Source organism: Cannabis sativa, chromosome 8, assembly GCF_029168945.1.
Source record: "Cannabis sativa cultivar Pink pepper isolate KNU-18-1 chromosome 8, ASM2916894v1, whole genome shotgun sequence".
NCBI classification, from domain to species: Eukaryota; Viridiplantae; Streptophyta; class Magnoliopsida; order Rosales; family Cannabaceae; genus Cannabis; species Cannabis sativa.
In genome coordinates this window covers 47264627-47332080 of record NC_083608.1, presented here as the reverse complement: position 1 = coordinate 47332080, position 67454 = coordinate 47264627, and the positions used below count along the sequence as shown (strand labels likewise).

At 30.5% G+C, this 67454-nt stretch overlaps 8 protein-coding genes across 10 annotated transcripts; 3 read left to right on the top strand and 5 right to left on the bottom strand.

Annotated features, from left to right (window-relative positions):
* Nucleotides 1-7079: 7079 nt before the first annotated feature.
* Nucleotides 7080-11416, top strand: LOC115698814 (probable transcription factor KAN2). The gene is made up of 5 exons (XM_030626002.2): nucleotides 7080-7393; nucleotides 8265-8341; nucleotides 9529-9680; nucleotides 10215-10326; nucleotides 10979-11416. Exons 1-5 carry the CDS (start codon nucleotides 7267-7269, stop codon nucleotides 11228-11230), a joined length of 720 nt encoding a protein of 239 aa, XP_030481862.2. The 5' UTR covers nucleotides 7080-7266; the 3' UTR covers nucleotides 11231-11416.
* Nucleotides 11417-15128: 3712 nt separating this feature from the next.
* LOC115698566 (uncharacterized) lies at nucleotides 15129-19231 on the bottom strand. The gene is made up of 9 exons (XM_030625662.2): nucleotides 18898-19231; nucleotides 17020-17214; nucleotides 16766-16854; nucleotides 16519-16657; nucleotides 16089-16163; nucleotides 15859-15980; nucleotides 15682-15757; nucleotides 15528-15587; nucleotides 15129-15435 (listed from the first exon to the last, which is right to left on the bottom strand). The coding sequence occupies exons 2-9, from the start codon at nucleotides 17131-17133 to the stop codon at nucleotides 15307-15309; spliced, it is 804 nt and encodes a 267-aa protein (XP_030481522.2). The 5' UTR covers nucleotides 17134-17214; nucleotides 18898-19231; the 3' UTR covers nucleotides 15129-15306.
* Nucleotides 19232-20340: 1109 nt separating this feature from the next.
* LOC115698972 (BTB/POZ domain and ankyrin repeat-containing protein NPR2) lies at nucleotides 20341-22224 on the bottom strand. The gene is made up of 3 exons (XM_030626186.2): nucleotides 21881-22224; nucleotides 21598-21780; nucleotides 20341-20847 (listed from the first exon to the last, which is right to left on the bottom strand). The coding sequence occupies exons 1-3, from the start codon at nucleotides 21957-21959 to the stop codon at nucleotides 20597-20599; spliced, it is 513 nt and encodes a 170-aa protein (XP_030482046.2). The 5' UTR covers nucleotides 21960-22224; the 3' UTR covers nucleotides 20341-20596.
* A 1335-nt stretch (nucleotides 22225-23559) lies between these two features.
* On the bottom strand, nucleotides 23560-27014 carry LOC115699715 (BTB/POZ domain and ankyrin repeat-containing protein NPR1). Its single transcript, XM_030627242.2, has 5 exons — nucleotides 26764-27014; nucleotides 25728-26337; nucleotides 24589-25387; nucleotides 24273-24473; nucleotides 23560-24090 (listed from the first exon to the last, which is right to left on the bottom strand). The coding sequence occupies exons 2-5, from the start codon at nucleotides 26283-26285 to the stop codon at nucleotides 23816-23818; spliced, it is 1833 nt and encodes a 610-aa protein (XP_030483102.1). The 5' UTR covers nucleotides 26286-26337; nucleotides 26764-27014; the 3' UTR covers nucleotides 23560-23815.
* A 4236-nt stretch (nucleotides 27015-31250) lies between these two features.
* On the bottom strand, nucleotides 31251-38553 carry LOC115699350 (DExH-box ATP-dependent RNA helicase DExH6). Its single transcript, XM_030626704.2, has 14 exons — nucleotides 38346-38553; nucleotides 38004-38094; nucleotides 37566-37875; nucleotides 37404-37478; nucleotides 37077-37121; nucleotides 36531-36621; nucleotides 36348-36406; nucleotides 35835-35987; nucleotides 35498-35550; nucleotides 35081-35114; nucleotides 34893-34982; nucleotides 33786-34790; nucleotides 31889-32932; nucleotides 31251-31775 (listed from the first exon to the last, which is right to left on the bottom strand). The coding sequence occupies exons 1-14, from the start codon at nucleotides 38437-38439 to the stop codon at nucleotides 31524-31526; spliced, it is 3396 nt and encodes a 1131-aa protein (XP_030482564.2). The 5' UTR covers nucleotides 38440-38553; the 3' UTR covers nucleotides 31251-31523.
* A 778-nt stretch (nucleotides 38554-39331) lies between these two features.
* LOC115699069 (WD repeat-containing protein 26 homolog) lies at nucleotides 39332-44021 on the top strand. 3 transcript variants are annotated; one of them, XM_030626281.2, is made up of 5 exons: nucleotides 39332-39489; nucleotides 40815-41705; nucleotides 42138-42239; nucleotides 42653-43282; nucleotides 43606-44021. In XM_030626281.2, the coding sequence occupies exons 2-5, from the start codon at nucleotides 40917-40919 to the stop codon at nucleotides 43840-43842; spliced, it is 1758 nt and encodes a 585-aa protein (XP_030482141.2). In that variant the 5' UTR covers nucleotides 39332-39489; nucleotides 40815-40916; the 3' UTR covers nucleotides 43843-44021. The 3 variants fall into 3 exon arrangements, with proteins under 3 accessions (XP_030482141.2, XP_030482140.2, XP_030482142.2); XM_030626280.2 differs by having other exon boundaries at nucleotides 39384-39809; XM_030626282.2 differs by having other exon boundaries at nucleotides 39386-39542.
* Nucleotides 44022-48700: 4679 nt separating this feature from the next.
* On the bottom strand, nucleotides 48701-51177 carry LOC115699353 (oxygen-evolving enhancer protein 2, chloroplastic). Its single transcript, XM_030626708.2, has 4 exons — nucleotides 50644-51177; nucleotides 50301-50533; nucleotides 50133-50183; nucleotides 48701-49336 (listed from the first exon to the last, which is right to left on the bottom strand). The coding sequence occupies exons 1-4, from the start codon at nucleotides 50900-50902 to the stop codon at nucleotides 49076-49078; spliced, it is 804 nt and encodes a 267-aa protein (XP_030482568.2). The 5' UTR covers nucleotides 50903-51177; the 3' UTR covers nucleotides 48701-49075.
* Nucleotides 51178-53447: 2270 nt separating this feature from the next.
* Nucleotides 53448-56724, top strand: LOC115698806 (uncharacterized). The gene is made up of 2 exons (XM_030625992.2): nucleotides 53448-53723; nucleotides 55339-56724. Exon 2 carries the CDS (start codon nucleotides 55556-55558, stop codon nucleotides 56516-56518), a length of 963 nt encoding a protein of 320 aa, XP_030481852.1. The 5' UTR covers nucleotides 53448-53723; nucleotides 55339-55555; the 3' UTR covers nucleotides 56519-56724.
* Nucleotides 56725-67454: the final 10730 nt, after the last annotated feature.

Here is a 67454-nt window from a genome sequence, read left to right as displayed (position 1 = left end):
CGGTTTAAGTTTCTAAAGTGTTTGCAGCGCTAGTTGCAATAGGAATTTCTGTACAATTTTTTATTGCAATTTAGGTTGCAGCTTTAGTTGTAATATGAGTTTTTATATAAATTTTCGTAAAAATGTAAAAAAAAAACTGTTTGGAGTGTAAAAATGAATTTTTTTTTTATTTATTTTTTTTTATATCTGAAAAGAGTGGTTGATAATATCAGTGTAGCGGCACCTAATTTTTGGTCAAGTCAAAGAAGTTAAAATAAAAACATTATTATCGTTATCAAATCACAAACTATATACAACACACACACAAAGTATATAAATATAATTGGTCGACATTTGAGGAGCCGCAAAATCGCATTAAATTCTGATGATAGCCATAACTACACACATACCATTCAAAATATATATTTTTTACACACAATTTAATTTTGTATAATAGTACATCACTAAAAAAAATTATTCTAATACTTCCAATTTTAACATTTAAGAAATTTTTTTAGTTTATTATTTTAATAATATTATAGTTATTTGTATTTTGTATGATTACATATACATTTTTTAAAATTTCTCAATATATAATTACGGTATCGAAAGTTTATTACACGATCAATTATTTTTTTCATATATATAATAATTATTTTTTGATATTATAAATTATTTAAAAATTTATAGATGATTCTAAGTATAACTAAAAATACACGATGGATCATAATATTAAAATAAATTAAAAAATTCTCTTAGATTTCAAAACAAATAATAAGAGTGTGTAGCACACCTTGGTGATTTTTCTTATAATTTTAACTATACATAATTAATTTTAAATAAAGATTATTTCACATTAAATCTAATTATATGGTTTATATTAATTATACATTGATGCAAAAATAATATATAAAAATTTGCATGCATGTATTATCGCCACCAGTGTTTTTCTTTCTCCTCTTCAGCCATGGTTCACCGACCTATTTGTGGGTTTTGTTGTGATCATGGCTATGGCTATTGTTCAAGCGCTTGAAGAAGATTTTGGATGGTGGTAGGGGTGTTCATATAATTTGTAATTCGTGGTTCTAAACCCTAATCAATTTGGACCAAACTATTATTTGAGATCCGACCAAAAGAATCTGGTGTGAATAATTTGATCAATTCGGACTATTTTTTATTCTCTAGTTTAGTCACGGTTTTAAAAATCTCAGTAGCGGTTCAAACCAAACCAATCCGTATAATTATTATATATACTTAATATATTTTTTTTTTGACAAAATCAACTTTAGGTAGAATATTGATATTGAAATTATATTGTTACGATAATAATTTTTTATTGTTATTTATGTATTATAAACTTATTAAAAGTAAACAAAAATACTAAAAAAATAAATAATTATTGAAAAAAAATTAAAATAACTACGAAATATAAACTATGGTTCGAACCAAACCAATCTGTTTTTGCGTGGTTTGGTTTAATCTGGTTTGATCTTTTAATTGGTCTGGCTTGGTTTTGAATTTTTTAAAAACCATAAAACTGGTTTGGTTTGAAAATTTTAAAAATTCAGACCAAACCAATCTGTGAACACTCCTAGATGGAGGATTGATGTCGTTTGTTTTTCAATCTTTGGGGTTTCGCTTGCTGGTTAGGATTGGCTTTGATCAGATTTGTTGTGGGGTTGGGTTCACGAGGAGTGTCCCTATTTGGGTCAAGGGGCTTCGTCGTCATGGATCTGCTCCTTTTTCATCTGGCCATCGTGTTGGGTTTTTGTTCTTTAGGGATGGCATTCTTGCTTTTGATGAGTCTGGCAGAGATGATCTCGAATGGGTGTCAGTGGTTCGTAGAGGTTGGGATTCACAATGGAGATATGGGTGGGGATTTCATGTCTTTTGTCAAATTTTTCTGTGGTGATGATTCTACTGACTGGCTGTAGTGATCCTCGTGGTAGTGGCAGAGACACAACGTCTGATGTGATGGTATTTAATCCTTTTTTTTTTTTTTTAATTTCTTTAATGGGAGGAATAGTTTTTATTCTAATTAGTAAGGTTTCTCTACTCAGTAGTTTGATCTGGGTGATCCCTTGATTGTTATTAATTTCTTGTTCTATAGATTGATCTTTCATTAGGGTTTGTCCTTATTGACATGGTTGGTTTTGTTATTTTTCTTTATTCTAGTTTAAATTAATTAGGGTGTCTTGTCCTAATTTTATTGGAAATTTTTTGGCTGATGACCATTGATAGGTGTGATCTGTCACATACTTATTCAGGAAGAAAATCTAGCATTCTTCGCATTCTTTTGATGCTTCACTGCTAATGACATATGAGTTTTTTGTTGAAGTCGTTGTTGTGAAGATTTTTTTCCTAATTATTGTAAACAATTTGGTTAGCCTATTTTTATTGATTTTACTTGATAAGCAATTTCAGCATGTAATATATAGATTACATCCAATTTTCTTATTAAAAGAAATTATTACCTTTAAAAATATATGTATATTATAAAAAAAATTACAAAATAGATAAAAAAATTTGAAAAAAAAATTATAAAAATACTTCAACAAGGAAATATTTTTATTTATAAAAATATATCTTCACTAAAAATAATAAATTATTTTTTTTTTGTTATTTTATAGTTTATTTATAGTTTTTATGAGGTTATTTTTCTTGTTGTTTTACCGTTTATTTATAATTAATTTATAGTTGTTGTGAAGTTAATTTCTGGTTATATTTTAGTGAGTAAAGTATATTTTTATAATTTTAAAATTTTGAGAGTTAGTAAATAAAAATTTTAAGTTTTAAAATTATAAATAAAACATTAAAAAAATATTTTTAAAATTTCCCAATAATTTTTTTTTATATATGATGTGTATGCATGCATACATGGTATAATTAATGGAAACCAACTCATCAATTATTTTTATATATTTATATATTAAATTTAAGCAGTAGTAGTACTAATAGTATATAGTAGTGTGTGAGAGAGAGTGATCATATACATAATACATATATATATATTCTCATTCTTAAAGGCATGCATATGCATATGCATCCTTTGACATTTGGTTCCAAAATGTTGGTACAAGTATTTTACCATGCACATGATCCACTGGAATATATGTCTGCATGTGTTTTAATTATCAATTGAATCATTCCTTTCATCCCCCAACTCCAACCCCAACTGCGATTATTATTATTATATTATTAATTAGTCCACTAATTAATTAATTTATATCTACCAAGAATTCCAAAGTCTTTGCAAAGGCTAGCTATAATAATAATAATAATAATTAATTAATTATTAGCTAAATTATTATTTATTATATAATAATAAACTCTCTATCTGCCTAAACTTGTTGCATAAATTTGAAGGTGGGAATTGTATTGTAATTTTTGTGATTAATTAGTAGAAGTATACTATAGTAGTACGTAGTAGACTGGTAGTGAAGTGTTGAACACGGCAGTTTAATTACAATATATACATAAATAAATATATATTATATATTATTATACAGCAAGAGATGGGTCCAAAAGTAGGCACCGTCTTTTGTTGAAATGATGTTGATATATATATATATATTAGAGATATAAATATATAAATAAAGATTGGTTTAATTAGGTGTGTTTATTCTCTCCTTTTCTTTTTATAAAAATCCTTTGACTATGTTATAAAAAAAATTCTCTTTTGCTATCCACTTTTTAAGGAGTAAATATATATTATAACGATCTTATTACCCACATAATTAATATGAATTAGGGCATATATCTTAAATACATTTTTGAGGAAACAAATAAGTTTCATAAATGTATATGCCCTAATTATGAATCATAATGTATATACATAGATCGATCTTGTTGGTATAATAACAACATACATGCTATTATATATTATATAATAAAAATGTTATTATATAGGAAACTATATAAATTCATGCTCACATCTAGTACTTGACATAAATTCATGCATGCATTTCACATACACATATATAACGGGTGCACCTGATTAATTTTCAACAAATTCCAACTAGCTAACTCTAACATTAAAACTTTAAGAAACAATTACTCATTGCTCTATCAATTAATTGATCATAGATATAAACTATATATAATGGTGATTGACCTTTACAAGATTTTCTCGAATGTTATTAATTGAGTAATATTAATATTGTATTTAAATTTCAGAAGGCAACGATTGGTATGGTAGACCAAACAAAATGGCTATATATATCATAATTGATAATTCTGTGGGTTAACAAAAAGGATAAAGGAATATATATCTATACATTAAAAAATATATATACATGTCAAATTTATATAAACGTGTGGTATTTATGTTTCTCTTACCATTTTCTTTTTGCCATTTAATTCTCCTACAAGCTACAGTTATTCTTGACTTTTCAATTCCAAAATATTATACATATTTTCCTAGAACACGTTAGCAAGAGAATGTATATATATAGATCGAGCAAGCTATATAAATATATATATATATATATATAAATGTAGTCTAATTCACGTCCCTAACTAATTAAAACAAAACCTAATAATTAATTAGAAGTTATATAATAACGAAGAAACAGTGTAAGATCTAGTCTATACATATATTATATTGTATGTTATATAACTCATTTCACTCCAAGCAAAATTTACTAGATAATTATGTCACATTTAGTAGTTTCATAATTCGTGTGAGGAAATATTAAGTTATGCAATCTTATTAGCCTCTGAAGATCAAGTGTAATAATTTTAAATTTTTAAGTAAGTTCAGGACTATAGTTGAAGATAGTTTAAATTTATTAATTGGTACTACATATATAAATAAGTAGCCAAAAATGACATGTGAATAAGAGCTGGAAAAATATCCAACAAAAAGTTGAAGCGGAGATATTACATTATATATATAATACTATATATTATATAAAAAAATGGGTTAATGACTGTTTTTAATTACTATTTATATATATATATATAGTATATTACATACAACGATAAGTTGTAAAATTATTTTTTTATTTGATAATGTATGATGTAGTTGAATAATTAATTAAGATGCCAAAATCATGATACATTTTAGGTGTAGAAAATATGACATAGAACATGGCTTGTATCTCAACATACCACTCTGAAATACTGACAAAATTAGTTTTTCAAACTTTTCTTTGTGCTCCACACATGATCACTTTGCTGAACTGCTATAAATTCTTTTCAAGGTTGATTGCAAAAGTAATATTAGCCAAGTTTTCAATTATAAATTTAATTCCAACTAGCTATAATGATCTCTTAAGATTTAAATAACGTACTTTTTGCAGTGACAGGACCAACCCCTAAAATTAAGGGCTGGTGAAAATGTAATATACATATATATACATATGAATAATATTAATTTTTAAAATTATATAGAATCAAATTTTTAATTTTTTAGATAATTTTTTTTTTTAAATAACATAGAAATGAGAATCTTTTAGCTTAAAACCCAAATGATTATAGAGAATAAAATTTAGATATCCATTAATGAGCTAATTCAAAACGAGCTTCCATAGTGATAATTAATTAAGTAAAAAAAAGATGTACTCTCTTAAAATGTTGTTTTGGTATATTTTTTAGACTATTTTTTTTTTATCACACACGTTACGTTATATATTTTAAGGACTGTCTTATATTTTCAAAAAAATTTCTGCATAGTTTACAAAAATATAAAGTTACTAGCTAGTATAAGAAAAAAAAAATTATAAGTATGCAATAAAATATTTAAATATTTAAAAATTTATAAATAATTCTAAATAACTATAACATATACAGTTATTTAAGAAAAAAAAAGTGAAAACAGATAAAACTAAACAACCCAGTTTAATATAAATGTATAAAGTGCATATATATATATTGAAAATAATTATTGGTAAAATGTATATAATATACATGTTTCATAAATGTACATACTAATATATATCGATGGTAATTAATAAACACATTCAAGTACTAACGAAGTAGCTAGTAACCCATTAATCAAATTATCAAATAAAATTCTAGGGCACATATATATATATATGGTGGTCGATCGATTAATACGCGTCAGTGTTTTAAAAATTGCAATAAGAACAAAATAATCACTACATCATATCCAAAGCCTATAACATTTTTTTTTAAAAAAATTATTTTGATAAATTTTTTTTTTTCATATAAAATTTATTTTTACAACTCATACATGCATATATAATTTTATGATAATTTTATAGCTGTTTCCACTAAGTAATTATTATATATGACATACATCAAAATGATCACATAATAACTATTTCAAAGAAAGTGTATATATGCACGCATGCTATTGCAATTTGCATCCATTTTTCTTATTCATTACTAATTTTTGAAAGAATTGATCTCTACACCTATATAATTAATTAGCTGGATCAAAAGTCAAAATTTATGACCACAAAATTTGGTATAATTTTAGTTGAAATTAAGAAATAAGAATTGGAAAATCCCATGAACCAATCTAGCTAGTAGCTAGCTATATGTGAATACACTATATAAATTCTTTTTCAATTTATATATATTAAATTCTCTTTTATACATAATAATTAATGTTGAAATTCATTGGTTAAAAAAAAATGCGGCTGCAAGATAAGAATTTGAATTCTACCAAAAAAGAAAGAAAATAATAATTTGAATGATGATGGCTCGAAAGTCTCTCTTATATCAAAATATTAAAGTCTAAAACTTTTTTCTTTTTCATATAATAACATCTAAGAAAAAAGTTAATTTTTATAATTAATTTTTTTTTCACTCACTTTATATTATTAGAGTTAATTAAGTCATATATATTTCTGAAAATTCTACGTAATTACACTAATTGTAGCCAAATGTCTAAATTAACAAAGAATATTCCTATTAATTCGATATTTTTTTCTTTATATATACAAATCGAATGGTTTCTTTTACTTATAATATTATATATAAAATACACACGTGGCGAAAGAAGACAATTAGTTTATTAATTATATGTATATAATAATTAATAATAAAATAAAATAGAAGTAATTAGAGAACCTTCCTAGCTAGGCCTTATATATTATTATTATTATTATTATTCACAGTCAAAAGTCTATGGCTTCAGACTCAGCAATATATATCTACATATGCTTTTGTTTGGTTTTAAGTATATTTATATATTCATATTGATCATCAGAGCTCTTGTATCATATCACACACATATATATATATATATTAATTTGAATGATTGATTTTTATACATATATGTATAAAAAGTGATATATACAGTGAAAAATAAATTAAATGGGTGAAAAGGGAAAGAAAATGGGAGTGAGAAAATACAACAAATCTGAATTTCCACGGCTTCGATGGACACCCCAACTTCACGAGCTCTTTGTCGATTCTGTTCGAATTCTCGGCGGAAAACACAGTAAGCTAATTTTAATAATATATATATAGTCTCATCAATATAACATGTCTTCTTCTTGATCTTCTTTAATTTTAGTTATTAATTTTAGAAAAAGAATAAAGAAAGAAATTATAGTAAACCCTAGCTAGATGGATATATATATATATATAATTAATCAATTAAGCTTATGGTTTTATTATTTGTTGATTAATTTAAATTAATGAGTGTGTGTATATATATATGTATAGGACATCTTGGTAGACAACTGTAATAGATGAAGAAATCTTTTCTGACTGAAATTAACTATAGTATATATATATAGTTTAGACTTAGTAATTTAAATTGGTAAACAAATATAGTACAGTTTAAATCTCTGTAATACTATAATTTTGTGTCCTCTTGATGATTAATAGATATTCATATATATATATATATATTAATATATATATATATATATAGATATGTATATGTATGCCATCAATATGGAAAATATTTCATAGAATAATTGTTACTTAAAATAATAACTATTATTAATTAATTAGTTAGTGGAGATACCTAATCTTCCTCAGTTATGTATATATATTATTGGGTACAGAGTAAAATTATTAGGTCTTAATTAATAACTGAAACTGTTTCACAAAATTAGACTATATAGCTAGCTAGTCTCGTAATTCATATATTATATATATAATTTTCATTCTAATTAACTATTAAGAATTATTACTTCTTAATCATTCATCATATAATCGATCGAACGATTTTAAATTAATTAGTCATTATAAACGTGATCAAAGTTGTAGGACTATAATGGTCATGAGCTGATCTCATATATATATATATAAATATGAAAGCTGTATTATTAATTTTTTAAAAATAATTAACTAATTTTCAGAGGCAACTCCCAAGCGAATTTTGCAGACAATGAGTGTCAAGGGACTGAAAATTTCTCATGTCAAAAGCCATCTCCAGGTATATATATAATCTATTATTGTTATTGTTATTGAACAATAAATCATCTAAAATGCAAGTATATATCATATATATTCATACATTTATATGATAAATTATACACTATATATTTAATGATGTATAGTCTGTGAATTAGGTGAAATTAAACAAAAGAAAAACAGGGGTTCAAGTAATTCAAATGTATATATATATATAAATTTAATTAATCCCCTCTTATTTAGGGTATAAAACCTAATATAACTTTTACTAATTTAACAACACATGCAATAATTCCTAATGGACTTGTAAATATAATGTAATTATGTCCCTTCCTTTCAATTCCTTTATTAATTATTTATATATATAATAGTTGGCGCATGCATGCATATACATGATTTCAGAGGTCTCAATGATTGAGGTTAAGAAAATGGTTATGCATAGTAAAAGTTAAATACTTATTAATTTATAAATTGGCAGGCGCCATGCCCTAGCTCCTAATTTTCAAAATAACTAATTAATTATCGATAATTAGATAGGATTGCATTATGTGTACATATATATATATATATATGTTTTCTGGTTGTATGTACATGTAAGAAAAGATAAAGTAAAAATTCTTTAAAATGTAATATATATTCATAAAGGTAAAGAAACAAAGTTGTACGTGAAAATATTCCTTAAAATTCTTTAAGCCGCAAAGCCTATATATATATTGATTATATATGATTAGGCATAGCTATATAGTTTTTTTTTTCATTAATTAAATATAATTTAAGTTGGGTTTCTTGTTATATTGTGGCCTAATTATCTTATATATAAGTATATATATAAACTGGTCCTATATCATATGGGCTAAACCTAATAAACAGTTGCATTACATAAGGTTATTAATCAAGAGTTTATAAAAAATATATAAAATATGAAAATCTATTTGGTAATAATTTAATGACTCATTAAATGAATCAAAGTATATAATATACCTTTTTCATTTTGATTGATTATTTTTTTTTTTCACGACTATAATTTGTTTATTCTTTTCTCGGTAAATGTATATATAACAGCACCTATATATATATTGTCTCCCTTGTATATATATAGTACAATTAATAGATAGAGGTTTTTGTATCAAATTCAATGATTAATTTTTATATTACTAATTAATAAAGAAAATTTTGTTTGATTAATTATGTATATATGGACATGGACAGATGTACAGGAACGTAAAGAATGATGATGAGATGAATATGTTTGTACGTACAAGCCAATTATCATTATCCAGGAATAAGCACGATTTCCATGAAATACATAATCTTAAACATACCAACAGATCTGTCTTCTCATCCCTTTTCTCTCCTCAAAGGTACCTATATTTATAATTATAAGCAATCATTATATTCTGTGAATGTTTTTAGATCGACGATTATTTTTGTCTGATTCCCCATATGTGGGCTTATATATATTTTCCTATAATTTAAAATTGTACTAGATTTATATTTAGTTAGGATATTAATTAATGTATTATTATTATGGTAGACGGCTAATTTAAGAGAAATGTTAAACCGCACCACTCGTGCTTAGTACTCTTCTATGTGTTAATATCGCTATTGGTTCAAATAAGTATCAGGTCCCATATAATTTAATATAACAGTTTTTAAGGAATATCGCTAGTCAATCGCAACGCGACATATCGAGAAGGTGCTAGACACCATTGGTGTTTAATAGCAATGCTATAAAAGGGTAAAAAAATACTATTAATTACTAATTCATTGATTACTAAAAAGATTAACTTTTTTTTTTCCTTTTTTCTTTTTGAATGGAAGGGTGATCCCATCATACATCATTTACTCTATCTCTAAATTATTTATTTATTTGTATTTATGAATTAATAATGCAGGTCATTAGGAAATAATAATGAGTTGAGAAATGATTGGAGGGATTTTGATCATAATAATAATAATGGGGAAATAGAATGTCAATCCACCCAGAATGAGGCTATTCATCATCAGGTATATAACATGTAGTTTTAATTTTCACGTGAAATGTCCAGTACATAGATTTATATATATGTTTATTATATTATATACTGTAGAATTTCAGTATAATAATCTTTAATTCATTACCAAAAATGACTAATTAGGATTTCTGTACTTTGAATTTTGACGAATATTATAAATTATGCTCTTGAATTTTTCTGGCTATTAAAAATTCCATTAGAATTATTAAGATGATTGAATTTAAAGATTTTTGTCCAATTTAATTCAATTATATGTACTAATTGTATTATTGTCCATGTACTAAATTATGCTTTCCAAACTTTAATATCTACAAAATTATATTCCTAGAACTTTAACATGTACCAAATCATGTCCCTAAACTTTGATTTATGTTAGATTTTTTCTTACTGAAATTAGACAAAAATCCTTAAATCCAACAATCTCATTAATTCACAAAAAAAATTTAACGGCCTTAAAAAGTTCAGGAAACATGATTTAGTACATGTCAAAGTTTAGGCCAAAAATCCTTATTAGCTTAAAAAAAATTAAGTCCTATATTTTGGGCCAATTATAATAAGAAACTTCTAAATTATAATTAGTTATACATCTAAAAAGTATAGGATTTTTTTTTTACTCCTATATATGATTTATTTTTCTTTTGCAGGATACAACAAACAGTATTCTTACAACACTATATATTAACAGCAGCAGTGATATTAATAATAGGCGTAAGAAAAAGGAAAAGGAAGTCTGTAATGAGCTTTGTGAGCTCTCATTGATATCATCATCCACTACTACAACTACAAGTACTACTTCACAAGAAACTCCTCCTCCTCCTACTACTTCCCATTCTAATAATAATTCCACAACTTATGAATATGATCACAATCACATAAACTTGGACCTAACCATATAGCTAGCTATCTAATTGATTAGTTAATTAAGCTATGTATACCTTCATTCATATATATGTAAGCTTAATTAGAGTATTATTATCACTAAATATTTAATTATATTAGTGATCATCTATTGTAGACATATATGTATTAGCCATATTATAATTCATAAAAAGATGATCTAATATATTGATCATATTAATAGATCTCTATAAAGTACTATTGCAAAGTTAATACATATTAGTACTACTGCACAAGTTTTTTTTTTTTTTTCCTTCATTCAGTTAAATGTTTAAAATAAATGGTATGATCATATCTTCAATTTCGTTAATTTGATCATCATGGGCATCAAGAGGCCCTAGATACATATATTCCCATGTGCAATTTTTTTTTTGTTTGTAATTGAAACTATGCATTGTATTTTCTTACTAATGAACTAATTTATGATTTTTGCTTCTAAATTTTGACATGTATTAAATTGTATCCTCGAATTTTTTAGATTGTTAAAACTTTCTCCCAAATTAAATTTTGAGATTATTTGATTTAAGAATTTTTGTCAAATTTTACTAACGGATACCGCCTGACGTGGATAAAAATTCAAAGAGCACCATGATGTATATGTCAAAGTTTGGGGGTACTATTTGATACATAAACAATCAACACATTAGTAAAATTGAACGGAATTGAATAGAAGTTCTTAAATCCAACAATATTAATAGTTCGGGAGAAATTTTTAACGACTTGAAAAAATTTGGAGACACAATTTATTAATACATGTCAAAGTTCAGGACTAAAATCATAGTTTAGCCTTATTTATATGATGAGTTCGATATTTTAATAATTTCATTTTTTTCTTGATTGGAATAAGAAAATTAATTTAATCTGGCCTGGTATATACATTAATTTGATTAATATTCAAACCGGTACTCGATGTAGAAATTGAATATTAGAACTAAAGTATAATTAAAACATATTACTTGACCACAACTCTCTTTAGCTCTCTTTTTTCTTCCCTTAGATTTAATTCTTTGCTTAAATAAAAAGAATTAATAATTACATAAGGCACTATTTTTTGTGAAAATGTTATCTTTTTACGTTTAAATAATTTTTTTTTTTACATTTTTACAGTTTTTCATAAAAATTATACGAAAACAAAAAGAAAATTATATAAAAGTAACATGAAAATGTACATCTAAATAACATCAAAATAATAACAAAAAATAACATACAGATAACAAAAAATAAACAATAAATCAACAAGAGTACAACATAAAAAGATCGTATTTTCTGTAAATAAAATAAAAAAATCGTAAAAATATTTAAAATTCCGTAAAACCGTAATTTTGTAATTTTTTTTATTGTTTTTGTGTATTTGTAAAATAATAAGGAGAGGAATATACAATAATACATATTATCACAATTAAGAAATAACATATAATTATATAAGATATATTTCTATAAATTCTCACGTAAAGGAACAAGTAAAAATTTATTACAACTTAATAGAGATATAATTAAAAGACATTTGAAGCACATGAGATTGAAGAAGGGAAATGGTGAAACTTTTTGGGAGAGAACTTCAAATATGAGAAGGTTTTTACCTTTTGTTTTATTTGCGGTATCATGCATGAGTCATGCGGAGAAGAAGTGTCATCGAGTCATGTATATTACCCCAGAGACCATTTGTTGGTTCAGCCATATGGTAATTTTATTCGTGCTACGTCACAAAAATCTTCAAATATGATAGGAGCTAGGTGGCTCCGCTTAGCTCTAGCGGTTTTGGGGGAAAATAATGGGCGACTTAGAGGTTAACATTTTATATGGATAGTCGAAAGTGGGGTTTAAACGAGATACTTGGGTTCGTACTCTGAAGAATCATTCTTTTCTTTCGTGGTGTAATATTGGCAATCAAAGTAATGTAGAGAATAGTGATGAGAAGAGAGGAGGGAGGGTGTATCCTAACTGGTGTTGGAAGGTTTCCGAGAAATGTTAAATGATTGTAGTTTGTTTGATTTTGAGCTGAGTGGATATCCTTTTACGTCATCTAGGTTGTGATGGCATAAGGCGGATGGTGGAATGGATTTTTGAGATATGCTTTTGTTTAATCAATCTTTGTTCGCTAAGCATGGATCTCATCTATATAACTATCATAATTCTTGGCTGCCAATGTAATGAAAAGATTCTATTATGTGAATAGCTCCTTGATAGAGGTGGTTGAAACTAAGTGGGCCTTGTTTTTATGAAAAAGTATTCTTTGGGACCGTGACTTATGGAAGAGAGGAGTTCGATGGTTGATTTGGGAAGGGATAAATGGTTCGAATTAAGGAAGATGCTTGGATCCCTAAAGACCATGTGGGTCGGACTTGCTCATTAAGGGGTGGTTCGGAGCTTCAATATGTTAGTGATCTGAAACTAGAGAATGGGCTTTGAAACGTTTCGTTGATTAAAGAGCTCTTTGATGAAGTCGAAGCCAGAGTTATCTTATCAATTCTCGTGTTTGTTGTTTAAGTGGAAGACAGATTGATTTGGCATTTTACGTACATAGCTAAGAGTGTATTGGAGCTCTGTCGCCAGATTAGGGTGGGGGTTAAGTGTCGGCTTCCTCAGGTCAACCTCGTTGGTGAAAGTTCATGTGGTCTATTTTAGTGCCGCCCAAAGTATAAAATTTATTTGAAAAGCAAGCCTTATTTTCTTGCCTTATTATGCCAATTTACAACCCCATGGTCTGAATGTTGCCAAAGTATGTTCGATATGCTTTCAAAATAATGAAACTACTTTGCATGCACTATGGTTATATCCTTCTCTCAGAGGAATTAGACAAAGGTGGGTATTGAAAGGTTTTGATGCTCTTAAGTCGGCCTCCAATTTTTATGAGTTATTAGTTAGTTATTTGGATATTCTTTCAACACATGAGATGGAAGAATTTATTATTCTCTGTTGGGGAATTTGGCATATACGGATTACATTTGTTCATGATCATAAATTACTCTCGAATGATATGATGAGCCAATGGTCTTTAAGTTTCCTTTGGCACGATCAAGATGCTTAGGGTTCTTCTTATCGGATAGTAATGTCAAATGGTTCAAGGCCGATTGGCCTATCTAATGATACCCGACTTGATGAGTTAGTGTTGGGAGATGTAAACTTATTTGTTGATGATGGTTTTAATACCAATGACTGGAAAAATTGGTCTTGGGGTTGTGGTGATGAGTCAAGCAAGTGAAGTTTTCTACTTATAGTGTCAGTGATGGCAGCCTATGAACCTCGTGTGGCAAAAGCGGTAGCTTTGTTGCAAGGGGTGATTTTTTGTCCTCGTCTCGGGTATACAAGTCTGTCGGTATTCTCTAATTAATTTTATTTGGTACAAGTTATTTTGAGTAAAAAAAAATCATTCCACTAAATTTAACGCTATTAGTAAGGATATTAAAAATTTCTTATTCTCTCTAATATTTTCTTCTATTATTGTAAGTGATTATTAAATGGATTGGCCTATTCTCTTGCTCGTATTGCACTTTCTTTAAATACTGCTAAAGTTTAGTGCCCATATCTCTCCCTTAGTAATTTTGAATTTTGTATTGATCTTTTGAATTGCTGGCTTTGTGCCTTTTAATGGAAATATTCCTTCGTTTCAAAATAATAATGTTCAGGTAGAGAACCCTCAACAATTTACAATCGAAAAAATCCTAATGTTTTATTTTCTTAATAAATACTATGTCACAAGCTACCCATAAAAAAGGAAAAGAAAAGAAACATGCCCCATCTGGTTTTTTTTTTCTTTTACAAATTAGGAGGTATTTGGTCTCCAACTCACCAATCAAAACAGTACTTTTTCTTGTGACACATCATAATACCTATTATCATCAACTATATCACACTCCCATGTAGTATATAGTCAAAGACAAATTGGCTCTGACAATATTATCAACAAGTTATTTATAAAGAAAAAAAGAAGGTGAATATAATATATAGACACATAGTTATGACACTGCTAAAAGATACCCTTCAGTGGCTACATTTTATACATAAATTTTATACACTCACTACTCGTATATGTATATATATATATATGATCTATGTATGTATATATCCATATGACTCACTGCCTTTTTGCTAATGTCTTCTTCAATCCATTAAAAATCTTAGCAAACCACATCAAATTCATCACACCTAACACCAAAGGCACCACTGTTACTAAAAACACTCCCAATGTCTGAATCTGTCTAACCTGTTGTGTGAGAAAACATTAATCAAATCAAATGTTTAAAATGGTTTCAATGATTTTCAGTACTCTCATCAGTTGATATTGTCATCATTTACCTGGTCATAGTGAAAGTAGATGTGATAAAAGAGGTACATGAATAAGATTATTCTAGCAACCTGCATTATATCAATTAGCACAGGTGTGAGTGAAGAATAGAAGTTTCCTTTCATGAATGAATACAAATACTTCATAATACAGATTTTGACATACCAGCCAAGAAAAGAATATCCCAACCCCATTTATGATATATGCTCTAGACCTCTTCATACCAGCTATGTCAAGATACCTTCAAAAGTAGCATTATTCATGTACACAATGAGAAAAATTACAAGCAAGAAAGAACCATTACTATTACCATAATTAGTACTATTACTACAGAGATTTTACCATCTCAAGTTGATCCCAGGAGTGGTTGTTTCGGATATAAGAACCATATATGTATAAAGCTGAGCCTCTCCAGTCAACATGGCATAGGCCAGTGATACAATAGACAGAAGATGATGAACCACCTGATATGTTAGAGAAACGAAAAACAATCAATGGATATTAACTGAACTCCATATTGGTTGTGTTGGCACTTGGCTCAGTTAATTATGTCCAAAAGGGAGTACACTTACATACTCTAAACCACCTAGATCAGGATAAAACCAGAAGATCATCGCAATGTCGGTGAGAAAGTAACCAACCGAAACCTGTCAAATTACAGCAGTGTGAAATGGATATATATATATATATATATTTCTTAACCAAATAAACACAGCATACACTAACATGTGTAGAACTTACTACTTAGTAATCAATCTTAAGTTGAAAGTAGCTTTAAAGTTAGAGAATAAGGAAAAAAGAAGTAGATATACATGAAGTGAGATGCTCTATAAGCTTCAATTCTCTTTACACAGTCTATTTGTTCCTCACTCAGCAGAAATTAGGATTCAAGTTTGCTACATGGATTAAAAAAAATACATTGCTAATAAGAACAGTCATAGGCACTTGATACCATTTACAACATTTTAATCCGAAAGCTAAGATGACATTGAAAATCCTTACCCCCAATACAAATGTGGATAATGGAGAGCTTTTGAAAGTAACAGGGCCAGCAAGTTGATCATCAGAATAGAGATCTGACCAGAATACTAAATATAATGACATAACTGTGATAAAGATGGCATGAACAGTGGACATGGCCCTGTTGCAATAGTGACAAAAATTATAAACCATCTTTAAAAAAAAATAATTATAAAGAAGAAGATACATACATAGGCCTTAAACCAGTAAAATGGTAATTAGAAATCACCTGTTATTCCACTCAGTACGTTGGAGTTTTGAAAGGCTTGAAAAACACTTGAAGTGTGTAGAGCTGACAAACTGAGTAAGGTCATATACCTGCAAAAAGAAAGAAATTTAGATGGAAAATGGAGACAAAAACAAGGGTGAAAGGAGAACATTATTCTTACAAAATGTCCTCAGCATACATTATACATTAACATGAGCCATCTATTGTGTGTTTTATTTAACAACGAACAAGCGAGAGAAAAGCTTAGAGCATACCATTTTGCATGCAAAAATGCCACCAATTATTGGAATATATGGCATAGCAGGTTCAGCAAGTGCATACTCCTTCAGTAGTTGTTCAGCCTGGTCTTGGTAAGATTGGATTACCATGGTCGCTTGCTCAGAAACAAGAACTCAATGGACACAGACACACCAGAAGGTTTTCCTTCTTTGCAGACTAGTGTCAAACTCCTTTTTTCACCATTTCCAATAATACATACAATGAAAGGATAAATTAAACAGCAGTTGCAATTAGCTAAAAATTGACAGAAACTTCTACAAACACAAGATAGAATTTTAAATTTTGGGAACACAAAATTATTGAATAGCTTAACTTGTAGACTAGAATGTGTTAAATGTATTCATAGTACTTAGTTGTTACCCTTATTTATGTGTGGTAGCACTTTTAGATTATCAAATTTCCCTAACCAAGACAAATGGAATATAAGAGTAATCGAATCACAAAAAGCTAGAATCAGCCAAAGTCTATGCATTAGTGGCATGAGTAAAATCAACTAGAGCAAGGGACGTCTGTTGTAGCATAGCCGGTGGCAGAGGAGTCACAGGGGTAACATCCTGCTCACCCACAGCCCTTCTCCTTAAGCACTGTAAATTAGGCCCCTTGAGGTTAGGCCAAGATTCAAGTTTGAGGAAAGAGCAACTAGGCCTTGTATGAGTTACCTATAGGAACTAACTATCATTTTCATAGGGGGGCTTTCCAATTCCAAGCAGTATTATCAAGAAAAGGACATATGAAAGGGGTATTAGATGACTGTCTTTTAAATAAGGAACACTTCCAGTACAAATCAGGATTACAGTAAAGCTAAATTTGATGTACATAACTGTCCACAATTTATATGCAAACCAAAAGTAATCAAAGAGTAGATTCATACATCCCACTGAATGATTCTTCATCATATCACATAAAAGAAAATAAAGGTTAATAATGCATAAGAACAGCATGAAAACCATTCAAGTTATTATCTTGTCCAACAGCAGTTTCATAAAATTATAATAAACACATATACAACATGCATTCACTAATCCTCAAAGCTTAAGTTGACACCAATCCCATAAGTCTTGCAAGGCAATAGATATGTAAAAGCTTAAAAATACAAGATTGGTATCCTAAATGATGTGATATTGCTTTTCAATAAATATGATTGGTTGAAAAAAAAAAAAAAAGAGATCACGTCACTATCTATAATGTTTTAGTGCATATTTTGAATACCAAGTTCAAACACAGTTACTCAGGTTGTAAGTCCCCAGGATTGAACCAATGAAGGATAAAAAAAAATGCTAATCAACTGATAAAGTTTCTCATTCCATTGAAAGTTCCACATTCTCATTACCCTCCTCACAAGTTTTTAGACCCTTAGCAAACCGACATAGAAGCTTCACAATCACAGCTTATTAAACAAGAAGCTCCAAAACTAATTTCATGTGTGTAACTCAAATCTCCTTCTATAACAAAACCCCTTATGCAAGCACAAGAAAATGATTTTCTGCACACAATCCCCTCACTCAGCACATACAACAAGTAAATGATTTTCCTAAACTTTAAACATACAACAACAACAACAACGATTCATGACACCAAAACGGCCAAGAAATAAAAAACAGTCAAAACAGGAATAATGTCCATAATAATTAAAAGGGAACACCAAGTTTAAAGCTTTGTAAATGGGTTATCTACAAACCTTAATTATGATTGTGTCCCTGGTCGGGTCTCCCAGAAAAATGACAAAAATCATAACCATAATAATAAATAAGTAAAAACTCAATCACAAAGACAAAACCATCTAAAAAAAAAGGCATCTTGATGAAGCAAAACAGTTTTAGAGGAGAAAAAGGAGCTGGCTTTGAGTTCAATACCTGAAACAGAGGGTGACCTCACATGAAATCCAAGAACGAGGGACGAGGGTAGATGAGAGAATTGATAAGCTACCCTTTTATAATAATAAAAATAATAATAATGACAATAATTAATTAAATAAATAAAGTGTTGTTATAAGTAAAGGGTTACTATTTTGGACGGAACAGAGCACAAACTATATAGTATACTATGAAATTGAAAACTTAATCAACGAAACTTCCAGACCCAAAGATAAGCATCATTTCATGTGTTTATTTTTGTTTGATTATTATTGGGTTTGGGTCCCAACCCAACCCAATCCCTCCCCAACTCCAACTACCTTAATTTTGTTTTGCCTTTTAGTTTTTCTTGTCTTTTACACATCCATATGGAATATATATATGCTCACTAAGAGGGTGTTTATCAAACCTTCCACATCACACACACACACGGTTACTACCGCACTACACCGCATAAAAAAAAAATATATATAATTTCAAAAAGTACGGTTGTAGTTTGTATTTTTTTTATCAAATCTTGCAATACGATTTGTAGTTTTAAACTTAACAATTATTCAAATCGCACCGCACTATATATTACAAAATTATTAATTTTTTCAATATAATTTTATTCTTTTTCCATATAATAACAAATATATATATTATATATGTGTATATTAGGTAGACAATCTAATATAATATTTAATGATTAATATATATGTTATGATGTTAAGATTGTAATAAAAAAAAATTATCGTTAAAACTTTTTTAGATTGATTTTTAAGTTTTCAATATAATTTTTGATAATGATGATACTGTAAATCGTTCAAACCGTACCACACCACACTGCATTTTCGCGATACATTTTTTGCGACCCAGAAATTGCAAAGGCTCTTGACAGATTAGAGTGTGGTTCTCAAACTCAACAAATTTACTATGCTGGATTCTTATTTAGGTTTTATTCTTAATGATATATTATTTACTTCACATGAGTTTTTTAGAGTCGATATTTATATGTGGTTGTATATGTTTAAGCTAAATATGCTCTTTCAGTTTCTACTAATATTGTTTGATGGTCTAGTTTTCATATGGGCCTCTCCTTGTGAATTGCATGGAGGTAGTAGTATTTTCGGGAGGCCTGCCGAAGTGCAAGAGCCTTTGCAATTTGGATCATAAATGTAAATCTTTTTCTTTTTTGAAGTAATCATATAGAAAAGTTTTCTTTTCTTTTTCTTTTCGAGTTGATAAACCAGGCAATAAATATTTATAGTGAGTAGAATAATTGACTCACTAATTCTTAAAATATATGGAAAAATCACTAGCACCTGTACCACTAGCCACATCATGGCTTATGTAATTTTTTTCCAAATATAACTTTGAATATTATCATTAAATTAAAAAGAGCTCATATGTGTTTCATTCCAAAGCATTGGAAGCTCATCATTTATTTCAGATTAAAAACACTAAAAAAAAAATACTGGATGATAATTTTTATAAAATATCGTTAATCATTCTCGTAGTAGTACTATTAAGTACAATTAATACGTAATAACAATATTCCTTTAAAGAATACATAACAAAACACAACATAAGGTGTTAAGGGAATCTCTTGAAGAAAAAAAAATGATCAAACTATATATAATAATGTCTTTGTCTAAGAGAGAAAACTAAATTTACAATGAAGCAGACCATTAATATTTTCCAGACCTTGTTTGGATAATTAGGATGAAAAAGATGATGACGAAGCAGGAGGAGGAGGAGGAGGGTGGTTGTTTTGTGCAATGTCCTTACAAAATGCTTTGTGAAGATCCTGTTTGAGATCCAAGAACAGCATCTTCTTCTTTGCTTGCTCTTCTGGGGTGCCCTTATCAGGAAAAAAGGCATCATCATGTTCATGCTTCTCTATTTCGTAGTCTAAAAAGTTATTAAGAACTTCTGAGCAATGAGGGAAGTGTAGTCGGCCCTTTTCCACTGCCAAAACATACAAACTTTTTTAACATTTGTATCTTTGGTTTCCCCAATGGTTTGTTTCATCACTATTATTAACAACTCATAATTAATATATTTGTTCTATGACACAATTAGACAAATAATTGAGGGACATAATAACTTAACTAGATCATTGTTCTTTGTCGTACTCATTACCCAATTCAGCAAATAACATAAGGCAACTGAACGGGCCTACACTAGTCAAGGTTTCCATTTTGATGTAAACATTATTTTTTAAAATAAAACCCCAATTTATTTTTCAAAAATAAAATTATTTAATTTATTTTGTATAAAAATGTTATGCGTAAGTTATATAAAGCATCCCCTAAAAAAGTTCAAAAAATTTATTTATTTTATACCTATTTAAATATTATTTTTTATATTGTAAATTATTTAAATAACTATAAAATACCCAAACTATTACAAAAAAATTGAATAATAAAATTCTCATTGCCAAAACAAATCAAAATTCATCAGCTCATTCCCAAAATTTTATGTATAAATGTTTACAATTATAATTACTTTTGTTTTTTTTTTTTATGAAAAGTCCAATTTAAAATTTTTGCACAGCCCCTAAATTGGTTAAAACCAGAAAAAATTGATTCAACACTACTCTTGATTGACAGATTAAACTTACTTTCAGTTCAGTTCAGTTCCAATCAATATACAAATTTTATATGTATCTAACTTTCCACTACATAAGATTTGGGATTAATTGGGATAAGTAAGTACCTGCTGTAATGAGGAGGTGCAACCTTGATTGGAGTCTTTGGGTTCTTTCAACAGGTGTTTCATTCAAATCAGCACCCTTTAAATCCCCACTTGACCCTTTAGATCCTGAATCAGAATCTTCCATATCTATAATCTCCATTGCTTCTTTGGCTTCAACTGGAAGAAGCAGCCTTGCAAATGCCACTACAAAAACATATGAAAACAAAAAGTATAATCTTTTTCTATTCATCTGTATTATTAACAAGCCTAAATCCACAAACCCAACAAAGAAGAAAATAAACACCTCTGTTTTCAAAGTAGAGGAGTCTTGCAACCAAATCATCACCATCTATTGCTATTACAGGCTCTGTTGCCATTGACATGTTTGTTTCTCCTTCTTCTTCTTCTCAAAATCAGATTTTTTTTGTTGGGTTTGACCTGAAACAGAGGAGAGAGAGAGAGAAGTGAAGAATAATGGAATCAATCAAAATCGAAGGTGATACAAAAAACGCAGGAAAGGTGGGTGTGGAGTGGATGGAGAAATTGAGCGTTGAAAACACATTAATTAATATATTAATAATAATACTATCAATTTCACTAATAAACCCTCCTAAATCTCTATAATAATATTCCCACTCTCAAGTCAAGTCTCAATTTTATATTTGAGATATTAATATGCTTCATATCATTTGCTATTTTACTTTTGTTTATTTTCCTTATCAAAATTGTTTGGACTGATTAATTATCTTGTTTGATTAAATAAAACATAAATTAATTATTTTGTGACAAATGTTATCAAAGGATTAATTATTTTATTAAATAGAATAATGATATAATTTACACATAAACATAATAAGTAATACTTATTTTAAATAAAGATCTTTGGTTGAAGTTACTTGCCAAATAATGTGTGTCAATTTGTACGTGAATTATATGTGTGTAAATACTATTTTAAACAAAAATATATTACGGATTGGGAGAAATTTTTTTTTTATAATTACATAATGCACTATTTTTTATAAATATTTTTATATTTTTATATTTAAATTTTTTTTCTTTTATATTTTTACGATACCTTAAAACAACAAGAAAACTATATAAAGGTAACATAAAATTAACATAAAAAACAATAACAAAAAATCAACAATAAACTACTACAACAAAAAATACAAAAGATCTTATTTTCTGTAAATAAAATCATAAAAATTGTAAAAATATTTAAAAGTTCGTATTTTTGTATTTTTGTATTTTTTTTGTTTTTTTTTTTTAAATTTTCTTTTTAAATGGAGGGGGAGATCTATTCTATTCTCACTTTTTTTTATGTTCTTTCATTGTGGTGTATCAGTGTATTTTTAATTTTTATAATTATAACACTTTTTTTTTCCTTAAAGGGGACAATTATAATACAGTACTTAATGAAGACAAAATTTGAAGTTTTTTTTTTTTTAGAAAAAATGATGCAAATTTGTATTTCGTGTGAAATTCTTCTTTGCAATCTTACATAATACATTTATTCGAAATGTGCATCTTACTTGTTTTTCTTACCCTTTTTTTTAAGATTGTATTTAACATATATTAATAACACCAAGAAACCTAATGTTTTCTAAATGTAGAAAATGAAAGTTGAATCTCCAAATTTAGGTTACCCAAAGATAGAAACTTACCTAACAAATCAGTTGATTGTTAAACCATATAGAGCACAACTACACTTACACATGTTATTTAACCATGTGTAAATTCTTTTATTGAATTCATCACTTAATTTACTTGTACCAATTTTACAGGTCCAAATTGTGTAATCTGTTATTTTGTTTGGACTTTGATTTATACATCAAATTGTTCTGTTGAAAAGAATAGTAAGACTTGGGATTTCACTGTTGAGATTGAACTAAGTTGTACTTGTTGTGTTTGAGTTTTTGCTTGAGAGACTTGTTTATGCAAAATCTGATTACATTTCACACATAAAGCAACAACTCATGTGTATTTTCAGGCTAAGACTTTGAATGCTTTGTATCAATTTTATGAGACCAAATATACAGCTCATGTGTTTGCAAGGCACTCTAAGGCCTAAGCTTTATCATCTCTTGCTATATTTTATATTATACAGAAAAAAGCTACAACAACAAAAGGTTATTCAAGAAGAAGAAACGAAAACTCAACCAAAAAAAAAATGAGCAAACTCTCTAATGAATTCTTTCTAAAGGACCAAAAAAAATATATCATATCAAATCACAATCAACTAACTATTCCGTTTTCGGACCCTATTGTTTGCAGCCTCCTTCTGAGAAGAGGAAGAAGAGGATGAAGACGACAAGCCAGACCGGCTGTTTTCCATGTCTTTCGAAAAAGCTTTTTGCAGATCCTCTTTCAGCTCAATGAAGCGCGTCTTCTTCTTAGCCTGCTCCTCGGGTGTGCCTTTTTCTAGAACATAGACATCAGGCATGTCTATTTCGTAGTCTAAAAAGTTATCAAGAACTTCCGAGCAGTGTGGGAAGAATCGTCGACCCTTTTCCACTGCAAAAACATACCAACACATTATGATTTATGATCACAACTATGGAACACTGAAACAAATTTACATCAACTTATCCTGTTTTTGGTGAGAAATTAAATGTCAAGAATATGACAAAAGTATAAAAGACAAAGATATTAACAAAGAGAAGAAGAGAAGGTATGTTAGGTTAGTTAGGTGGTACCTGTTTTAATGAGGGCCTGCAATCTTGCTCTGAGTCGTCTTGTCCTTTCAGCAGGTCTTTCATTTAAATCAACTTCCTTTAAGTTTCCATTTGAGCCTCCTGATCCTGAAAGGCTTGTTGTGTACATTGAAGTTGAGTGAGCATCTGCCATCTCCATGGCTAGCCTGGCTTCAGCTGGGAACAGCAGTCTTGCAAATGCCACTGCAACATATAATAAAACATTATTCTCTGTTATTAATTACCATATACAATTAATATCAACTACTGAGGCCTGATCGGCTGATCTTTAGGCCAATAACCAATGTCAGGAAATCACCTCTATTTTCAAAGTAGACAAGCCTTGCAACCAAATCATCACCAACAGGCTCAGTTTCCATTGACATGTTTGCAGCTATAGAGCTTCGTCTCATCTCCCTCTCTAGAACATCGATGCATATTCGGTCTTTGTTAGATTCCTCTCCCCTTTTTGTACGTCCATTACATGTGTTTTCATGATAATCCTTTGGCCTAGTTAACCTTCTGCAGATTGTAACAGCAGTTTGATCATCAGGAGTAGTATCTTTGGGAGAGGCTCCTCGATCCAAAAGCGCTACAATCACTGATGGTTCCTTGCGCCTTGCAGCCACATGAAGCACTGTAAGTCCTCTGGGATTTCTGAGATTGACATCAGCCAAATTTAGACCAAGAACCTCCTTCACAACCTTAGGATCACAGTATGCAACAGCATAGTGGAGAGCATATGCATCATCAAGTGTAATATCAGATTCCTTAAGAAGAAGCTCAACTAATTCAACATCATCAGAGTCCAAAGCTTTGAGGATTCTCCCAACTCTCTTGTCTTGTAATTGAACCGCATTCTCCATTGCAGTATCTTGTTGTTCTTCATCATCATCATCATCACCACCCTCTTTTTGAGCTTTTCGTCGCAATAATTTGATTTCACTAGAGACTTCAAGAGGAAGCTCTTTCTCTAAAACAACATCATCTAGAGATGACTTTGCCACTCTCTCAATGGAATGTAAGAGCAGCTGCTTCAGCTGGCAGTGGTGAGCAGCCACAAGAATTGGGATTACATCTTCTACATAAGCTTTCTCGACGAAGTTCAAAAGTCGACGCTACATGAATTTCATGAAAAGCTCTATTAGATTGAAATGTATTATAGGCATATGAAATGTATAGATTGAACATCATAATGAGTATTCGAACTTCCAAACTCTCACTAACTCTTTTAGATTGAGTTACTTTAAGATAGAAAATTGAGCAGCGAGCTTAAGGACCGGTACCCTATATGTATTATACACAGGTGGGACTTTCCATTAGAGTCTCTTGCCACAGTAAATAAGTTAAAATATTTGACAAGTAGAAAATGAAAATTGGGAAACAGAGAAAATCAGAGAATAGACAAAACTAGAGAAATCTATAGTAAAAAAGTAGTATGAAGTATGAAGTTAGTACCTGAACAAGCAAAACAAGCTCTTTCATTTGGAAAGTAGCAGAAGCATACATTAATTCCACAGCATAATTTATAGCAGGGGGACAAGCATCATGAGCACAGTTTTCATCCACACAAGTTGAAATTTCTTCTGGTGAAGCCTTAAGCTTTCCAGTTCCAGTATACAAATAGTTCAAGAAAACATCAAAGGCCTCAACTCCAACCTTTCCATATGGAACTAAATCAGACATGAGATATCTTGATTTTCCTTCCTTGACTGAATCAGGATTCTTTTTCTTAAAAAGCTCGTGAAAAAACTGACTCCTAGAAGCCAATATACATCGATGAACACTAACCGGAACACCCTCCACCACAATTTCAGCATCAGTATACTCAACAAATTCTTTATCAATCAAAAGCTTCTCAAGACTGCTACTGAGTTTGCTCAAACTCAGATTCTCAAGACTTTGCACAGGTTCAGTATTGACTAATACATTATTGTGACAAGTACTTGAACCATTGGAAATATAGGAAGAAGAGGCAAAGCTCAAGGATGATGTTAGTTCATTCATGTTCTCCATAGCTTCAATATTAGAATATATCTCTACTCAACCCAATAATGAAGTCATCATCCTATTTGATTGAGTCAATGAAAGTTTCCATACATTAAAGACCCCCAAAAACAAAAACAAAAAACCACTTAGCTAAACCATATTACATAATAAACTCCCTAAAAAACAATACAAGTTCAGATTTTGGTATCAACAGGAAAAACCCAGTTGTTAAAACTTCATGAAAAAGCTAAAAATTCAATCTTTATTTTTCTATAGCAAGACAAAGGATCTGCCGTTTTGAGGAATGATTCAATAAAATATGAATAAGGATTTAAAAACCCTTTGAGGCTGAAAAGCTAGAAGATTCATTATATGAGAACAAAGATTCAAATGATTGAAGAACAAAGATTACATATGAAGAACACAGCTTCAGACCCAGAAAAAAACAAAAAAAAAAAACGAAAATCTGCAACAATACAGAGGATCAGATACTATGATGACAAACCTCAGAGTTGACTTAAGAAAAAATCAGTCTTTGAGTTTGAGATGTTTAGGGGTTGAAGGCGATTCGGTCCAAGAAAATAAGAAAATAGATTAAACTTGAGAGAAGAATAATGGGGTTTTTTTTGTTTTTTGTTTTTTTTTTTATTTTTTGTGAGAGAATCTATGAAAAGAAGCAAGAGCCATATACAGTTGTTCAGAATGAAGGTTGAGTTTGATCTAATTGGTGGAGAAAGGTTGACTGACAATTACAATTTAATAAAAAACAAAAAGGGAAATGACTATAATAGTATTAGTATTTAGTACTACAGTACTACTACATACATTCATACAATACAACCAAAGTTGTATCAAGGTTAAAAATAAAGTACTAGTAAAGCATGTGGCTTTTACCATTCTTGGTAATTTTTTAAAAGAGTATTGTTATTAGATATTGTTATTTATAAGTAATGGTTTATGATTAATTAATTATACTTTATAAAAATTATTATATTAAATTATATAGAATTTAATATTTAATTGCAATAATAAAAATATTACACTTCAAATGAGTAGTTTTTAATATTTTTTTAATGGAAAATCCGCTTTATTAATCCATAACTTCCGCTACCAAACACAGAAGGCGATGTATTTTTGGTGGAGCAATTTGTAGCTTCGTTGCTTATGTGTAAAAAACTTCAAAAGGCGATTTACTTCGGGTAGGTTTGTATTTAGGGGCATGATCAATCTTTTTCTTATTTGGATAGTCTTTTTCTATTCTTTTAGAAGATTTTTCCTTTACTTTCGTTGTTTGATCATTTTTTGTAAGATTTGTGCTAAGTATTTTTGCTAGGGTTTTGGTGTTTGATGAAGATTATCCATTAAAAAAAAAAGTATTTTTGCTAATATCAATTAAGTAATCTTTAATTAACACACAACAACACAACCAAAAGTATGCTAGTATAATACTAATATAATAGTTATATTAAAAAAAAGGTGTTAAAATAAATGAAAAAGAGGAAATAATTATTGTATATATTTAATTGAGGTGTACGTAGGTAAGAAAGGAAAGGCCGGTGGATTTGTTTGGATAAGCATTTGTTTCCCTTCCTTGCTTTTGGGTCAGTGCTTTTTGGTACAGTTGAGAGTGAGATGACTTCATTCATTTCACTCATAATATTTAATTGGATTTATTTCAATTTCAGATCCTTTTTTTTTTATCAACACCTTGGTTACCACTGCACTAATTCTCATCATCATCATCATATGATTGATGGCTTTCTATATCTAACATGCATTAAATATTTGTTCTTTTTTTTTAAAAAAAAAATAGTTATTTGTATAAAAATGAGAGAACAAGTAAGAAACCAACAAGAACAATATATAATTTTTTTTAAATAATTACATAAAATATTAATTTTTATGAAAAAATTATATTTTTAGATTTAAAGATTTATTTTTTATATTTTTACAGTTTATAATTACATAAAAGTAACAAAAAAAAATAACATAACGATAATAACAAATTAACAAGAGTACAATATAAAAAGATTGTATTTTTTATAAATAAAATCATAAAAATCGTAAAAATACTTAAAATTCTATATAACTGTATTTTTATAATTTTTTTTTTTTTTTTATGTATTTGTACCATGAATGCTTTTACATGATTAGTTAATGTTAGAAAAAAGGTAAAGGAAACCAATCAATCATACTATGTTATATGAGTTCACTTTAATCATTTGGGCTATGTTATATTTAGTAAGTGTGGACAAAATTTACTTTTTCGAAAAAAAAAAAGTGTGGACAAAATTTATAATGTTGCTTGCACTTTTTTTTTTTCTTTTTCTTTTTGAATAAATGTTGCTTGCACTTGTTACACATGTAATTTTTTTTTTTTTTTGAAATGTCACATATTATGGGATTCTTCATATATAGAACCGACCTTAGACATTGGTAGGTTAGACCCGTACTTAGGACCCACACTTTTCGAGAGCCCAAAATAAACAATAAAAAAATTATTAAACTTTTATTTAATTAAAATTAAGTGTATTGTAAACAATAAATAAATTTTTTCAATATTTTTTTATTTATATTTTAGAAGCCCCAAAATCAAATTCGCCTTAGGCTCATATGTTCTCAGGTGCAACCCTGTTTATATACAATATATTTTTATTAAATATGTGATTCGTTCATATAGAGAATTTGAAGTGTCACATATATTTTTTTTTTACCTTTAAATGGTCGTTTTAGTAAATTTTTATTTATTTTGATATTAAAAAAATACTTATATGTTTTTTTTAATTGTTTATGTTGTAGCTATTTAGTATTATTTGTAATGTTTTTGAATAACTTACCGTGATAATAAATATTTATACAATTACTTATCATACATATAGAAAAATCAGTCACATACAATAAAATATGTATATATTATTTTGGGATTATTTCACAAATACACAAAAATAATAAAAAAAATTACAAAAATACGATTTCACAGAATTTTAAATATTTTTACGATTTTTTGACTTTATTTACACAAAATACAGTCTTTTTATGTTGTACTCTTGTTAATATATTGTTGATGTTTTGTTATCTGTATGTTATTTTTTGTTATTGTTTTGATGTTATTTAAATGTTATTTTTATATAGTTTTCTTATTGTTTTCGTATTGTTACTATATAAAACCGTAAAAATATAAAAAAAAATTATATAAATGTAAAAATATAATGTATTTATAAAAAAATAATACCTCATATAATTATCTCTATTATTTTTTAATACGGTCTCGAATTTTTTTAAAAATTTACAAATATTCTTAAATAACTTTAACATGATAACTAAAAAAAAAAATAGACTAAGATGTACACTTACCCTATATTATTTTGCTAAATTGGAAATTCCAACTATAAATAAAAGTCAAATTTCTCTTTTTTAGAACAAACTATCATCTTGTGTTTTGAGTTATCTCACAAAAGTGGTCTTCAAAAAAAAAAAAAAAAGTGACCAGATTAGGCGAATCATATTAATTCACAGATTTAAGTGTGATTCACTTCAATGTCACGTTCACAACACATCACATCCAAAATATAACATAAAGAAAATGTTATAAAAGTAATTATTAACTTTTTATTACAAGTTAAAACCCACAAGTTAATTACCTTTATTTATTTACAGTTTATCTTATCCTAATTATTATATTTATTATTATTAATATTCATCGAGAGGAGGAGCATGAGAACAAATGAAGTCGACCACACTGGAAACCAACTCATCAAAACTAACAGAAGCAGTCGTATCCACAACGATCTTAGGCACTTCACCCACTTCGTATTCCGTACACCCCGCATACTCATCCAATAGCCTTTCCATTTCTTGCCACGTGGACGGCTTATGCCACTCAGCTTCTCCGCGCCGCTCGAGCCGTCGGCGCCACTCGAGCTCGTCCTTGGGCTTACACTCGACGATCACCACCCGAGCCCCGTGAGAGGAGGCCAGCTCGAGGAGCCGATCGAGGTGGGCCCTGCGAGAGAGGGGAGAGACGATGACGAGGCCGGGGAGGCCGAGGCGGAGCTGGGTGGAGGCGATCTGCCAGATGGCGCAATATGAGAGGTCGTTGAGGAGAGAAGAGGCGGAGGGGGTGTGAGGTGAGAGAGAGTGTTGGAGAGAGAAGGTACAGTCTCTGATATCATCTTTGTCTAAAAGGGGAAGTTTCAGAGCTGAAGCTATGGACTCACCCAAAGTGCTCTTCCCTGTTCCTGGATGACCTTTCATTGCTATTATTATTCCCATTTTTCTTTTTTGATGAAATTTCATGCATTGTTTGTTCTTGAATTTGTAATTTTATACTTCTACAATTGTCCTAAGTTAGGGCCCACGTGTCAATCTCATCCTAAGATTTTTTTTTTTGGTGGGGATAATAGGACATCTTTTTAGATAAGGTTTGAGGTTAGTTTTATTATGATTTGTTGGATAATACTTTTATTAATTTTTGTATGGTTAATATTATTTAGGCTAATTAGGATTTTTGTTTTAAAATTTTGACCTGAATTAAATTATGCCCTTGAATTTGGATTTAAGACTTTTGTTCAATTTAGTAAAGAAAGTCTAACATAGGGAACATGATTTAGTACATATCAAAGTTCGAGAAGCATGATTTATTAGATATCAAAATATGGAGAGCATAATTTAGTATATAAATAATCACTAAAATAGTAAAATTGAATGAAAGTAGACAAAAATCCTTAAATCTAACAATTTCAATAGTTCAAGAGGCATAATTTAATACATGTTAAAGTTTTAAGGGCGAAAATTCTAATTAACTTATTATTTATTGTAATAGGACTAAATTCAGATATATAATTTGTTACATGTTAAAGTGAATTTGTTAAATGATATAATAAATTTTGTATTTTTTTAAAATGATATAAATAGGGCTTTGGGAGTTTAGTTTTCGATGATTTTTTTTTTTTATATAAAATTAATTTGGAGGCAATTCTTAACACAAACCTATGCAAAAAATGAAATTAATTTCCCCACCAAAAAGTTACAGCAAACCAGAAAAAATTTTCAACTATTGAGCTAAAACCAGAAAAAGTTACAGCAAAAGAAAAAAAAAAAAAAAAAAAACCATAGTAGAAGTACTGTGTCAAAACATCTTCCCTAATTTCCCCCACCAACCTATCTATATATATGGTGAGTACACATTTTTTGAGCACAGGGCTAATTCATCCTATTGATTGGTATACAACAAATCATCAAATGGAGGTTTTAAAGAAATGATCATTACCCGGCACCATTCTTATGCCGGTTCTTATATGAATCTCCATGTGAACCATATGATGATGCTTCACGTGGGTTTGTAGCTGTACCTGGCCTACCCGAAATAGAGCTAAAATTAGGTGTGTTGTTCAGGCTCCTTTCTATTTTCGAATTAAGAAATGAGACCCCAGATAGACCATCACAAGATAGAACGCGAGCTATGGCAGATACTGAGGCCTCAAGAATAGGAGGCAGAATTGTTTTTGGATTTTTAACCTACATGACAAAGAGAACATGAGAGCCCATAATAAGATTAGTAAACATAAATGTGAAACGAAACTGGTTTTAAGTCAATTGCTGAAAACTTGTCTAAAGATTGATCATATTACCTTGAATAGAATTGCTGCAGATAATCGCTCCTTTAGCAAGTAAATATGAGCAATATCAAGTGCTGTTGACTTAAAATAAAGCCACCGGTCCACTATGACTACAACTGAATTTTCAGGCGATGACATAACTTTGTCTTCATCACTCTCATTGTCACTTCCAAAATCATCGTTATTGTTGTCATCATCATCAACACTGTCATCCGGAGCAACAGCAATTTCTGTTGAAAGGAATAACAAGGGCAATGGTCCAACAACGGTACAGTTCTTAATGAACATACCCCCATCTCCTCGAGTGACCTCATCATACATAACTAGAGGACTATCATTCTCTTCGAAAGATAATGTGGAATTAATGGATTGAGTATGCAAGCGAACTTTATCATTACCAGCAGTTTTCACGAATATCCTCTTATCCTTCTGATAAGGCCGAAGCAATCTGCCCACCTTAGGATACAAACCAGCCACAAGAACAGCATGGAGTATACCTGAGTTGCGTGCATTCAAGCTGCAACTTGAGATATTCTCAGGAATAAGCCCAGTTTGGATAAGTTCGTTTTGGAGCTGTTTCCGCATACCATTCAACATAGACATGGTGCTAGACGAGACAAAATTCTCAGCGCAAAATTGTCCCCCTTGGTGTCTTAACTTTGCAGTCTTCCAGCACTCAAATGCAGCTACGACTGCTAGCTGATCACTATGGCCTCCATACATTGAAGCAAACTTATATTTAGCATCATTAGCTTTTTTCTTTTGATAAGGTGACATGGGAAGAGTAAATGGGTCTTTGTAATCAGCAGCACATGCCAGAGTCAACGCAGGGTCCAGGCAGTTCATCAATACGGCAAAGAAAAGCATCCTGCATATTACTGGATGAACAGGGAGAGAACCTAGCTTTGCTCCAAGTTCAGTAAGTTTCTCTTCACCTGACAAAGCTCCAATGTCTTGAAGAATAATAATAGCATTTCTTATGGTCTCACGAACTGGAGGATCCAATGTCTTCTGCAAGAAATCGTCTATCTTACAATCTGGATCAAGCAGCTTCACCTGTCAGTAAGAAACAAAAATTGAAGCAACAAATAAATTAGAACACAACAGGCTGCAGTTTATTCCAAAGATTATGATTAGTTTTACACAATATACGTGTGAGTATAAAAACAATGTGAGGAAACAAAACAACACAATGTAGGATTTAATAAGTGCCTTTACAGTTTCTCTCTGATTTTCCTTGGGTTATCTCTATGCTACTTTATATCATCTAATAGTCATTGTCAAACTAAAAGTTGTGATACTCGGTCAGTAAGTTACTCTTAGCAAAAAGATAAGGATAAATAAGAATCTTCAAATATGATTTTATGCACAAGCAAGGGTATTTCAAGTAATAGAAGCAGCTCATAAACATTTTTTTCCTGTCTGTGAATGGTACTGCATCATTAAATTAAATATATATCAGAGAAAGAGAAAGTTATTTGGATATCTCTATTTCCTTGTATTTTTTTACATGGTAATACAAAATTGTTTTGTTGCAATAAATAAATTGGAGAATTCATTGTCTTCTTAAGGCAAATCAAACAAAGCACAACTAACACTAGGACTCATTATTTAATGAAATTAAACTTGCACCTACCTCTAATTCCACAAATAAACAATTAGAAGGGAAGAAAAAAAAGACAATCTTGTTCAGCCACGATTTTTCTTTGCTCCTTCACGCTAAATATCACCTCAATCTTATACTCAGTAAAACACACACGGACACACAATCATCACATCCCATTTCAGATCTAGTTTACAAATTCAATTCAATCAAGTAAAAATTGCAAAATCTTGGTTATGTTATCGAAGGCTTAGTAGCAAATGACTTCAGCTCAAGTATGGTAACAAACAAAAAGAAAATAAGTACCTGCAGACAAAGTTCCTCAATTGGCATTCTCCTCATTTCAGGAACTTGAAATTCTGGTAAGCTTGCTGCACGAACCTTAGAATAAAGATGATAACATATCCCAGGCTGACAACGACCTGCACGTCCCTCTCTCTGCCTGGCACTGGCTTTTGAAACCCAAGAAGATTGAAGAGTCGATACATTATTATACGGATCGTAACTTTTCTCTTTCATCCTACCACTGTCTATTACATAAACAACATCATCAATAGTTATAGCAGTTTCTGCAATATTAGTTGATAGAACAATCTTGCGGCAACCGGGAGGTGAGCACTTGAAAACCTTCTTTTGCTCTTGAGATGGAATCATTGAATGAAGAGATAATATATTAAATTTGGAAGTATCCTTGAATAAAGGGTTCATAAGCAATATGTCACGGGTTTTATTTATATCATCCCACCCTGAGAGAAAAACAAGAATAGCTCCATCTTGTGAATCAGTACAAATTTTCATTAGCAACTTCCCAATGAGAACAACATCAGTGTGTTCTGAGTTGATTCGTTCTAAATATTTATCAACCAACTGTTTTTCTTCTAAGGAGCTAGTAAGAGCATTTTGCATATGCTGTTTAAGTATCTCAGCCGTTTCTTGTTGGCCTTTTTTTTCAGCCAATTCGAGTGCAGTTGTTCCATCATTGGCTCGTAGATGGCAGTCTGCACCAAAAGATAGAAGCATGCAAACGTCTCCAACTCTACCCTTACCAGCAAACACCATTAACGCAGTCAAACCATTCCCAGAATGCTGGTAATTATACACTTTTTGAGTACCTTCAGTAGAAACCAATTCTAGAAGGGGATCAAACTCATCATTTAACCAAGCCAAATTAATAGCATCATCTAAAACAAGCTTATCTTCCTCTATTAACTCAGATTCTTCACGTGTAGCACCTGATATATTACTACCAAGGTTATCATTGCCTTTCGCATGAATGATAGAAAGTACATCCTCCAAATAGTAAGTTTTGACCTAAACAAGAAGAAGAAATATATAAGATATTAAATCTACAGTTAATATAACTTTCTTTTTGTTTTTTAAACAAGAAAGAGGAATTAGTCTTAAAGTTTTTACAGGATAAGTGAATCCAGGAACACGAATTATTGGGCAGCCACCAAAATATTGTGAAAAACGATCAGCATCAAGAGTTGCACTCATCAGTATCTGTAGGGTTCAAAAGTATACAACAGTCAGTATTTTATATTAAAAATGCCAAAGCTAATTATAAATGATAGAACTAGAGGACAAGGATTTGAACAAACCAGACGCAGATGAGGGTATGAGGGAAGCGCGTCTCTGCAATTGAGCACAGAAATAAAAGAAAAATATTCTAAAATCAGATCATTAACAAGTACACTAAAGAAACTATTACATTCACTCTTTAATAAAATAACAAGTTTTTCATAACAGAAATGACTGGGATGGCAAATTTTACGCCCAGATTTTACACACAATAGTGTCATATTTTGTAACCATTCATGTTTTTCCAAAGTAGAACCACACTATATTCATGAATAGTTAGCAAAAATGCCACATAAGAGAGTAACTTTTTGGTGAAATTTTGTATGTCTCTAGCATAGCCTTCCATTTTACCATTACAAGCTTCTAACCATTAAGAATCATATTTAAACCTATAGTTAATTAAACAAAGCAACAATTGATAACTAAGTATTTTATACCTCATAATTGCAAGCATGAAATCAGAGTAGCGATCCCGTTCATGAATTTCATCCTAGCAAAGGGAAGTTTAGTTTAGTACCACATCACCACTTATATACTTAACCATACCATAACCATATAAATTGTAATGCATTAAAAATATCATCCATAAGCATATAGATTGTAATGCATTGGAAACTCTGAAACCTTCAACATATCAGATATTAATAGGTTGCCTTACTAGTCACATCAAACTAACTCTACAGATATTTTCCAGATATTTAATAAGAATGAACCCAACATAGATCAGGGAAAGTCATTGAAAAAAAGAATCTACACATTAAGCACGAATAGTACCACAATAATGTGAGTGATCTCAGAAATCTCTTGGTTTTTATGTCTCATTGTTGCTTCAGTGTTGACACCATTAGAAACTAGAATCCTTGCTAAAATCCCATTTGTGCAGAATACAATTGACGAGTGCCTCCCACCTGCACTTTCTAATCGTATCTAACAATGCAAGAAAGAAATTAGTGAGATAGAAACAGCATTATGCATATATATATCTGGCAACTAGTACACATATTAAGAAATATGAATTTTGAAAAATATATCCAGAAGGATATTTTTTCTGGTTAAATATAAATTTTGAAAAATGTGATTAGATTGGCTACACTATTTGATATCATTGTTATTTTACTTTAAATTACTGAAACTGTCATTGGTAGACTTGCTTTCTAATATTATAAAGTTTCTTATACAAGAATCTCTAGTTATTAATGCTAACTACAATTTCTTTCCAATAGTCTTCTTCAACTTGCGACTAAAGAAAATTAAACTAGCCCACAAGACGAGCACAAACACTATTACCTTGTATCCAATATCCTCGCCAATATTTTGTCCTCTTTCAGAAGAGATTCTCTCAGCAACTAAAGAAAAGGAGAGAGAGAAAAGAAAAACCTAAGAACATTGTACAGCTGAAAATGTAAAACAGAAGAGGGAAAAAAGTTAACACTAATTAGAAAGTATAGGTGATAAAGTTAAAAAATAAACCTGACATGGCAGAGATACGTCGAGGTTGTGTACAAACTATTTTACAAACTTCACCCTTGCCCCACACATAGTCCAAAAGAAATTGGGGAACCTATACAATAAAAGAAAATAAAGATTTCAAAAACTTCAGGTTTCTCTTCTAACAAGCAACTTCAGGTTTAAATAAGAACATAAAGGCCAAAGTGTTTGACAAGTTTTAGCAGCCTAGTTTCATCTTAACAATAGCATTATTCCACATTTATATATAAAAATAATAATAAAATATATATATTATATATAAAAAAAAGAAAAGGAAACCAAGACCAGCTTTACTGAGAAATTACTAGACTTATATGTACCTATCCTACTCAAGAATAAAAAGGAAAACACATCTCAATTATTCAAAATTCTTATTTACATTATTACATCAATTTTCATGAATACTACAAGGATAATCAATGGTTTAATTTTAACAATCTAATTAGATAAATGGCTTTTTTCAATAGGCTAGAAGCATGTTAAGAAAAATATGTACGAGGGAAAAAAATCCAAAGCAGTAAATCAAACCTGCGTGGTCTTCCCACACCCTGTCTCACCAGATATAAGAACTACCTGCTTGAAGATAACAAATGAAAAATCACATGTAATGTACTATAACGAAAATGCATAAATGTAAATCACATAATACTGAGTTAGGGTAAATGAGCATAAAACTCACTACAAGCATGTATGTATCCTTGATTATGTATACAAAGAAATATGTGTTATATTGTGCCTAACTAATATTCTACTGCATTATAATTGGGGCAATGAGTAGATAGTACCGCTGCATTAATTGGAAAGGGAAAAAGAGAGTGCAAAGTAAATACTAAATATTAAGGACGCAAGTATGACCTGGTGAGATTCAATCGTTGATGTAATTGCATCTTTAAAACAAGTAATTGGAAGTTTGGACCTATCTTTAGTAATCTGCAGGGATAAAAATTACACAAAACTTTAATAAACTGATATGTTAGAATGGTAACAAATGTAGAAAATCTTATAAGTAATTAACACCTGTGTCAAAGCTGCAACATTCTTTACTCTAGAAGCAAGTGATTGCACCTTCTGTGCAATATCCGCCTTGCTCATTGATGGCCTAAGAAAAATATCAGTCGTCTTACGACGTGAGTTGGCGACAACTTTTACACCAGTTCCCCCAATCATTTTTTTCTGCTCTTCCCCATCACCAGGCGGATGCCGCATAAATAGATCATACAATGCTTCTTTTGACTCCTCAGAAAATTTCACAACAGTGAGCTTCTCAATCTTCTCATCACTCTTCGTTTCACGTTTGTAAACAGTAATGCGGCGTGCGGATCCAAGCCTACCCAAGATTCACACGAGTTTATAGATAAGAAGCATATAGTAATTGTTTTCTTTAAATTCATACAAATACAAAACAACTTGCTTGGTACTACACTTCTACCAAGCCCAAGTATATTGAACACTCACCCACCACTCCTCGATGTCATTCCCATTTTTCTGCATGTTTCGTGCACTAGAGCTCGTTCAAAGTTCGACAGGCTAGCGTCAAATGTATATGCTGCATATAAAGTGACAGATTAATAAACAATCAAATGAACGCTGTTTTATCGGTTCAATAAAATCAAACAGAGGGAATAACAGGAAGTCAGTCCTTCACCAATCCTATAACCAAAATCGAAATTCGAATTCAAATCAAAACCAAAGAAGAAGAACCCTTACACAAATAACCATAATAACATTAACAACAATAACATATACATACATATATATATATATATAAAGCTGATGGAACTGAATATACGTGTTTACCTGTGTCTTTGGAGGATTGGAAGTCCTTCAATGCCCGGAGTAGGAGGATCTTAGTTTCCTCAGGAATGGGAGTTTTGTTCTTATTCTTCCCCATTTCAAAGTTTTGTTCTAGAGTTGTCTTTTTTTTTCTTTTGATGAGTTTTTTTTTTTTTTTTTTTTTTTTATTGATGAGTGTTCTAGGGTTGTCCTTAGTTAAGTGCTTTGTAGCTTATAAAGAAGAGAAAAGAGAGTTCGTTTGGGAAAATATTTTCCTTCAATTTTAAAACGACATGACGTTTTCAACTCTGAAAATTTGAAAACCACCACAAACGCTTTTTCTGTTTTCCACTTGTGATGACTTTTCACAGTCCTTAAACTACATGTCATTTATGGTTAATTTTTTCTTAGATTTAATCGCATCAAAAGAAGTATAATATACATAATTTTTTTCTATAAATTTAATCACATTAAACATAATATTTACTCATGTTGTTTGTTTGTTTAATTCATGAAGAAGAGAACTTAAAATTTAATAATTAGTAAATGAATAAAATGATTTAAATATAGTTTTTTAAACAATTTTTTTAGTAAGTATCAGATGTTATATTTTATTAGAACATCTTATTCTTATTTACGTTACATTTTTATTTTTATTGAGAGTTTTCCTATTGAATTCATGGCTGTTTTTTCTGCAGACATTTGATGATATTTTTTTTTACTTTTAGATTTTCTCTTATCATATCTAATCTACTTCCAAGAAAAGAAGTGTGGCAATTGGTAGTAAAGGGAAGTAATATTCTCTTACAAAGCATATCCTAAACTTCAACCTCTTTTTGACTAATTTCTGTTGTGATGTCAAATACCAACAGACCCGACCCGTGACCCGCTCGTGACTTGGATTGGGCTTGTACGGAATAGGCCAATGGCCCATATAGGATCTAAGCCCAAAGATAAGAAGAATGAAGTGAAAAAAGCCAAGCCCAACTCAAAGCCCAATCCTAAGAATTTTCACAGAGAGAAGTATAGATAGAGAGAGAGAGAAACCCATCTTGACATCTCCATTCTCCTCCTTCAACAATCTCTACATATAATAACCCCACTGAGTTGGTTTCCTCCACGCAAAGAGAAACTCACTGAGTTGAGTTGTGTTGTTCTAACCCACAAGGTACCCCAAATGCTCTTCTTCTTCATTCCTTTGGATAACTAATTGATTATATAGTAAGACTCCTATACCATATTATTATTATTATTATTATTTATTACAAAGAATTATTTTTAATTTTCTTTTCTCATTTATTATTTTTTTTTTCATCTAATTTGGTGTTTGCCCACCTATATTACTTCCCATGTGCCCACAATAAAGCCCTTTACTTCTTGCTCTAAATCCTTTTACCATTGTTGATTGTTCGATTCTCAATCTTTTCTTGTTCTTGGAGCTCTTGCCGATTGATCGGACTCGTTTCCCAAACAACAATCGCTTTCTGGGTATTTTATTATTTTTTATTTTATTTTAATTTATTGCCACTGCTCAAAAATGGGTTGATTTTATTATTTACTTTATTTCTTTGATTTGCTTTACTTTTTGCTTAACACATTATAATTTTGGGGGTTTTGTTTTTCTTTCATTTTAAAGTGCCTTTTTTGTGTGTTCTTGTAACTTAGCATAGATTCTTAGTTCAGATTTATTCTTCTGGTTGAATTTTTTATGTCGGTTTTTTAATACTAAATTGCTGATTTTTAATTGCTTAATTAGCTGGATTCTTTATTTATTGTTTCTTTCTGATGTGGGTTTTAGCTAATGTTTGTTTAAGATTTGTGCTATTGCTATTAACATAATTTATCTTTGTTGCTTGCTTTCTTTGATTGAATATGTACTTGTGTGTATGAGTATTTACCTATATGTATCCAAATTGGTCTGCTCTTTATGTTAGTTATCACTAATGTTAATGAATTGTGTAAGTTTCTAGGTTACATGTGTAAATTGATTGTTAATTCATGTACTGATGATGTACATTATGCTTCATAGAGTGCATATCATTCATCTGAGTAGCAGTTGTTTCTCATGATTTGGAATTTGAATAGGTTTTTGTGGGATAGGTTTAGTTGACTCCAGAATTAGGAATTTCAGGTGCTGAAAGTGCACCCAAGTTTGTCATTTGATAATCTGCCTATAATTGGTTTTGATTGCAACTTCTCTAAAAGATTTTGTTAATTGCATGAATTAATCTTTATGAGTTCTGTGTCATGGCGCGTGCATGAGTTTTTTCTTTCACAAATTTGTTCATACAGGAATGTTTGTTGTCTTTGTGTCTGTTGGTTTGGATAATCAAGTCAGGTTTTCATTTATATATATGTATATACGGTTTTGCTTGTTGAAAGAAGATCGTAGAAAAATCAAGATGTTTTGGTCATTGTTCATGCTACTTCTTCGTAGTCCTCCCTGAAAAGCTGGGAACTTTATGATCATTGCAATCTTATATTTTTTTTCAGGGTGTCTTCCTCTTCTCATTTCATAGACATTTCTGAAATATCATCCTTCCAGCCTTCCTGTTTCTACCCATTTAGTAATATATGGGCTGAGGGGCACATTTCATGGGAGGTGTAGAGGATGAAGAACCAGCGACAAAACGCATGAAATTATCCTCTGGAGAACTGAGAGGTCTTTCCAACGGTACATCTCTTATAGACCCTGTAGCTGGCTCTTCAAGAGACTTGATGGCTCGGCCCCTACCATCCGCAGGGGACGATGAGGTTGTTGGCTCCAAAGGTGTTATTAAGAGGGTGGAATTTGTCCGAATAATAGCCAAGGCATTATATTCGCTTGGTTACAAGAAAAGTGGTGCTCACTTAGAGGAAGAGTCTGGAATATCTGTGCATTCTGCTGTTGTTAATCTGTTTATGCAGCAAGTCCTTGATGGAAATTGGAATGAAAGTGTGAATACATTGCACAAAATTAGGGAACTGGACGAAAAAATCATTAAATCAGCCTCCTTTCTGATTCTGGAGCAAAAGTTTCTTGAACTTTTGAAAGAGGACAAACTCATGGATGCATTGAAGACATTGCGGACTGAGATTACACCTCTTTGCATTAATGGTCCTAGAGTACATGAACTCTCTTCGTGCTTAGTTGCTCCTTCACTTTTGGGTTCTCGTGCTCAAGATAATGTTAGGCTCAAGTCTCGAACAAAGCTTCTAGAGGAATTGCAGGAACTGCTTCCCCCAACAATTATGATACCTGAAAGGCGATTGGAACATCTTGTTGAACAGGCTCTTGTTTTGCAAAAAGATGCTTGCTTTTTTCACAATTCAGTGAATGAACAAATGTCACTGTATACTGATCATAGGTGTGGGAGCGAGCAAATTCCTTCTCGAACACTACAGGTTAGATATTTTACTGATTTTGGATTGTTATCTCTGTACCTACAAACATCTAGTGTTTGTAAATGTTGGTTTTAGTGTTTGGTCTAAAATCTAATGCTGTCTTGAACTTTTAAGCGGGGAACTACTAAGAGCAAATAAGATTCAAGACTTCACAAGATTGCACTTAAATATTTGAATGTATTATCTAAGCTGACCTACTCCCCTCACCCTCTACCCAAATTGCTCTCTGTTGAAATATATTTAATTTACCTTTTGTTCAATTCCCTTCTCTTTTTGGTACAAACATGTTTAGTGGCTTTCAGATACTTTGTCATGTTTCTGTTAATAATTTTGTTTCATTTCAATTATTCTTCCATGTATAAAGTTCGGAATTTTGTTAAGTATCACTAGAATAGTGAGTTCAGATATCATATGCTGCTTCCGCTCATACAGATATTACAAGCCCACAGTGATGAAGTGTGGTTCCTACAATTTTCACATAATGGGAAATACTTGGCCTCGTCATCAAATGATCGATCTGCCATCATTTGGGAGGTAAGAGAGTCAGTATAAAACATCTTGCAACCAACTTCCTCTTTCCTTCTAGTGTCGTTTTTTCTTCTTTGCCATTGATAAGAACATTGAGTGTATCATTTTGATCACTTGAAAAAATGCTATTAATGACATCATACAGATATGTTCATAAAGTTAGGGAAGTGAAAAACTATTGCTTGAAAGAACTCCCATAATGATTTTTTTCTCTCATAATAGGATTTATAGTGATTTCGATTCAGTGAATAAATTGCTAAAGGTATGTGATTATTTTGGTTGCTTCATCAGTAGCTTTACTTTCCCTCAGCATTGTAATTCTTATATGATACATTATATATACAGTTTATGTAAATCTGGTTTTGAAAGCTTAAACATCTAATTATGGATTAAGTTTAGATCTTTATATTTCTTTTCAGGTTGATGCCAATGGTGCACTTTCATTGAAGCATAAATTGTGTGGTCACCAGAAACCTGTGTCTTCAGTATCATGGAGCCCTGATAACCGTCAGCTGCTCACATGTGGTGTGGAGGAAGCTGTCAGGCGTTGGGATGTTGCTTCTGGCGAATGCCTCCATGTTTATGAAAAACCTGGTCTTGGCCTAGTGTCTTGTGGATGGTTTCCGGATGGAAAGTGGATATTCTCTGGTGTCAATGACAAGAGTATCTGCATGTGGGGATTAGATGGGAAGGAGCTGGAGTGTTGGAAAGGCCAAAGAACTCTAAGGATCTCTGATCTGGAAATAACTAGTGATGGGAAACAGGTTATTAGTATTTGTAGAGAAAATGCAATATTACTGCTCGACAGGGAGGCTAAGGTTGAGAGATGGATTGAAGAAGATCAAACAATAACCTCGTTTTCGTTATCAAAGGACAATAAACATTTGCTGGTTAATCTTCTGAACCAAGAAATCCATCTTTGGAATATACAAGGAGATGTTAAACTTGTTGCCAAGTATACAGGTCACAAACGCAGTCGGTTTGTTATTAGGTCTTGTTTTGGTGGAATCGACCAAGCTTTTATTGCTAGTGGTAGTGAGGATTCACAGGTAGTCAATCGGTTCTCCTCATCTTTCTGTGTCGAAATTGCTTACTTATATATATATATATATTTTTCCTTTTAAGCCTGAGCAAACTATTTCACCCATGAATCAACTCGTTTGTATACATTTTCTTGTCAAGTATTCAAGGGCCAAGGCACCTTGGCTATTAGGCTTTCTGTAACCCTTTTCTCTGAGAGCAGCAGTTCTTTCTAGCTGCATCAGAATCAGCCATCTATGTTAATTACTTTCTTATATCACAGAGAACAATACAATGCTGAACTTTAACATTAAAGATTATTTGGCCACATGCTAATAGATTGCTCTTGCAGGTTTATATCTGGCACAGATTAACAGGAGAGCTCATAGAGGCGTTACCAGGTCATTCAGGCGCCGTAAACTGTGTAAGTTGGAATCCTGTAAATCCTCACATGCTAGCCTCGGCCAGCGACGATCGCACGATCCGGATATGGGGTGGTTTAAACACTCAAAATGTCAAGTGTGGTGGTTGTGATGGCGGTACACTCAGCAACAGCAACGGCGTCCATTATAGCAACGGAAAAGCTTGAATTGAAGTCTGATAAAAGCATATATCTGGTTACTATTTCTTTCTCTGACCATTGCTTTCTTCATTTTATGTAAATACTTTTATCATTTGTCAAAAGAAAAAACTGAAAATCAGACATTCATATCAAACAAGCTTGTGGGGCTGTGTAGCAATTTTATGATAATAAGTTTTTTTCTTTTATTTTTCTTTGGAGTAATTTGCGGTATAAATACGTAAGTTTAACTCTCTGTTACATATAAATATTTAAGTTTAATTTTTTACGGTAATAACATATAAATTTATTTTTGGAACTTTCGTAAGTACGTGGCAGTTGAGAAGTTATTATTCACGAATCATTTTTTTTGTAAGTATGTTTAAATTAATATTTAAATAAAAAATAAAAATTTGATGACTTAAATTAATTAGGGATTGAAAATTTCCTATTATTGACAATATATGATTTTTTTTTCATAATTTATAATTATAAAAGGAAAAATATAAATAATTTTCCATTTAGCTTCTATGAATTCTAGTATTCACCAATGCATCTCAAATATGTCACTAATTTTCAAGGAAAAAAAGGCTTTTAAGTATCAGGGTAACCAAGGCAACCCAAACTTGGGAGACTTTAGAATTATACAGTATAAGTAAAATACAAGGTGATTCCAAAAATATATTAACAAGGTTCAATTATAATATGGTAAATATCATTTTGGACCATGAGAAGGTGTGGTGAAGGATAACAATTGTGTTGCTGACCTCTTGACACCCAGGGGGGGTGGGATATGGGAAAGCTTCATAGTCTCTTCGACCATGAGACCATTTCGGCTATTCTCAAGGATGGAATTCCTACTGGGACTGGCAAGGACAATTGGGTATGGACTTTGGAAAGTAATGGGCACTTCTCTTCTAAATCAGCTTATCTTGCCCAAGCTTTGGAGAGAGCGCCCTACTGTGATGTCGCTCCTTCTCTTTGGAATAAACTCTGGAATAGTAAGATTATGGAGCGCCAAAAGGTTCTTTGGTGGTGTATCCTCTCTAATGCCCTTCCGGTAAGAGCTGTCATCAGTAGGAGATTTGCGATTGATGATTCCAAATGTCCTCTCTGTGGAAGGGGGGAGGAAACCTTGGAGCATCTCTTTCTAACTTGTGATGTGGCGATGCACTTGTGGCGTTCGTCACCTTGGGATATTTTTCCAGTGAGTGATTCTGGTATTCGAGTTTGGGACTGGGTGAAGTTCATATGGAACCTTAATAATAGAGGTGTTAGGGCTGAGGATGTCTTTCTATATGCGTCTATTGTTGTTGACAATATCTGGCGGATGCGTAATGATGCGGTTCACAACAATAACCCTCCGGATATTTTGAAATCTATTGACATTATTTGCTTAGTCCTTCGCCATTGGCGAGGGATAGCTGGATCCCACCACCTCTGGAGTGGATCAAACTTAACTGTGATGTTCGTGTGGGCTTAGAGAGTGTGTGTATAGTTGTTGTTGCAAGGAATCATCTGGGAAGGGTGGTGAGTGTTCACACGTCTCGGTTGGATTTCTCAGATGCTCTTTGTGGAGAAGCTGCGGCCTGCTGCTTGGCGATGTCCGTTGCGATGGAGCTCCAGCTTAAGTATATTATAGTGGAGAGTGACTCGAGGCTAGCGATCGACGCCCTTAATGGGAAGGCGTCCCATTAGGCTCTAGAGAACTATGCCTCCTTTTGCACTAGGTCTTCTCCTCATTTCATTTGTTGTAATTTCTCGAACATTAGTAGGTCTTGTAATTTTATGGCCCATAATGTGGTTTATTGGGCTTTTAACAACCAGATGTACGGATCCATTCCGATTGACTCCTTACCGGAGAACATTTTGTGTAATGACCGAGAGGTCTAGTATCTTTTTCATATATATATCTGCGCTCATTTTCAAAAAATATATATATATCATTTTGGACCATATATTTTGTAAAAGTTATTAATTGGACTTTTTATTTTGTTAAATGATAAAATAGATTCTGTATTTTTTAAAATGGTACAAATAGGATCCTGAACTGATTTTTTGTTAAAATAAAATTTAATAATAATCTGATCTAAAGGTGTTATGACAAAACTATTTACATTTTTTATGTCTGTTTGTGTTAGGAATTGTCAAGTTGGTTATATTAAGAAAAAAATTTAGAGTCTTATTTTTACTATTTTGGAAAATACATGGTTTATTTTGTCATTTAACAAAACAGAGGATCCAATTAGTAACTTTTGCAAAATACAGGATCCAAAATGGTATTTACTCTTATAATAATATTTTGCTACCTCACCAAAAGTGTTTAAATTTCTCTCTAAAACTCTTTTCTCCCCCTTCTCTCTAGAAATTTAGGGTTTTCTGACGTATCTTTCTAACATTCTCTCAATCTCAGCTAAAGAGTTATTGTTATTAGTCTTAGCCATGTGATTGGCAGTCCTGGTTAAAGGGAGGTCTTGGGTGGTGGTCGACTTTTTTAGTGTTGGTTATTAGGTTGTGTTGTTTTGAGGATTTGCTTCGATTGTTTCAGGGATTGTTTGTGTTTTGTTATAGTCTTTACGATTGCAATTGATGTTTTGCATCGAACTAGACGAGTATTTTGGTCACTCTTTATTTTTTGAAAGAATGTGTTTATGCTATTTTGATTGTTAGGTTGTCTGCGTCTTGCTCAAAGAAACTTGGTTTCTCCTCATTGTTGTGAGATTTTTAGCAAAGTTTTTATCTTGACTTTAGCAAGAGAACCAGTTGAGAAGTTTTGGTTGAACTTTGGGCCTATGTTCATTTTCTCGGTAGATTGTATTTGTACTTTATCATTTCTATTATAAATGGACAATACATTTTTCTAAAAAAAAATGTTTAAATTTAAATTAATATACTTGAAATAGAATTAATGTTTGATGTTCTTTTCTATTAATGTTTGGAAACCTAGTAAACTTCTAATGTTTGATTGTTGGTGGCTTATTGAACCCTTAGAGTGCATTTGTATTCTTTAAGATTCAGACTTCTAAATCTAAATGCCCATCTGAATAATAAGATATTATTTTTCTAAATCTCAATATTAAAATATGTAGATTGCTTATTTTTTTCACATCTGAATGTATGTTCTAATGTTTTTAATTATATATACTAACAAATTCATTAAATTTTTTTTTTCAAAAAAAAAGTATTCAAATATTTAAATACAAAACATAATTAATCTATTAATTTTAATAAATTTTATGTTTCAAATATTATGTACAAAATCTAAACCCCAATACTGTATACCGTATGCCCCGAATACTCAACTCCTAAACTCTATTACAAATCAAATCAAACTAATTCTTATCTTCTATCTTAACTCTTTTAGGCATAACACAAAAAACTCTATATATAATATCAAAAACAATTCCCTTAAAATTATGAGCAATTTGACACATTTTTGAGATTAAAAAACATCATTTCTCACTCTATAAATGATAAACTAATGTCGCCAAAGTATCAGTAAAAAGTTGCTTTTTGAAATGACTTATTATTCTTTTAGTTTTACGAATCCAATGAATAAAATCATCCAACCTATGAGTGCGAGCAATCCATCCAAGTCAAATTTCAATTTACTAATGCAATTTGCACTATAAACACTCTCAAAGAATAAATGTTGCACATACTCTCCTTTATTCCCACAAAGCAAACACGTCTTATCAATACTATGATTTAACATGGATAACAAGGTTCTAGTACGAATCTTTTCAAGAACTATCAACCAAAGAATAAATCTATGTTTTGGCATACTCAAGTGACTCCACACTTCATTACTCTAAAAAACTCTATTTGGTAAAGAATAAAGAGTATGATAACCCTCTTTAATAGTATATTTACATGTGGCAACGAGGTAATATCCATTCTATCTTTAAAAAGATTTTTGACATCTACAATCTTCTTCCAATACTAACTACTATCTTTATCTTGTGGAGCAACATAAATCCACCAATCCTTATTATTGTTTGAATCTAGTTTTTTTTTTTGCTGAGAAAAACAACTTCATTAAGCCGAAAAAAGCATTTTGGTGAGCACATGGGGACTCACCTCCCAGAAACGAAGTGCACCATTACAATTATGGGACAAACCCCACCTAGCTAGAGTATGAGCAGAATCATTAAAACTACGAGAAATCCAAGATACAGAGCAGTCAAAACCATCTAACTCCCTTAGGATTTTGTTGAAAGAGAAGCTTGCATTCCACCAAAGACTTCGACCTGTGCTCAAAGAATTCACCAGTTGCCAATTATCTGAATGGAAATCCACCCCCACTTCTGCGTAAGCCCGAGCCAGTTCCACACCAAAGGCAATCGCCTCCAGCTCCCCTTGAATCTAGTTTGTTTTAACCTTTTGAGCTAACAAACAATAAGCAACACCATTGTTATGGGAAATGGGACTTTGGGTCAATCCAATGGATCAAATTTAGTGACTTTTGAGTAGTTAATTCTATATAAATAGACGAGATAGTGTTGTATAAATAGTTAGCGGTGATATCTATAATTATTATTAAAATGAAATAAGTGGGATCTATATTATATTACAACATTAGTGATATAGCACCTTATAGTAGTGCTAGTGTGCCTTTTTAGTATTTCTCTGTATACTTCTAAGATACAAATTCTGAATTTCTGAGTAAGTATCATGTTTTCATTCTATATGAAACTTCCCTCAAATCCATTTCAAATTACACACAAAATTCTATTCAAAGCAAATTAAAAGAACTAATTAAAGACACAGTCATAATCAAAAGCTTAATAATATTACAAGCTCTCTTGAAATACATTAACTAAGAACATTAACAAGTAAACTCTGTTATCCTTGGAAGTGTTAATCTTGAATGTATGAAGATAGAAAGTTTTCATCAACACAACAATAACAAATATTTATGCACAAGATCATTAATACACCTCCAAAATAATAACCATCCTCAAAACATTTTTAAACCAATATCGTTTCTTCCTAAGAAAGACTTGGAAAGAAAAAATAAAAGGAAAATAGTACAAAAAGATAAATCAAGTACTAAACGATATATATGATCATATTATGATCTTTTTAACTTGGATAAGAAAACTAAAAATTGCTCATGCATGATCATCATCATCATCATCATATCATCACCATCACAATCTTGAATTGGTACTTTTTCTTTTTTACATATACAAACTCATCATGATGATATTCATTAATCCCATTAAAAAGAAAGAAAAGAAAAAAAAAGGTGAAAATAAAATTAAGCAACACTGAATGAGCCAGCAGCATCCTCAACAAACTTCCTAGCACCCTTAAACCACCTCTTGTCACCAGCTTGTGCCTTGCAAATGTAAAGCTTCCCATCCTTGATGGTGGCCGTGATCAGTTGGTGCTTCCCTCCTTCATCTCCATCAGCTGTTCTTGTCAACACTGACAAATTGTAGTACTGCTTCCCGCCGATCACTGGGGCCGAGCTCTCCAATATGTTTGCTGTCGCCACTGCATCAGAGTCGAAACCACCCTGCATTGCACACACCCCAATTTTGTAATTTCTAATCAGATCTCTCGCATATTATAATTTAATAATTGATGTTGGATCATTTCTTTAAAAATATTTTAAATTAAATTTTGCTACTTATATTTTGATGAATAGTATTGAACAACCTCATTAGTTACCAACTTATTATATAATCTTCCTTGAAAAAGCCACGTAATTTGAGCATAGAGGGAGTGTTCTTTCCCTTGTTGTGGTGAATTTGGTTTAAGCTATATTTATATATTATAGGTTTAATGATTTATCCAAATTATTAAAACTCTATCGTAAAGTTAAGGTTTAGTAACTATTAAGTATAACATAAATTCTACAAATCAATTATGATCACCAAACAGAGATTTAATCACACTAAACACAACTCGGTTCAATGTGTTATATTGATATTGGTTAAATACTAGTTTTCCTTTTAACTATTATAAATCAATTTAATTAATATAAAAATATTACTTTTAACTTTGTGTTTTACAAAAATTTTGGATTGACCCTCTTTTTTATAAAATAATAAATTAGATTCTATATTATTTAAAATCTTGAGCATAATTTTAAATAATATTTTTTAATATAATCAATTTGAAGATAAATTTTAAGCATGAAAAAAAAAATGTATAATTTTACCATAAAAACTCTAGATCATATTATTATTAATTTTTATTTTGACTAAAAATCACTTTAAAATACTATTTTTTACCATTTTGTAAAAAATAGAGACTCCAATAAGTACACTATTTCCAAAATTGTATTAATAGGAAAGAAAATTGAGTACCTCAGAATCAGTTTTGCCGAAGTAGGCTTGTTTTCCAAGCAAAAAGTCCACCTACAAACAAATAAACAAACAAACCTCAGAACCAGTTTAGTTTTAGTTTCATGAATTATAGAAACTATACTTGTTGTTATTGTTGTTGTTGTTACATAAGTTAATTAATTAATTAACCTGGGAGAGAAATTGTTCAGGAGAACCGTAGTCAGTGATGGATTTCTTCTCAGTTGGGATGATCATAACAGAAAGATTACTAGTGGCATCGAAGTTGTCTTCATATCTAAGAACTTGACCTGGGAATTCCCTCTCTTTGCTTGGGTTCCATTTCGATGGAATCTGAACCTTGAATCCATCTCCACTGTACGGCAAAAAGTCTGTGTTTGTCTTTGGCTTTCCAAAAATGTTAGCTACAAAACAAACCAAACCAAACCAAATATCACCCCATTTCTTAAATTAATTATAATCTATTATACATAACACTTTTCGCAAAGTGTTATTGAAAATATATTATACATACCAGTTTCTCCATAAGCAGCGTCAGCAGGGGAAACCTTAGAGCCAAGAGCAGCAGTACCAATTAGGACAGTGAGAGCCAAACGACGAGAAACGACAGAGGAATCATCGTCGTTTGAGGTCCCCTGCTTTTGGGCACGACACACTAGTTGAGCTGGGGCTCTGATATTGCATTGGCGTTGTGATGAGGATGAGGAGGAACGAGCTGAGGCTGCTGCTGTGGTCAGAGCATGGTGGTGGAGAAAGCAAGAAGTGGAAGCCATTCTTGTTGTTGTTGTTGTTGTTGTGTGTGTGGTGTTGTGGTGTTGTGTTGTGTAAATCCAATTAATGTGTCAATGCAAAAGGTTTTTGAGTGTTTTTGGCTTTTGTGAATATGTGAAGGGAAATGGCTTTTTGGATATAGTTTGGATCATGGAGAGATTAGATTTTTGATAGTGGATAAGCTTCTATAGCCTCTCATTGGTGCCACCTCTCATCCATTCATTTTCACTCTCTTTCTTTCTTTCTTTCTTTCTTTCACTACAATTAATTTTTCTTTTTAATTTTTTTCAACTGAAGAAAAGGGGGTCCATCATCACATGAAACTCAACCTAATAATTCACTTACATTAATATAAGTGGCTATCAGACCAATGGATGGTTAATTATTTTAGTTACAAATTTGTATAATTAAATATTGCGTTTATATATTTTAATAAAATTATAAAAAAAATCTTCATTCTTGAGCATGTCTAATAACATAAATAACTTTGAAAAATTTACACAAATATTTTATATTTTTATCGATTTATAATTTTTTTTAGAAAAAAAAAATAACTTTGTTTTCATATTGCTGCAATATTATATTATATTTCTGCAATATGTAAATAATAGTTTTTTTTTAGAACAATCTAAAAATAATGGCATGTAAAAAAAAAGTCCGTAAAAAATATTGTATTCCATAAAAAAGTAAACATTTTGTTGTTTTTGAGTATTTTTAAAATAATTCCCATAATTTTAGTCGAGTTCTTGGAAGAGGCAAAGAGCTATTTGTTAAGATTAATTAAGAGGAAATTACACTCTATATTCATTTTTTATTTTTTATTTTAATTTTTACTTTTATTTTATTATTTTTTAATTTATACATCTCATTATGTGTATTGAAAACTCTAATTTTGATAAGTTATGTGATGTTATATTTGGTACTTTAATTATAAAAGATGATGTTTATCAATTAAAATTATTTTAGAGTTATATTTAATTAATGTATAATAAAAAGGGATAGTTTTCAAATTTCAACTTATCTCATTTGTTAAACAACTTGGTAAGAGTTGGGCATTGTTTGTTGGGTTTTCATTTGGGCAGATGTACTAACAAAACCATATAAGCTTGGGTCGTGTGTAGCCTTTGCTTGGTTGGGTTGGATCACATTATTCATAAAATCAAGGGAAATTTCTTAAATTCACAAAAAAAAAAAATATATATATTATAAAAAACAAAACAGTTGTGTGGAATTTTAAATATTTTTATGATTTTATTTATATAAAATATAGTCTTTTGATATATTATGTTATACTTTTATTATTTTATTGTTGATTATTTGTTATTTGTATATTATTTTTTATGTTATTTTGATGATGTTTTGTTGTTGTTATTTGTATATAAAACAACATTTTACAATCCTCAATAACAAAACCAAATAAAGAGATTATACCAATTGAACTTCGAATTGCTTGTATCCCAGTAAGACAGTCGGTCTCCACTAACACATGTTGCCATAGTTTCAACTTCAACCAACTCAAAGCCTCCCATACACCCATGGCTTCAACAAGAGCAGGATCTACTGTCCTTTGGAAAAACTTCGTAACTCCTTCCAACATGAGACTTTATCATCACGAGCAATCATTCCCACACCAAACTTGCGTACCTCTTTAAAAAGAGTCGCGTATACATTGATTTTGATACTATTTTTGTATGGTAAAACCCAACACTCAGCTCTATCACTTGTCTGAAAAGCCAGATCATGTTGACTATAAAAGAGAGTTGAGCATTTTTCCATTGATTAAGATAACCCTTCACAAATCTACACTCTATTAATACAAGTCAATACCAAATATTATATTATATTGTATAATATTGTACAATACAATATATCCTAATATAATACTATACAATACAATACAACACAACATGTTGTACCAAATAAATGTATCATTAAAGATACTCCTTATTCGATTTTCATTTGTATTTTTTTAAAAGAAGATTCAAAGTTAGTGTCTTATCTATATTTTAATTGTTTTTCTTTGCTAAATATAATAATGATAATAATTAACGATTCGTTAGATAGGTTGTATAAAAGTTGTATTGTATTTAATAATAAAGAATACTATGGATAAAATTTTATATTGTATTAATTATTAGGACTATAAAATATAATGTAAAAGGTATTATATTATTTAATACATAAGAAATACTCTGCATTAGTTTATATTATAATATTTGGAAAAAGTTTGGATTTGGAATTGTATTAATTATTACGACTATAAAATATAATGTGAATCGTATTATTTAATACATAAATTATTTTATATTCTTTTTGTATTATAATATTTAAAAAAAAGTTAGATTCGGGTTCGAATTTAGTGTCTAGGGTCTAGGTTTAGATCAGAGTCTGAATCAGGATCTCGAGTTGAAGGTCTTCGGAGTCCGAGATCTTGGTCAGAGTCAGGAGTTAGATCTAGGTACGAGATTAGGGTAGAGTTTATAGTAAAAATAGTACAATTTTACACAACATATTAATATAAGTAAAAATAATATAATATTTTACAATCAACACAATTAGAATACGGTATACCAAATAAAGTATAGTAATTAATATGTATTATATTTCTTCTCTTAAGCAACATCTCAAAGAAGTCAAACTACACCGACAATGAAACTCCGATTTTAACCGTCAGATTAACTGATAAACGGTCACGATTTTTTTTTCAAGTTTAGAACATTTTCCCCCAAATCTCAAATTATCATCATCATCAGCTCCCTATCTGGGTCTTCGTCTTCGCCTTCTTCTCCAAATCGCTCCTTTATCACCGTCTGAGTTCCTCAGGTACCGCTCTCTTTTATCCGTAGCTGCATATTTTTGTTAGGCTTTTCTTTTTTCATGCCTTCAATATATACATTTATTAGGTATTCATTTTCATATCCAGCTTCAAATGATTAATTAGGTTTTATAACCGAAGTCTTTGATTATCTTGTCATAAAGTAGCTGGAGTCAATGGATTCAGGGAAAACCACCCGAAAGTGATTGGATCATAGCTTTTTATCTTTTCTTCTGTTTCTTTTGTAAATTTGGCAGGTTTATTCTATCATTTTATTTTATTTTACTTTCCAATTATGAGAGATGAAGCTCTAGAAATGATGCAATAAGTGTCTTAAAGATTCAAAAGCTTTTGGAGATGGGGATGTAACGTCATAATTAAGCTAACAAAGAACCATGACTAATCTTTCTTTCTGTTCCTGTGTAATTTTTGTTGCCTAGGCAAAGGGGCTGAGTAATTTATTTGAGAAATGGATTTTGAGTGGACACATTTTGGGGGTACTATAGCCAGAGTGTATAACTTATAGAAAAGATATATGGGCATTGAATTTGTTGCTACAGTCATGGCTTAGTAAACATCAGTGTAATTGACAGCATTCTGCCTAACTTTAGTTTTGAAGCACTTATCTATGTACAAATGATCCCCTTCTCATTTGCTATTATGAAGTTTGTAGCTAGATCCTCTGGAACCACTTAGAATGAGATTCCAACTCTTGAAGGTTGGAATATGTGTGAGAAGTATAAAGGCATTGTAACTCTACATGTTAGTTATGCTTTGCAATTTTGCTAGTGATGCTCTTGCACAGATAATTGGAGTAATTATAGTCTTCTGGATATAGAATGGAATGTAATTTTTTGGTGTATAAGTGACTGGTTTTAACTGTTTTTTTCTCTTTTATCTAGGCCGTACGTTACACTAGCTTGTTTGAGTTGAGTTTAGATGAATTGAAACCCATTTTGTACAATAGTCCATCTACCCACATGGCTCTCTCACGGGACACATTCCACAGTTCTAAAATTGGAGCTGTTCTCTTTCAATTGTAGTCTGTGACTCTCTTGCTTTCACAGGCAACCAATTGTGTTACCTCTGTGTAGAGATGGATCTTATGATCAAAGATCATAGACATAAGTATTTAGATGGGAATATGTGATAGGTACATGTGTGTTATATATTAGGTGTAGGACTGACTGCAAAGTGGGCACTAATGGAATCAATGATTTGATTCTACTGAAAGATCTTTTAAGGTTGATTTTGGACTTGGATTTCTGTGGACCTTAATCATGTTGTTTTGAAGGCGTACTTGTGGGCAAAAAAAGGGTGTAGAATTGTTAATAAGTGTGGCTGATGAATCCTTTTCTGTGCTACTGAATGTTTGGCACCTCTGGTTTTCATTTTAAATGGTATCTTATCATTTACTCTATGCTATCTATATAGATTTTCTCTTTACAACGTTAGTGTGGTCATTTTTGCTATTGTGAAGGTGTATTTTGGCTAATTAATTAAGTTTTATTTCTGTTCTGTGTTGTTTGACCTTTATTTGGGAATGAGTATTTTATCTTTCTTTAGCATAGTTAATGTGTTGTATCAAATATTGAACAAACTTTGACAAGTTTCACTTTTCAGGGTTTTCTGTATAGAAGAGGTGTTTATATCAAATTTAGCTTCAAAGATACAATTTAGCAAGAATTAACACTTGTGGTTCTTCTAATGCACACTCTCTCTTGGTTGTCTTGAAAGAAACTAAATCTGAGAGAAATCTGTTCATTTTACCTCTTTCTAATAAACAACTACAACTTCTCTCTTCAATTTTTTACCTTTTTCCCTATCAGATTATTCATCCATGGATCTATCCACTGAAGAGCTCCAATTTTTGACAATACCAAATATCCTGAGAGAATCAATCTCAATCCCCAAGCAGTCCCCAAAGACCTTCTACCTCATCACCTTAACTCTAATTTTCCCACTTTCTTTTGCCATCTTGGCCCACTCGCTCTTCACCCACCCACTCCTTGCCCAGCTCCAGAACCCTTATGCTGACCCAGAAGAGACTGGTCACAGATGGAAACTTCTCCTTGTCTTCCAGTTCTGCTACCTCATATTCCTCTTTGCCTTCTCTCTCCTCTCCACCGCTGCTGTCGTCTTCACTGTAGCCTCTCTCTATACCTCTAAGTCTGTCTCCTTCTCTTCTACTGTGTCTGCCATTCCAAAGGTCTTCAAGCGTCTCTTCGTCACCTACTTGTGGGTCTCTCTCTTGATGGTTGTCTACAACCTTCTCTTTGTTGGTTTCTTGATTCTGCTGATTGCAGCTATCGATATCCAGAACCCATTTTTGGTTGTTTTTTCACTTATAGTCATAGTCTTGCTCTTCTTGGTGGTCCATATCTATATCACTGCACTGTGGCACCTAGCCAGTGTGGTTTCAGTTTTGGAGCCCATTTATGGCTTTGCCGCAATGAAGAAGAGCTACGAGCTACTGAAGGGAAAGACCCGCGTTGCAGCAATGCTTGTTTTTGTCTACTTGGCAATTTGCATGGTTATTGCGGGAATATTTGGAGCCGTTGTAGTGCACGGGGGAGAGAAAAATGGTGTCTTTTTCCGGATTGTGGTGGGTGGTTTCTTAGTGGGCGTTTTGGTGATTGTGAATTTGGTGGGATTACTGGTACAGAGTGTGTTTTACTATGTATGCAAGAGCTACCATCATCAAGGGATTGATAAGAGTGCTTTGCATGATCACCTTGGTGGCTACCTTGGAGAGTACGTGCCTCTGAAAAGCAGCATTCAGATGGAAAACTTGGATGCCTGAAGTGATGCAAGCGTTAATGTCGACGAGTTAGTGTGTAAAGAAAAAACACAGATAAGAAAAAAAAGTTTAAAGAAACAAATTGTGGACTCTGTTGTGATCTTTTACTTGCATTTCCCAAATGGAATAATATGTTCTTTAGTCCTCACTTTTCATGAACTTCTCAGGTTGAATTATTTTCATAATGATATTGGCAATGCACCTGTAAAGGAATGGTTAATATTCATTTACTATGATTATATTTGATCATGTAAGTATCATAGATTTAGCATTAAATCTGGTTGGATTTAAGTCATGTATCATATTTGTTGATGCTTCTAAAACCGGAATTTGATTGAATGAATTTGATAAACTCTTTTACTTTGTTACATTGTTGTGGAGATTTGAGGCAGGTGTATAATAATAAAGACCACCCATATTGTTGTTTATAAATGTTTTTTGAGAAAAGGAAAAAGTTGATAAAAGTATGTTGAATTGATCATGTTAAACCCAAGGCAGAACAGAAGTGTCAGCTTTGCCAATTGCACCACCAACTACCATTCACTACTATTAGTAATTTATTATATTTTTGCCTTCTCTCTCTCTTTCTTTCTTTTTTTTTTTTTTGAAAATGAAATAACAATTTTATTAAAATATTAGCTTTATGTAAATCAGCCCAAACATTTTTCAAAAAATGCCATGACCAAAGAGATATCCAAATTGTCTAGCTATAACTGAGTTATTTGATTTATTGACCGTCTATAAACTGGCGTTATGTAAAGAAAAAAGCAAAAGTTGACATTCATGAATAATCAAACCAAAAACAAAATTCAAACCAAAAACAAAATTCATACTTTGATTACTCAACTGGGTGCCTCTTTGACACCTATAGCTTCTACAACCTTAGTTAGCAGTGTAAAAACCTCCCTAATAACATGTTTTGGCTTCAATAAATTTGCTTGAACTGTCTTGTGCCACAATCCCAAAGCCGTACGGATTTTCCTTTTCAAATAAGGTTGCATGATCAACATTAATTTCTATGCATGTGATTAGTTTCTGGTTAAATCCAATACTGAGAGCCATCACCATTGTTTTCAAAAGACATATATGATAAACAAATTTATTCTGAGCCTTACACAAATGATCAAGAGTTTCACAAGCTAATGATCAAGTTTTGCCTTCTCTTTTACTAATACATCATATTGTCGTTTATTTTAATTAAATTTTAGGTGAAAATTTTGTGTTAAGAGTGAATGGTATTAGAGGTGTTTGGTTGGGAGGAATGAAAACATAAAAATAGGAATGAGAATGAGAATAGAAATGTTATACCGAAATTAAATACAGTAAAATTGGAACGAATTACCGATAGAATAATCTGGCTGAGTCGCGGACAATGTCGCTCTCTTTAAGACGTTTCGCGGCTCTGCCCGAAGGGTGCACGGCAGTCTAGCAACCACGGCGTCCCCAGGATAAAACAGCCTCTGTATAAGTACGATACCTTCTGCACCGAACAGTATCGCTCTGTAACACCCTACTGTTTGCTCTCAGAAAAAATCGTAAAGAAAGAAAAGATTTTTTTTTTAATATGTTGAAAAGATGTATGCTTACGTTGTTCTGATACGACTTATATAGAAGTCGATCGAAGAAAAAACGGTAAGAAAACAGTAATATTATCGTTCGTGGGAGGAGTTGGATCGTGGGAAGAAAAAGCGGATCATTGACTGATCGCGTTTTACCTCTTCTGATCACGTGTTAAAATTAATTAATAAATAAATAAATAAAAAATAAATTTTTATTTAATTAAATAATTTTTCTTCAAAAAATAAAGTGACACCTCACCCGCCAACCCAACCCGGCCCGCGCGCGCGTGTGGTGGTCCAGTGTGTGAGTCCTCACCCATGCGCGCAAAACTGGGTACCCCTTGGGGCCCAAACCCATATCTCAAACTTGCACTAGATATACACTTAAAATGTAGTGTTTCTATCCCATGTGGGACTCCTACTCACACACTTCACTTTTCTATTTTTACATATTTCATACAAAGTTCCAACAAGAAATAGGAATAAAATGGAATAAAATTTAAAATGTATTAAAAAAATTGATAAAAAAATTATTAAATTTTTTCTCATCATGAATTGAAATGATTTTCTTCTATTTCAAAATGGAATTGTCATTCCTCAAAATGGTGGAAAGACCATTCCATTGGAATGACATTCTAAATTTTCCAACACTTTAATATACAACTAAACAAAGGAATGAAATAGAGATTGTTTCCTTTTTTTTCCATTCTATTGAATTACCTCCAACCAAATGTAACCTAATTGTTTGTTAGAAAAACTTCCATCTTCTTTTTTCATGACAGTGTTAGTCACAATTATACATAAAGAATTGTTAAAAGATACTATTGATGTCTAGCACTATCGTCGGCATTATACCATTATTGGTATAATTAAATATCGAATTTCATATAAACTTAAAAAAATTGAAAAAATATCGCTAACTAATCGTAGAGCGTCACCTATAAAAAAAAAAAAAATGTTTGCCCAAATGCTCTTATACTACTCTTGCAACTTCCCCTGCTTAACCTTGAACAGCCAACATTTATTGGCTCCATCAAACTCAATCGTCCTTTATTGTTATTATTATTATAAGTCACGTGATCTATTATTAGGCATCTCCACACACACCTACCCCATATTTCTCAATCACCACGTGCCAGCAACATGCAATTAGAATAATCACACTAACTTTTCACACCATTATTATGCTTCTACTTCTATTTCTACACTCCTAATATTTGCTACCACAACTTTAAATCACTCATTAGTACACAAATTTATAAAATAATATAGTTTCTATAAGATAATATTAATGAACCAAATTATTAAGAAGACTATTATAAATAAAATTCAAATGTAAAATTTATATGTTAAATTAAATTAAATAATTTTTTTAAGAGTAATTTACAGCGTATAAAATATTTAAGTTTAACTCTAATGGCATGTTTACTAAACTGGAATTGGAATCAGAATAATCAATGGAAGAAATCAATCGGGTTAAAATATAAAATAGTCGGAAACAATATTTTATTTTGTTGTTTACTAAACTGACCGGAAAGGAAATCAGAATCATTTTATTTTGTTTACATAATCAGGATAGGTAATCGGAATGACTTTATTTGACTAAATTATCATTGTTAGAACATGTAGTTATTTTTTATTTATATATTTTTGAAGGGCATATTTGTCTTTTTTATTTTTAATTAATAAAAATATAATTAATATAAAGTAAGTTAAGGAAAGGGAAAGGTATTCCTTATGAAAATAGGGGGAGAACCTTTCCCTTTGTTTTCTCCTTAATTTGTGTGGGGCCCACTAAGGGTCCGTTTGGCACAGCTTTTGGAAAAGCTAAAAGCTGCTTTTCAAAAAAGCTGTGACAAAAAGGTGTTTGGTAAGCAGTTAAAAAACAGCTTTTTGAAGAAATTATGGAAAATCTACAGCTAAAAGCTAAAGCTGGTACAACCCAACTTTTAGAAAAAACTGTTTTGATTAAAAGACTCTATAATAAATTATTTTTACTAAAAATTTATTTAATTATTTATTATATATTATAAAAAATAAAAATATTTTTTAAATGAAAAAATATTTAAAAATAAATAATATTTAAATTTTTAATTTTTTATTTTATTTTAAAAAATATTTTATATTTATATTTTTATTATTAACAAACAATATCAATTTATGTTTCTTATAAACTACAATTTTATCTTTTGCAAGTGATAAAAATATAATTTAAAAATATTAAAAATTATTTTTATTAAATGCATATAAATTTATACTATAGAAAAAAATAATTAAAAATATAAAAAAAATAAAAAATTTATATAACATATTTTTTATATATATTTGTGATTATAATGAACTAGATTAAAATATTATAATTATTGTAATAGAATCTTAACAACTCACAGCACTTTAAAAATTATAATTTACCAAACACTCAAATTTCTTTTTTTCCACAGCTTCACATACTGCTTTTTCCACAAAGACACGCATAAATGCTTTTCCCCACAAAGACAAATTAAGCAACTGGCCCTAATTTCTCCCATTCCAAAATTTAGTAAACAAATGAATGGGAATGAATCCTATACAATTGATTCCCATTCCCCTTTAGTAAACATGTCATAAGTTGTAGATAAATGCAAAGTTTAATTTTTGATAGTAATAATACTTAAGTTAAATTTATAAAACTTCTGTAAGTACCTGTCCGTTAAGTATCAAATTATTATTTATATTTTATTTTTATATTATTATATTTAAATTAATTTTTAAATAAAAAATTAAAATTTAATGATTTGGACCAATTAAAAATTACCGTGACAATTTATTTATCATTTAACAATCTGATACCTATTATATTATTATCACAAAAAATTAAATTTAAATATTTATTTATAACTATTAATTAAACTTAAATAAATATTTATGCTATAAATTATTTTTTTTCATTAACAACATACTAAAATAATTACATAGAAACTAAAACTTATATATTCCTCCTTATAGATTTGATGAATATGCACTAGAAAAGTGGTAAGTTCTAATTGGTCTGCCTTTTGTGTTGTGAGCACTATGCAAAATTAGAATAAGGATATAGTTTATATATGTATATATTAGTTTCTTTTTGGCAAAACTATATATATAATAAAAATGCTGATATTTTCCACTGAAAAATCTTAGGTGTGACTATATTATTAATAAAAATTAGGTGCAATAATATAATAAGGCTAAGGAATGGTCGCTTATTCCAAACCTACAATTCTTGTTCATCTATGACACGTGACGTACCTGAAATCCTTAATTTAAATATATAACACAAATTAACATGTTTACGTAATGTATTAATATGTTATAAAACAAAGTTAATTTTCTAGTAGGGCCACTTAGAATTATTTAATAAAGAAATAATTTCATAGGCAATAATAGAGACGACGATTTTGATCTAAAAACTTATCTTGATTTTGTTGTTTAATTTCATAATATTATTTATTGTTTAGTTTTATTTGGTTGAATATTCTGATAAACCTGAAAAGAGATGTAAGATATTTTTGGCTTTGATATGTTAGAGATTTTATTACAATGGAAGAAAATCAAGATATTACAACTCTATTGTAATATAATACAAGGACCAACAAAGAGATTAAATAAATGTTACTATACATATATATACACTATATATTATATATATATGAAAGGTAGAAGAGAAGATTACAACACATGTAATATAATATATGTATATATATAACAATAGAATAATGTATATATATAAACACTCACTCACAACCTTGAGTGTAGATTAGTGGGGATCACCATGACTTGAACAAGGTATTACACCTTTGTCCGAAAGCTTATTTCCCCCTATCTCTAAGCACTAAGGGAACTCTCTAGGAAATAGCTTTGGGAATTATCAAGCCTTAGGGTTTTCTAGCAAAGTGCTTTCTTGATAGAAAACTTCATCTCTTACAAATGAGCACCAAAGACCTCCTTTCATAATGTATAGGTGATCACTTAGAATTCAAAATACACAACACTCATTTCTCTCATATAAATGAGTATTAATATAGTTTGTAACAACTATATTTCATACCATTTGAATCCTATCATCAAATTGTGTAACAACCCTTTTATTACACTAATAATGTGTGATCAACACATGAGTTACAAGTGACAACAAATTGTAACTCCTCTCCAAGTTACAACATGTAGGTTACAAAAGTGTAGGTTATAAAATCATAGGTTACACATTTATTTACCATACACTTAATATATATTATTCACATATATTTATCACATTTTAATCTACTTTATTATTATATTATAAAATAATATAACAATCCCCCACTAGATTAAAATGTGTGACACACTTGTAACACACTTGTAACATTTATTTAATCAATCAAAATATTATATCAAAATATAACATTCCCCCACTTTGATTGAATAAATATACACTTTTAAAGAAGTCTTGCTTAGGTGCATTAGGTAAAATGTCTTTCGACTTGAATTTTACCTTAGTGTAGTTACCACAAAGTTTGATGAAATTTTGGTTGCCGTAGCATTGAACCACTATCCCTTTAATACAAACCGGTGATAACACACACACCCTCGCTAATGCTCACTTGAGACCGCATGTCTCGCTCTTGCACCGTTAATGGCCATGTGCAAAATTCCAATTCATGGACTCTCTAGAGAATACTCCCAATTCTCATAAGAGGCGGCACCACCTCTAGCCCATATAGGTGGAGTTTTAGTGTCTCGCTACTCTTTAGACACTTCTTAAGCTTAAGTGAGTTTTCTTAAGCTTAAGCTCCATTAAAAAACCTTTCGATTTTAACCCTCAATTTTCACCACATGTACTCATTCATAGATGAGACAATTGAGTACCATATTCACTCTATTGACTTGTTATTACCTATTGAACTTAAGACTAGATGTTTACTAGTGTTAAGATAGGTTACCATCAATGAGCAAAACACTAAGGAAGTTTAGGTCTCATCCCTCGAAAATTCATGCTTTAATCTTGTACGGAGATTAAGTGATTTGTTATAACCTCTAACTATAGATTCCATGTGAATCATGCATGCCAAAATATAGTGTTCACTTTGTGACCACTATTCTCCTTAAGTACTTAAGCTTTGAAAATTTAATCATAAAAGATTAATTTTCACACAACTCAAATTCTCAATAATTTTGATACCAAACATATCAAAATACACCAATTTAGACACCAAACATGTCTAAATTCTCATATTTTATTTTTAGACACCAAGTATGTCTAAACTTTCTCATATTAGAGTATACACCCCACACTATCACATTTCATTATCAAGACAATATCTTGATTTTAAAATATAGAAGACCACTTTGTCTCTATAACTCTTTTAATTAATTTCTTTCTTGAAATTATTTTCACTTAACTTTGACACCAAAATATGTCAAAATTTTACATATACACATAGCCAAATTTGATTTAGAATTTGAATTCAAAATCAAATAAATTAATCAATAATGTCTCAACACATTTTGATTAAATTTGTGGCTCACCCCCACATTTTTACCATAAAGTGTATATAAAATATCACTTTTGTGCATTTTCCTCTTCAAATGACTCTTTAAGGCCACTTTAAAAATACCATTTGACATTTTTAGTTTTCTCAACCAAACTAAAATATCAAACTCACATTACTACTCATAAAATAATGTGATTATTTTTACTCATAATTTTAAGGTTATCTCCTTATTGAGATTAGCTCAAAATTATACCAAAGTTAACAAAATTCTCATCAATTTTGTTCACACTTTGATCATTTAAGATTCAAAATTGATTCTCCAATTTTGTTATCTTTTCACTATTTTTGAATCCACATTGATTCTTTTACTTTTGAGTCCAAAATTGATCTTCCAATTTATGGCTCATTTCACAAGTTTGGATTTACTTTTAATCTATTTGTTCTTGCTATGACAAGACAATTCTCATAAGTGTAACTCTCATATAGTTCACTTTTCTTATCTCATAATATGAGATAATTATCACTTTTTATTCAAAAAGAATGTAACTTCTCACAAGTTACAATTTTTTTTTTTTTAAAAAAAATCACTATTGAAAAAGAATTTCAAATTCTCTTTATTCACAATATATATGATAATAATCTCCACATCAATAGTAATAAACACTATCAATATTATCATCATATACATTATATAATTTGTATATTAACGTACAAAATTAATATATAACTCCCATGCATGAATTATAGTTCTCAAATAATAATTCTATGCCAACTAATATAATATATATGTAACATACATAATATTAATTATATAAATATATATGTTATATATCTCATATACATGTAACATATATACTTTAATATATATCATATAAACATAATATATATTAATTACACAACTATATATGTTACATACCTCACACATATACACTTTAATACACATGCATGATATATATTATATACTCATAATATATATTATATATGCATGTCTCATATAAATACATAGAAATAATTATTTCTACATATTTAATCTCACTAATATATATTATATCACATGCTCTAAATATATATAATATATATTACTCATATATATACATGTTATATATTATATATCTCACATATATACATATAATAACATATAAAATTCAAATATCATATATATAATATGATATAAACACATGATCACATATATATAACTCATATATATATTATATATTACTATTATATAAAATATAGTAAATCACATAACATACACCACCATGCTCACCCATGAATGGTTTTTACATAAAATCTCTTATCCTTGTATTCACATAATCTTGATTTATCACCTCTTCCATTGAAAAGGGATAAGCTTTTGATTGTTAGAGATTTTATTACAATGGAAGAAAATCAAGATATTACAACTCTATTGTAATATAATACAAGGACCAACAAAGAGATTAAATAAATGTTACTATACATATATATACACTATATATTATATATATATGAAAGGTAGAAGAGAAGATTACAACACATGTAATATAATATATGTATATATATAACAATAGAATAATGTATATATATAAACACTCACTCACAACCTTGAGTGTAGATTAGTGGGGATCACCATGACTTGAACAAGGTATTACACCTTTGTCCGAAAGCTTATTTCCCCCTATCTCTAAGCACTAAGGGAACTCTCTAGGAAATAACTTTGGGAATTATCAAGCCTTAGGGTTTTCTAGCAAAGTGCTTTCTTGATAGAAAACTTCATCTCTTACAAATGAGCACCAAAGACCTCCTTTCATAATGTATAGGTGATCACTTAGAATTCAAAATACACAACACTCATTTCTCTCATATAAATGAGTATTAATATAGTTTGTAACAACTATATTTCATACCATTTGAATCCTATCATCAAATTGTGTAACAACCCTTTTATTACACTAATAATGTGTGATCAACACATGAGTTACAAGTGACAACAAATTGTAACTCCTCTCCAAGTTACAACATGTAGGTTACAAAAGTGTAGGTTATAAAATCATAGGTTACACATTTATTTACCATACACTTAATATATATTATTCACATATATTTATCACATTTTAATCTACTTTATTATTATATTATAAAATAATATAACATGATATGCAGCCTTTGTCTCATATTGGGGTCCACGTAAAGCCACAAGCATCATATCACATGAACCACGTGCTACCATAATAATTTTGTTTACGTTGGACGGATGGACCTATCAAATTAGTTTTTTTTTTTAAAGGAAAATAGAAAATTAAACCTTGCGCGTCGTTAAAAAAAAAAAAAACATTCTTAAGAATGAACAAGGTAGATAATAGATCAAATTATTTATGATAGTTACTCACTTAATTTACCAAATTAGTTCTAAACTCTATATAAAATCTCCTAATATATCATTCTGAGATATTAACGACTAAATTATTTAAATTTTAAATTTTTTAACACTTAACTACAAAAACTAAAATTTTGACGGCAAAATTTACTAACCCAAGTTCACGTAATAAATTTTTATTAGTCCACGTAATATTACTTATTAAAATAATATAAAAATAATTTAAAAATTATAAAAAATATTTTATTTTATTTTATTCTTTTCTTTGTCTTTTTCTTTTTCTTTTTTGTTTCTTTCTTTTTATCTTTTTCTGCTGAAACTCATTCATCTTCCACAGACCACACTCATCGAAACCCTAATCCTCCTCTTTGTGCGGCAGCCTTTCCCAACTCCAAAGGAGCTCGGTAATCCTCAACCCAAACGGGCCATTATTATCCCCAACCCCGAGAAACCCAAACCCCTAATGACACTCCCTCTCGTGTCCTTGATCTCCCGTTTCTTTTACCGTCTTTCTCTTTCTCATCGACAGAAAGGGCAGACAAAGGTTAACACAGGTCGACAGAGGTTGGAGCTTCAGCCGGGCTTCGATCGACGATTGTGAGGGCTTCGCTTGGTGCTCTCCATCTATCGTAGAGAGAGAACGGAGAGTTTAATTTTTTCTAGTTTGGGGGTTTTTGACGGCACCGAAGCTCACCACGAGCTTCATCTCCGTCTGGACAGCGTCGCCACATAGTAGAGAGAGAGAGAGAGAGAGAGAGAGAGAGAGAGAGAGAGAGAGAGAGAGAGAGAGAGAGAGAGAGAGAGAGAGAGAGAGAGAGAGAGAGAGAGAGAGATAGAGAGAGAAAGAGAGAGAGAGAGGAAATGTTAGGGTTGGGGGGTTTGGTCTCGCACGCAGCAGAAGAAGAAAAGAAAAAAAAAAGAAGAAAAATGAGAAAGAAAAAGAAAGAAGAGAAAAAAAAATAATATATTTTTTTATAATTTATTTATTTTTATAATTTCTAAATTATTTTTTATAATATTTTAATAAGTAATATTGCGTGGACCACTAAAAATTTACCGCGTGTACATTTGTGTACTTGTGGGCAGTCTAATGTGGCACTTAACTAAGAATTTTGGATGGAAGTGTGTAGTGCAAAACGAAACCTCAGTTTAATAGGTTTTGCTGTCAAAATTTTGGTTTTTATGGTTAAGTGTTAAAAAATTTAAAATTTAGGTAATTTAGCCGCAAATATATTTAAAGAATTTATTTCGTAGATGCGTAAATGATTGTTTTGGTATAATTTTTATCTGTTTTGATATCAATAAAATTTTTTAGTCTAATTTTTTTTTTCATGATCACATATGTTATAGCTTATTCGAGACTAATGTAAATATTTAGAAATTTTCAAATAGTTTACAGTGCCAAAAATTAAGTTTAAACAATTACTTATATCACACGTATAAAAAAAATAGTCACCCATACAACAAAATATATAAATTTTTAAAAGAGATAAATTTTTAAAAATTTATAAATAATTTTAAATAACTATAATATA

Excerpts from the sequence above, each read along its gene's own strand:
- LOC115698566 (XM_030625662.2), bottom strand. The coding sequence starts at position 17,133 with ATGGTAATCCAATCTTACCAAGACCAGGCTGAACAACTACTGAAGGAG. Across the intron at positions 15,981-16,088 it reads ATCTAGGTGGTTTAGAGTAT|GTGGTTCATCATCTTCTGTC; the intron begins GTAAGTGTACTC and ends CTAACATATCAG. Across the intron at positions 15,436-15,527 it reads TCTACTTTCACTATGACCAG|GTTAGACAGATTCAGACATT; the intron begins GTAAATGATGAC and ends CTCACACAACAG.
- LOC115698972 (XM_030626186.2), bottom strand. The coding sequence starts at position 21,959 with ATGTCAATGGCAACAGAGCCTGTAATAGCAATAGATGGTGATGATTTG. Across the intron at positions 21,781-21,880 it reads CCTCTACTTTGAAAACAGAG|TGGCATTTGCAAGGCTGCTT; the intron begins GTGTTTATTTTC and ends ATGTTTTTGTAG. Across the intron at positions 20,848-21,597 it reads GCACCTCCTCATTACAGCAG|TGGAAAAGGGCCGACTACAC; the intron begins GTACTTACTTAT and ends ATGTTTTGGCAG.
- LOC115699715 (XM_030627242.2), bottom strand. The coding sequence starts at position 26,285 with ATGGAGAACATGAATGAACTAACATCATCCTTGAGCTTTGCCTCTTCT. Across the intron at positions 25,388-25,727 it reads AGCTTGTTTTGCTTGTTCAG|CGTCGACTTTTGAACTTCGT; the intron begins GTACTAACTTCA and ends AAATTCATGTAG. Across the intron at positions 24,474-24,588 it reads TGTCTACTTTGAAAATAGAG|TGGCATTTGCAAGACTGCTG; the intron begins GTGATTTCCTGA and ends TATATGTTGCAG.
- LOC115699350 (XM_030626704.2), bottom strand. The coding sequence starts at position 38,439 with ATGGGGAAGAATAAGAACAAAACTCCCATTCCTGAGGAAACTAAGATC. Across the intron at positions 37,479-37,565 it reads ATGTTGCAGCTTTGACACAG|ATTACTAAAGATAGGTCCAA; the intron begins GTGTTAATTACT and ends TTATCCCTGCAG. Across the intron at positions 34,983-35,080 it reads CATACCCTCATCTGCGTCTG|ATACTGATGAGTGCAACTCT; the intron begins GTTTGTTCAAAT and ends TGAACCCTACAG.
- LOC115699069 (XM_030626281.2), top strand. The coding sequence starts at position 40,917 with ATGGGAGGTGTAGAGGATGAAGAACCAGCGACAAAACGCATGAAATTA. Across the intron at positions 42,240-42,652 it reads GATCTGCCATCATTTGGGAG|GTTGATGCCAATGGTGCACT; the intron begins GTAAGAGAGTCA and ends ATTTCTTTTCAG. Across the intron at positions 43,283-43,605 it reads GTGGTAGTGAGGATTCACAG|GTTTATATCTGGCACAGATT; the intron begins GTAGTCAATCGG and ends TTGCTCTTGCAG.
- LOC115698814 (XM_030626002.2), top strand. The coding sequence starts at position 7,267 with ATGGGTGAAAAGGGAAAGAAAATGGGAGTGAGAAAATACAACAAATCT. Across the intron at positions 7,394-8,264 it reads AATTCTCGGCGGAAAACACA|AGGCAACTCCCAAGCGAATT; the intron begins GTAAGCTAATTT and ends ACTAATTTTCAG. Across the intron at positions 8,342-9,528 it reads ATGTCAAAAGCCATCTCCAG|ATGTACAGGAACGTAAAGAA; the intron begins GTATATATATAA and ends GGACATGGACAG.
- LOC115698806 (XM_030625992.2), top strand. The coding sequence starts at position 55,556 with ATGGATCTATCCACTGAAGAGCTCCAATTTTTGACAATACCAAATATC.
- LOC115699353 (XM_030626708.2), bottom strand. The coding sequence starts at position 50,902 with ATGGCTTCCACTTCTTGCTTTCTCCACCACCATGCTCTGACCACAGCA. Across the intron at positions 50,184-50,300 it reads CTGAACAATTTCTCTCCCAG|GTGGACTTTTTGCTTGGAAA; the intron begins GTTAATTAATTA and ends ATTTGTTTGTAG. Across the intron at positions 49,337-50,132 it reads TCGGCAAAACTGATTCTGAG|GGTGGTTTCGACTCTGATGC; the intron begins GTACTCAATTTT and ends TGTGCAATGCAG.